The following is a 72089-nucleotide window of genomic DNA, read 5'->3' as shown; positions in this document are numbered from 1 at the left end:
TAGATAAGATTATTCATTTAAAAAGTGGACTTGTGGGGCACCTGGGTGGCTTGGTCAGTTAAGTGTCCAACTTCGGCTCAGGTCATGATCTCATGGTCCGTGAGTTCGAGCCCCACGTTGGGCTCTGTGCTGACCACTCAGAGCCTGGAGCCTGTTTCAGATTCTGTGTCTCCCTCTCTCTCTGCCACTCCCCTGTTCATGCTCTGTCTCTCTCTGTCTCAAAAATAAACGTAAAAAAAATTAAAAAAAAAAGAAAAAGAAAAAAAAAGTGGACTTGAAAATAAGGGTTCCCAAATTAAACAAATAGAATGGGATGCATACTTTAATTGGTATGTAGAAGCCTCCAAAAGTCAAGATTCTAAAATAGCCTCATTGAAAAACTCATTACAGAAGGCCGGTGAAAAATTAAAAACCCAAGAGGTACTGTCACCAAACCAATGTGAGTTTACTCCTTGGTGCTTCACAGATACACCAGGTGAAGTCATTACACAAAGTAAACTTTATTTGCAGAAATTAGGAGATCACAGGGAATAACTTCCAAACCTGTGACTCCATGAGCAAGGGTGAATGGCTTTCTTTTATTTAGGGTTAGAGTTAGGATGAATATTTAGATAAGGAAGGCTGATGACTGTGTGTAGAGGTAACCAGAAGGCCATACATGTGCTTTAAAACATGGATATACATACATTGTATATTATGTAAATGAGGCTTGTGCTCCTCCTTGGGTGGAGAGTTTAGTATTATAATGAGGTGAAGGTAGTTGTCGGTCATTCTAGAAGACACTTCATGGTCCATTTGTACAGATGTGATATGGGTGGTCTAAGCCACCAGTGCTTTTCTTCCAGACAATCACTATTACCTGATGGGTAGCTTTGGTTTCCGTCCTGGGATGTTATGCCTGTAGAGACCTTTGTCTGAATTAATAGATAAGCTGGATAGAGGAACTTAAGGGAAAAAATGTGGGACAAAGGTTGACGGGTACAAGAAGCTTGTCAGGAAAGGTCAGGTCTTGGGGTCTAGTTGCTGACAGTACTTAAGACAAAAGATTACAGGACTGATGTGCCTCCTTCTGTTCTTTTTTACCTGAGTACTCATGGTCTACAATTTTTCACTCTGAAGAGAAAATGAAGCAGTTACTTTTTAAACTAAAACCTCCTGAGGTTGTAGGGAGTCCTCCTCGGATATCTTGTACTCCTTGGTCAAAGACTGAACTAAGGGCCATAGTTAAAGAATTTCTTAAACCAGGGGAGGTTCCCCAATGGTTTTTTAAAGAGTTTAAATTCTTTATCAGGATCTATGACCCCAGACTAAATGATAACTTATCAGCTTGTGCACCTATTAGTAGGAGAGGAAGAATGGATGTTGGAAAAAGAATGATATAATCTCTAGGATGATATCTGAGATCCTCAGTCTCCAACATGGTCTTCTTTGGACCGGAGAAAGCTTGCAAAATAGCAGCTAATCTTTTAAAAACCATTCCTAGAGACTTCCCTGCCCATACTGATTGGTCTAGTACTCAAACATGCAAACAAAAGAAAGATGAGTGGTTGGCGGACCTTAATGCTCACTTGGAGGTGCTCTTCCTGCAGTGTTCCAGATGGAAAAATTCCCACAAAAGCATCCAGACACAACATAGGCCAGGGATTAGGGGAAAATGCCCTGTCTTCTTGGGCTTCTTGGGGCTTAACTCAGGAACTTAAACCAGGCCCTAAACTTTTGGCCCTCTAGGAAGAGATGAAGAGTAGTGTTTTTATCCTTCTGAGTCAGATCAACTAACTAGACCAACGACTAGAGATCTAATTCTTATTAATGTTCAGAATTCTCAGGATATTAGGGATTTTTATAGGAGAACTGAGAAATTCAGGGAAGTTTTATTTCCCCAACATCCACATCATAGGATGTTATTCAGCCACTGAAAAGAATGAGTTTGGGCTGTTTTTAATCAACAAGGTTAGCAGTATTCACATGGCAATTAAACATAGAGTAATGCATAAAATGGGATCTCATTAAAAAAAGTAAACAATAAGCATGCAGAGGTACACATTATATAAAAGTGTTTAAGCATGAAGAAAAGACACATATCAGGTTTTTAATTCATTAAGAGGTATGGTATATAATAGAATAAAGCACACACACACACACACACACACACACACACACACACAACTGCATTTTTAAGGGGCACCTGGGTGGCTCATTCGGTTAAGCATCCGATTTCAGCTCAGGTCATGATCTCAAGGTTCATGGGTTAAAGCCTTGCATCAGGCTCTGTGCTGACAGCCCAGAGCCTGGAGTCTGCTTCACAGTCTGTGTCTCCCTCTCTCTCTCTGCCTCTCCCCACTCACACTCTGTCTCTCCCTCTCAGAAAATAAACATTAAAAAAAAATTTTAACTGCATTTTTAAAAGGATGCCTATATAAAACTTTATATCATGTATATGTAAAGAAATATATATGCATATATAAATATAAATATGGATAGATACATTATATATATGTAATTATAGATACAGAATACTTACATTTGATTGTACATAAGGATATGGAAATGTATGAAGGTGGTGTTATTTTGAGTGATTACCATTTCTTCCTTATGTCATAATATACTACAAATTTTTGAGACAACTACAAACATATATTATTTACTTGCTCAGAAAAACAATCTATTTTTTTCCTAAAAAAAAAAAGTATTTTTTACTTTGAATGCCTTGAGATTGTATACAGACTCTGCACTTCACAACAGGCCCTACTATATCCATTCCCCTCCTCAAATAAATTTACCACCCTGTGCTTGAAGAACCCAAGTTTATTCTTGCTATATACTTTTGTTTATTTTTATCTATGTGATTTCCCAAATTCAGAGAAATATGTGATCAATTCTACCATGAAACAGAAAATTTCTTAATTTTCACTTTGTAGAATTTAATGCAATGATTTTTAATATTATAAATATTCATGACTGATGTAATTTGTATTAAATATCTCTAGACATTAAATAAGATTGAAATAATGTCTAAAGCACACCATGCTCTTGGATAGAAAGACTCAATTTTGAAATCTGTCTGTCAATTCTCCATAAATTAACCAAAAGTTTGATGCAGTTTTACAATTTTAAATATTATCGCAATTTCTTTTGGGGGGGATTCCTTTTCCTTTACATTTCCTTTTTTTCTGAGAATTTGACCAAAAAAATATTAATAAACCTGTAAGAATATCTTGCGAAATGCTAAAACATAAAAGTGATAAGAAAGAGCTAGGTCTAATGAAATAAAATATATCATGATAATATATACAAAAGTTTCTTCTACAATAAAGAAGAAATATACCTTTAGAATAAAAGAGAAAATTCCAAATTCATGTTGAAATTTAGATAATGATAAAGGTAGCATTTTAAACCAGTGGAGAAAGGATACATTTTTCAATAACTATATTCAAATCAGGGGCTCACCCTTGAACCAAATAAAGCTAACATCCTACCACAGTCTTCTTATTAAAGTGAACCAATTCCTAATGATTCCTAATGAGTAAATGACTTAAACATTTTTAAAAAATCAAGGAATTGAAGAGTTAATCTATTTAGAATCTCAGAATAAAGAAGATCTTGCAAAGCATGGCACACAAAACCCAGAAGCCATAAAGGAAAATATTGACAAATTTAAATATGTAAATATTTATATATTTTACTTTCAGGAGAGAAATGTCACAGCTAAAAGACAAATGACAAACTGGGGAAACAATATTGAAATTTATGTGCAGGATATTTGCTCTTTCTTGGATATAAAAGGCTTCTATTCAAATGAGGTATGTTTCTCCTCACGGATTGATAAATATCACAAAGTTAGAGAACACCAAGTGCCAGAAGGGATATGGGGAAGGAGACACATGCTCATCCTAGTCCTGTTTTGGGAGGAAATTTGTGTCTATCAAAAATTTAAATGTACATTCCCCTGCCCTACAATTTGCAGTGCAGATCTGATCATGAAAATTTTCAAAACATATATCCAAAAAAGTCCTCTATAGCCTAGGGGACTGCTTAAATAAACTATGCATCTGTGCAATGGAATAAAGAGTATTTGTGCAAAATAATGGATGGGAATAAATATTTGTAAGCACTCATATCAAAAGATATATGAGCTGTATTAAGTTTTTAAAAGGCAAGGTACTAAGCAGTGTTTTTAAGATGATCTTTTCTGGATAAACCAAATAAAACAGAGAAATGATAGATCATATAGAGATGATAGATGATAGAGAGATAGATGTAGACAGACTTACAGACATACATGCATAACTTTTTAATGGACAGATGCACTAGAAACCATTGACAATTGTTTACCTTCTGAGAAAAGAGCTGAGAGTAGAAACAGAAGAGAGAAAGTCTACTTTCCATCCTATATTGCCTTTGTGCTTTTAAATTTTTTCTTCCTTTTTTTTTTTTTTGAACTGCAGGGAAAAGTTTATTAGAGTATGAAATTAGAAAAGAAGTAGGACACCTGGGTGGCTCAGTGGGTCCAGTGTCCCACTTAGGCTCAGGTCATGATCTCACAATTCGTGAGTTTGATCCCCATATCTGACTCACTGCTGTCAGCCTGTCAGTGCAGAGCCTGCTTCAGATCCTCTGTCCCCATTCTCTGCCCTTCCCCCCTGCTTGCACTCTCCCAAAAATAAATATTAAAAAACAAAAAGTAAGAATGGTAGGAAATCTCTCTTTACAGAGAGGGAACATTCAAAAGTGAATGCCCATTTTTTTCTTGCTTTCAATTTTCAATTAATGTTAACAAATTTACCAATGTGCCAGCCACTGTTCCAGTGACTGACACAGAGTCAACAAGTCACAATCCAGCTCTTGAGAAGCTTATCGTCCTATTGGTGAGGGAGAGATAGATGTTCATTAGGAGACTTACTGACAGCATGCTTCATAGATGAAATCACAAAGTGTCATGGGGGCATGGAGGAGGGAGAGATGACCCCATATCTTCCATTTGCCCAGTAAATAACAAGTTTAAATCTACTTGTCCTGTGAGAGTTGCTAAAAGTAGCTCCTTTCACTCCATTAGGTGATAAATTATACAGTCACCTGAGGAGAGAGGCACAAAACAGACTAAATCAGGAAACACAGGTCAAGGAAGACTACCAAAGAAAGGGAAGCTTCAGCTGGGTCTTAAAGAATGTCTATAGCTTTCTAGGGCTGGCATACAAAATACCATAGACTGAGTGACTCAAACAACAGAAATTTATTGTCCCACAGTTCTAGAGCTTAGAAATTCAAGATCAAGTTGTCACCAGGTTTGGTTTCTCCTGAGGCCTCTCTCCTTGGCTTGCAGATGGCCTCCATCTTGCTGTGTCCTCACATGGTTTTTCCTCTGTGTGTGCCTCCACCCTAATCTCCTCTTCTTTAAGGACACAAGTCAGATTGGAGTAGAGTCTACCCTAATGACTTCATTTTAACTAAAGGCCCCATTTCCAAATACAGTCACATTCTGAAGTACTGAAAGTTAGGACTTCAACATGTGAATTTAGGGGGGCACAATTCAACCCATAACAAGATCCTGGCCAGAAACTAAGTTGGGGGTGGTCCGGACAGATGCAACAGTATCTTGCTAAAGATTGCAATAGAAGCATTGTTTTCTCTTCACCTTTAACAAATGTGTCTGAATTTATTTCTATACTCATTTTGAGCTGACTGGTTCTCAGATGCGCACACCAAGAGCTGAAGGCCAGGAACTTCTAAGCCACCCAGGAGAGACATTGAGCTCATTTGCCTGCCTGGTTAGGAGAGAGTCCTAACTATAGCATTCCTGGGAAATGTCTCCATGTTGCGACTATGAGTGTCTAACCAGCCAAGGCCGTTTTGGTTCCAGTTCAACTCTGGAGCCATATCCAGGTGCTTTTGCCCAACCCAGCCTCTGAACTTGGCAATCATGAGTCCCCCCTTGAAGGGAAATGAACCTTTTCTAAAATCCCAAGTTTCCTTTAGAACACTTCTAGGATCCACCTCTGCTAACTCCCTCTCTTATACACTGTCCTATAACCTCCTCTCCAAACTAGAACAAATAATAGGTACTGGGGAAGTGCAGATGGGACATAGCCCTGATCTCAGAAGTTCAGTAATTACAGAAGAATCTATTTAGGAAATCCAAGTTGGGGTAACAAGTTTCCTGAGAATGCAACTCCATCTCTCAGAAAAGTTTACTTTTCTCCTCTAGAAAGTTTTTTGGTTTGTTTTGTTTTGTTTTCAAATACAAACTTACTAAAATTATAGTCCTCTCCCTTTCTGAGAGATGAGTTTTACTCAACTATGTTTTTCCTCTTTACCACTAAGGAAAAATAAAGTCAGCAGGCAGCCCCTGCAGCCCACTCCCTATAGCCTGTGTATCTGTTCACAGGCTCACTTCCACATGCCCTCTACTTCTTCATGATCAGGTAAACAATTTTTTAATCCTTTTGTGGTCACACACAATTGAGTTTATTTTCACCAATGATGAAATCGTGTGAAGTCCCGCACGTGTAACCGAGTAGTGAGTCTGGCTTTCCTTGAAAATACTTCTATTGTGGAGAGAAAGAAATGATCCCTGCAGGTATCCAAATGGTAAGTCAATACTCCCAACAGGTGTATCCACTGAAAAGGGGCCAACAGGTAAGGCAGCTGGGATCTGTGACTGGTTCACTCCCCCATGGACAACACAGGTCTGTAACAGCATTAGCCAGAGTACATTGTTGAACCTTGGACTCTAGAACAAGTCTATAAAACTAATGCCTTTGTAGCATTACTCCAAGGCTGAACAAATTCCAGTAAGTAATTATTTGACTGCAGAACAGTTTCTGAGATGCTCTTGCTGTTGGCGTGCCTGTCCCCTACCAACTATTTTCCAACAGCAGCCAGGGTAAATCAAAGCCTGTCTGGTATAAATCAGAGCCCTGATTTTAAGCAAGGGAGTCAAGCCCTTCAAAAGGCCATCTTAATTTAGAATAAAACCCATACTCACTTTAGGTCTCAAAGCCTACTTAAGCTGATCCCACCTACCTTTCTGATCTTGCTCCTGGTCAGCACACTTGGAGGCTCAGGCCTTCTATTGGCTCCAAGGGCAGATAAAGCCCTGAGTCTTAGAACCCACAGTTCTGTCTGTCTGGCATTCCCCTGTCAAGGTTTTTCACTGACTTGACCCCTTCAGGCCTGAATTCCAACTCAGAGAGCATCTGTTATAACTCTTGGCTTCTTGGCCATGACCTCTTTGCTTTCCATCACTAACTCTCCTTATTTCTTCATAGCATACCACCTGCTACAATTTTATTCATCATGTTGCTATTATGTGTCTCCCTGCACCAGATGAGAAGCTTCATCCCACCACACCAACACTCAGGAAGTGCCTGGCACACAGAAGGTGCTCCGTAACTATCTGCTGGATGATGGATGGATGCATGCATGGACAAATAAAGATCATCTATCTACCTATAGAGTTCAGACAAAAAACTCCATAGTACCCCCCTCTCTCTCTGCCCCTCCCCTACTCACACTCTCTCTCTCAAAAATAAACATTAAAAAAAGTTATGTTTACTACTCTAATTTCATAATCTAAAGTCATTCTTTCAAAATGTGGAGAATTGGGGTTGCCTGGGTGCATCATTTGGTTAAGCATTTGACTCTTAATTTTGGCTCAGTCATGATCGTAGGGTCATGAGATCGAGCCCCAAGTTGGGCTCTGAGCTGGGTGTGGAGCCTGCTTGAGATTCTCTTTCCCTCTCCTTCTGCCCCACCCCCACTTGCTTGCTCACTCGTGTGCAGGTGTGTGCATGTGCACATTCTCTCTCTCTCTCTCTCTCTCTCTCTCTTTTTCTCTCTCTCTCTCCCTCAAAATAAAAATAAAAATAAAAACAAAAGTATGGGGAATCCAATAGATCTAATATATCTGTTTCTGTCTATTCAAAGTGAGTATTCTGGCACTGAACTACACTAATCTCCTTTAGAGCTGCAACCTCTCTTTCCTCTGTGGAAAGAACGGTATTGTGGTTAAGAGGCTTCCAACCTTGGCTGACAGGAAATCCCTGACCAACAATGTGACTTTGGGAGGTTATTTAAGCTGTCTAGGACTTAGATTCCTTGTGGGTTCAGCTTTTGTCTTTGACCAGCAAAGCTGAGGATGGCAGAAAGGATTACTCAAGACTCCATTCAAGACAAGAGAGGTGAGAGGGAGGCTAAGGGAAGTTTCCCCAAGCTTCTCTCAAGCTCCCATATTCATTAAGCATACATTTAGGGAAACAATAAGTCAGTGGTCTATGTGCAAATAAGAACATATTGAAAACGTGCAGAAAAAAAGTTAAAACAAGATAAAATATTCCATGCGATAACATGGTCTAAGGAATTTATGAGCATAGGCAGGACCTAAATCCTCAATATACATTAACTAGTGAAGTGAAGCATGGCCACTGTTTTCAGCAAGGCCAGAAAGCAGTGTTCTGCTTTGCAATGTGTTCCCTATAATCTCCTAACCCAGGACATAGCTCTTTGATTTCCCACATATCCCCCTTTTTTTGGTTGAAGAATATTCTTGTTCATGGGAGCTGAGGAGGGCAATAAGTTGTTGTTGATGACATCTTAAGGAGGCCACTACAGTGTATATCATTCAAAGGGCTATGAGAAATTTTAAAAAAGATTAACAAGCAGAGAGCTCCAAAAATCCAAATACATAAATTGAGGCCATGGAACCAGTTGGTTGGATTCAACCATTCCACATTTTCAGATAACTCCTGTTCAACTTGTATCTGTGCTTTCTGTTGAATATCTAATAGTTGTTGGTGCAGCTGGGAAGACAGAGCATTCATCTCAGACTGTAAATTGGTGGAAAAAGATCCTTGTAGGTGTTTTTTTTTTACTAAATCCCAGGAGTATAAGACGTATTATATTATAAGGAAGTGACGCAAATTTTGTCGTGTTGCTGGTCACATTGTATATTTTGATCAACAAGTGTCTGTTGGTGGTCCCCCATCCGCTCGAGTGCTGTTCCTGCAGCTTGCAGTTTCTGCATGATACTGTTATCAATCTGTGTTTGAGTAATCATTGCTTTGGTGATATTAGTCATTAGTGATTGACTACTTTAGCAGTATGGATAGACTGTCAGGGAGACCACTGCAACAGAGGCTGTGGCTAAGATGACAACCAATGAGATAAGGAAGGCAATGAGCCATCCAACAAATCTTTTAGGTCTCCACTTAGAAATGGCTTGGGCTAATTCAGTGAAGCCATTGGAAACTTCCTGGGGCCTTGTTAAATTTACTGGCAGCCAAATTTGGGGATGTCTTATTAAGATACACATATGTGAGACAGGAAGTTTGGTATTATAATGGCTGATACAGGCTGTGTACCAAGCCAGAGGAGGTATTTCAAAAACATAATATGGGTTGGCAAATGTTATATTAACAAGCTTAGTGGAAATTATGAAAACATAGGGATGAGATATACAGATCATGACGCTGTCTGAGACATTCTGTGTGAAATTCATATAATAGGTACTGTTATTATTAGCATAATGCCTATGGGAGAGATTGTATTAAAAAAGCGGGGGGGGGGAGGCTAAGACACCATAAGTTGTCTTATGCATTGGGCTATGTGAAACTTTGTTTTCAATTCTTAATATTGGCCTTAAAGTCTGCCATCAGTCCAAAGGATGGAAGATTTGCTAGGTTCTGAAAACCTAATAGGTTTGCCTGCTGAGGTTAAGTGTCCTTTAGGACACCAGTTAATGAGAGTAAGATTTTGAAAAAATTCCTTTTTATTGGCAAGGGAGGTCTGGCAGGGGCTGCCAGATAACTGAAGAACTACTAGGGGACCATATCTTGTTTATCTGGCAATGATCAATGGGGGGTGGGCAGGTGGATAAGAATCATTGGTGGAGGTGTATGTAGCAAAAGAAGCTACTGAAATGAATGTCAAATTTGTTTTATAGTTTTTGTTTAGGCATGTAGTGAAGATATATCTGTGCTGTGATTTTTAAACATTCAGAAGTGTTCATAGTGGTTACACAAATAGGAGGGAAAGGTGACACAAAAGGAACAGAAGTATTCAGCTTTAAGCAATCTCTCCATTCAGTAAGAGGGCCTTTTGGTGGAAGCCAGATGTCTCCAGTCCAAAAAGAATCATTAATGGTTAGTGGTGGGACGCAGAGCCACAACTAACCAGTAATGTAACCAACTTAAAGAAAGGGGGGGGTTTTTGATATTAGCCCAATGAAATGATGAAAAAGCAATAGAGGTCTGGATAAAGAGAAACATTAAGAAAAACATTACCTTAGCCAAGTTTTGAGAAACCACAGCTAAATATGCTAAAAACCTGTTTTCTGGGGTTGGTGGTGCTCCAACATGGTGCATAACTTCAGTGGCATTTTGATCAAGCGTCTTAAGTTGTCCCCAGGTGACATCATTTGCCTTGGTCATTCGAAGGCATGGTCTCCTCTATTGTCCTTGTAAGGATAAATTAGCCATTGGAGAAAGAGAGGTGAAGGGCTGATCCTTCCAACTCATGATATGGTTATAATCAGATGGGCAGGCACCCTGTGTGGTCCTGATGGGAGAAGAACATGTGCATATTGCCTTCCCCGTGTTATCAGTTCATAAGGTTCTTTCCAACAATTATTGCCTTGTATGTCTTTGAGTAAAACCTTGGTTCATGGAGTCGAGCCAGGAGATGGTCTAAAATGCTGTTTGGCAGCTGTGAGTCCTTGGAAAACACAGTTCTAAAAAATTAGAGTGTATAAGGCTTTACGTAGTGAATTCCAAGGGGAGGAATTATGTGGGTTTCCCCTTTTTTGTTTATGAAGCATTTCTTTTAAACTGGCATGTGTACATTCTATAATAGCTTGTCCAGTAAGGTCATTTAGTTGTTAGCAAAATTTAGCTCCTTCAACACTGAGAAGTTTTAAATAAGTCATCAAAGACCTGAAAAACACAAAACATAAGCTTTGGTTTTCCTGGCAGACAAAAAAAGGAAAAAAGAAAACACCTTGTTTACATTTTCTTATTAAGAGCAGATCACAGTCCAAGAAAACTTTGTAATTTGAATAGAGGGGAAAGCAGAATTCCAATTTTATACCAGTGTACTTTTAAAATTCATTCATTCCAACCTTGGTCCATCCTGACCACACATAAAATTTATTTTCAAAGATTTCCTTTCATGAACCTTCTATAACTTTCCTTGCATTCAGATTTTGCCCCACGTCATTTCTCTCCAAACAACCAGTCTCATTTAGGACAAAATTACATTCTTTTACCTTTAGTAAAAAATGTATTTCATTCCTTATATCTTTCTTACATACCTCCTACTTTCCTACATACAGAGTTGCTTTCCTTATTTCCATCAGTCTTAAGTACACTTAGCAGAATTTTAACTCTTAGAAACCTTAGCCTCCAATGAAAACTTAGTAACCAATTGAGAACCGTTACAACAGTTTTTAGATGGTAAATTTATCAAGTAAGCACAAAGAAGGTTTTCCATAGTAAAATCTTAAAAAAGCATGAAGCATGTTTACCAGACCCAAATAGACTTGGTTGTTCTGCAATAAGCACAAACCTGCATCTACTAATCAGTGCCTTAGCTTTTTATCTTATTAGATATCCAAAGAATTCAATCCCATTTATGGTGCAAATAAAACTTTAAAGTTTCAGGTTACCAAAGACTTTGAAAGCTATCTCAATTACCCATGAAAAATTTGAGACAGAATTAACTATTATTCTAAGTCATCCTTTTGCTAACAAATTACAACAGAGTTAACATGAGATTATTTGGCCTTTAGCAAACCAAGATAGAATAAAAAGTTTTTTATTTAATGCTGATAAACAGGTCTGTATCAAACCAACAAACTTAGATTAGCTTAAACATCCAATACATTCTGTATCCACTAAAAAGTTAATTTGTTAGGGGCACCTGGGTGGCTCAGTTGGTTAAGCATCTGGCTTCGGCCTAGGTCATGATCTCATCAGTCCCAAGTTTGAGCCCTGTGTTGGGCTATGTGCTGACAGCTCAGAGCCTGAAGCCTGCTTCAGATTATGTGCCTCTCTCTCTTTGCTCTTCCCCCACTCACACTCTGTCTCTTTCTCTCAAAAATAAAATAACACATTAAAAGATAATTTGTTGTTCCCATTGTAAGTTTTTACCTGGGACACCAGTGGGGGAATCTGAAGTAGGTGGTCCAAGGGGGTGCTCTTTGCTTCATGACATTGAGGATAGGAGGAGGAACATATGGTGCCTGAGGCACTGAGGAGCCAGTATGCAGGGAGCACCCCAGGTGGTACAGAAACAGGAGGAGGGGGAGGGGAAGGCAGAAGATGTGAGGTGCTAATAGAAGGCAGAGAAAGAGGACTCCTGGTTCTAAACCTTGTAAGCTCAGAGGAGCAGGCACCAGGTTTTTGTTTTGTTTGTTTTCCACCAACTAGTGGAATTAGACAGTCCATGTCAGGCTAGAGAAGACAGGGAATTTCCTGAAACAAAGGGAGTTTCAGCAGCTGCTTGGGAATATTCTTTAAAGTTGCCATCCTGAGGTAGACTAACCACAGTTGGCTCCAATTATCATAGCCATTAACCTGGGAAATGAATGAGGGACAGGCCCTCACCTTTATTAAAAACAGTAGGAGAAAGTCAGCATCCCCTTCATTATGGATGGCCTGTGTTTCCTCCAGCAACTGGGTTCTATTAGGAGGTGGCATATTTAGATAATTATTATCCAATATATCAGGAGGGAGTTTACTGGCCTTGTTCCTAACCAAACACACTCTGCAAGAGGCCCATGGGTCCAGGTCCTGATTTAGAGCCATGAAGGCCTAGACCTAGGGTACCTCCGTCCATTTGCCCTGTTTAATAAGGTCATGTAGTGTTACAGGAGATCATTTCCTTCCCAAATTTTTCAGTCTGAATTGTTTCCAGTGGGTTAAAAAGGCATCCCAAGAGAGAGTCCTTGGAGACTGAAGACAAGCTTCCATATTCCTCCTCGAGAGAGGCCTTGCTGAGAAGGCCAAGAAGAAACTGCCATTTCGACCCATGGAAAACACTGGAAAAGCTTTGCAAGGGGGAATTACCCAATTTTGTAATGTAGGTAGTTGGTAGGGGACATTGATAGAAAACAATAAAGACAGAAATCCATCATGATCTAAGTGACATTCCAACACATATAGAAAAGTGAGGTGAGAGCCCCTTGGATATACATTAACTAGGTAAGGAAAGCATGGTCTGCTGTTTTCAGCAAGGCCAGAAAGCAGTGTTCTGCTTTGCAATGTGTTCCCTATGGTTTCCTAACCCAGGACATAGCTATTTGATTCCCCAAAATTCCTTATCTGTAATATAGGAAAAAAATGATACTATCTCTCTGGCATGGTTATGGTAAGAACTTTAAAATTATAGTAACACAAGTAAAGCACTTAGAAATTGAGCCCAATATATTTGAGCCTTTAATAAGTGTTAGCTGCTTATTGTTTGACTTAATTCATTTGGTGGCCCATGGTTTCCTTGCATGGCAATTTCCATAAGAGGGCAAATATTAACATGTAAGCCTTGAAAATATCAGAGAAAGAAAAAATGCAGTTTAAACTGTGAGTAGCAGTGCTCGCTTCGGCAGCACATATACTAAACTGTGAGTAGCATAAACTCATAAGCAAATGTAGCTATCACTTTGTGAAATAAATTAAAACAAACAGATTTTGAAAATGTGCAAGATAACCATGTGTAAGGACATTTTATGATAATAGAATTGTGTAAGGCACCCAGGTAGTTCAATTAAACAAACAAAACAAAACAAAAAATGTTTATTTTGCAATTACCAATAAATGGAATCCTAAACAAATTTTAAAGATCCATTGCATTTTTAACCTTTGACTTATATTCTATCAGAGCATTATGAACATCATAAACCAGGAATGGCAAAAGGTTTCATCTTTTAGCCAACTATTATCAATTGGAACTCTTTGAAAAATGTTAAGAAGGATTCTGAGAACACATTTCGGTTCATTGGAAAGAGTTTCCTGATCAATTATTAGCACACACTACAGATATACAGGGAAAGTGATGCTGCACATGCCATAGAATTACTCTTCCTTGTAATTCCAAATTTGTAATTCCAAAATAGTTTACCAGTGCCAGAAAATAGACAGCCATATAGCAAACAGTTTGGAACCAAAGGTCTGTCTGTGTTGTCAGTGAGATCTGCTGGAGATAATGACCAGGGCTTTCATTGGCTACTTCTTTCACCTCCTCTTTCCATTGTTAAGCACTTAGATGTAGGCTGATGCTCGACTTACCTTAGCGGGTCCTATATCAAGGGAACCGAGGGACAGGATCAGTGTACATCCTGTCCTTGTATGTGGCACACATCTGAGGCTTCATAATCACAAAGAATCCTGCAAGAAAAGCCTAAAATAAGCAGAGTCATCGAGTGTCAACAAATAGAAAGCAACAATCAAGGTCTCATAAAACCACTTGCCTGGAATCTTGTGAGTATTACCCAAAAGTCCTTATATGGAATCACCAGATTAGTTTCCTTCAAGGAGAATATAAAGCAAGGTCAGGAAGATGGAATGAAAGCCGATTACTTTCTACAGCTCATAAAGGAGAAATCTGTTTTTCAAAGATCTGAAGGAGAAAAAAGATACTTTTCTGCCCCTAGTCCCAAATTTCCCAAGGCCTCTGTCCATTGGTCCTGTGGTGGCCTTACTGGATTAAAAGTATAACTCTTTCCTCAAAATTAACTTAAATTCTCTCTGAGCACACTATTGCCAGGTCTTTCCCCTCCCTGCAGGTGGGAGATACTGCTGGTCTGCCTCCACAGAGTAAGGCTCCCAATCTGTGTCTGTCAAATAATGGAGACCATCCTAAAACAGGGTTCAGACGAACCAAGACACTTAGGTCTCAGGTTCTCTGCCAAGGGTGTCATGACTGAGCCAGAATTCCCTGCCTGTTCAATGGACGTTGTTTTGAAAAAGTTGAAGGGCACAGTGGCAGCAGATTCAGGAGCCCAGGCAAGCAGCCTACAGGGATGACCATAGGCCTTCTTTGCCTTTCTGTGGCTACAGAAAGAATTCTCTCCTCCTAACTTACTATCTTCAGAAAAGGTTCAGGCTAGGCAACCATAGACATTTCGTTCTGGGAGTGGAAGGACAATGCGCAGGCTCTCTGGAGCCTCAGGCCAGGGAGCTGTGACATTGAGTTGTGACATTCCAAAGCCACAGGAGAAACAGGAGCCTGAGGTAGTGCAGGGCATCTTGCATAACCCACATCTTGCATAAGTGAGGCTCAGAGGTTCTCTGAAACCCCCACCCCTTCCCGAGTAACTCCCGTTACTGAAACCCCCACCCCTTCCCGAGATGCCAGAACTTGGGTGGTGGAGACAGTCCCTGTGTGGCCAGCATGATCAAGTGAGTGAACTGCATCAGGTCAATTCTGTGACATTCCAGAGCTGAAGTTCTCCCCTCAGGTGGGCACTAGTAGTGTTAACTACTACCCCCAGTAACCTCCTGAAAGCTGCTCTACAGGGCAGTGTGGGCTCCTAGGCCCTTCACCTTGCCTTGGAGCCCAACAAAGTTGTGTCAGAATGCAGTAAATAGGTGGATGGGGAAGCAAGATACATCCCTGGCCCAAAGGGACACATTCACATTCCACCAAGACAGGGGACTGGAACTAGGGGCCTGCAGGGGGGCACTCATGGGCTAGTGTCCGGGGCAAGTCCTATCTCATGCATGCCTCCACTGGCTTAGCTGTGATTGAGGTTGGACCCAGAGGGCTTGAAATCAGGAGGAAACTCCCACCTTCACAGTGCACAGGAGAGCTGACCACATGCCAATTCCATTTTCCCACAACGAAATACACAGGCTGGGGCTTTGTCTGTAAGTAGTAGCAATGACGATATGCTGTTGGGGTTAAGGTCGCACAGAAGGCAAGCTGTGATTCAGGAAGAAAAAGATGTGTCTTCCTATTTGATGGATAGATAAGCACATTTAAAGTCAGTTAATGACAATAACAAAAATCAGGATCCCACTCTGTGCCAGTTATCAGACCAGCACTGTGGAGGCCCTGAGATAAATGGAATGTGGTTCCTGAGATCAAGAAGCTGAAACTAGTTTGTTTATAGATTTCCAGGGCACCACTATTTTCCTGTGTCATGGAAATTGTTTTCACCAAACTTATTATGTTTAGATGATCTTTTAAGAAAGAATTTGGTTTTTAAATAAATGTTATTTAATTTTTCAATCAATGTAAGAAGTTTTAAAAGTTTAAAACCCAGGGGAGTCCTTTCTGCTGGTGTACAGAATAATAGTTTCTTCCCTTAAGCCAAAAATAATAGATTAATGAACTGGTTCCAATAACAAAACAAACAAAATTGCTTGAAAATCCTGACAATGCAAAGAAATTCTATTATATACAACAAGCATACTTTTGGGCCAGGGATGTATCTTGCTTCCCCATCCACCTAAATGTGAAGCTGAGCATGGAGGAAGAAAAAAGGACATTTAAAGGTACCCAGGGGAAAAAAGGCTTGGTGTAGCAGGGCACCGACCACTGCTGGGTGTGGTGGGGAAAATGCCCACCTCCTCGCCTGTGAAGGTCAGAAGCGGGGACCTGAGGGAACTGAAGATAAACAGCCCTGTCGTGAACTTGGATTCTTTAAAATATTCTGAAAAAAAAAGTGTTCTGAAGAAAACTTGTCTCTCTGTACCAGGAGACAGTGAGGAAGCTTGACTGTTTTCATGGGTTATGGATGGAAAAAAGTGTCCCCTAAAGATTTGTAAGCTTGAGTCTGTGCTACAGATCAAATTCTACAACCCACTGGGCCCAGCAACCCCAAAACAATAAATTAACATAAAAATAAGTCACAAATTAGAAATAGCTCTGGTCCACCTCACAGGGGCACATCCAAACCTCGGACAGACAAGCCCGCAACCAGACCACATAGGACTCTGACATGTGTCCCCACAGAAAACAAACTCACAACTCCAAAATTAAAACCTCATTTATAAAGAACCAGCAGAAAGGGCAAACAGCATATGAAGACTTCTTAGAACTTTAGGTAATATGACTATGAAGCCATCAATATTTTAAAGTTTATATTAGGCATAGCCAGAGACAGAATTGTATGTTTAGAGAAGCAAATACCCTGAACAAGCCGATAGTTATAGAACGTCCTTTTAAAAAACTAGACAAAATATTTTTCAAATATATCTTGTATTTGATGTGGTACTGGAACCCATGCGAGGCTGGAACCCACCAGCCTTGAGATCACAACCTGAGCCAAAATCAAGGGTCGGATGCTCAACCAACTGAACAACCCAGGTGCCCCTACATGAATTTTTGTTTAAATAGTGTGAAGAACACCTATAAACATTCTCCTAGATTCAACAAGGAATAAGATTTTGCTGCACCTATTCCCCACCCTTTCTCTCTATTTACAAATAAATGTATAATATTTTAAAGGAACATCAGAATGTAAATTGAGGTCACTGTGACACTTCACCTCCTACATACTGCAGTTGATATTTCCTAAAAGTAAGGACATTCTCTTCTCTTATTAGAACACCACTAGGCAGGCAATCTATGTTCAGACTTCCCCAACTTGCCCAATAATGTCCTGTAAAGCTGCTTTTTTTCCTGTTAAGAACTCAGTAAACATCCTTGCGTTGCCTTCTGTTATGTCTCTTGTCTCTTATAAATCTGGATCAGTACCCCTGGCCCAAACCATTTTGTTCTCTTTTGTTGTCTATTTCCCTGATATTGATTCTTTTGAAAAATTCAAGCCAGTTATTTCACAGAACAGTCCACATTCTGGTTGCATCCAATTAGTTCTTGATGATGAAATTCAGGTTAGACATTGTTACTAGAAAATGCCCCAGGTGATGCCTCTGATATCTGGCTGCATCGCAGCTGGCACACAATCCAGGTCATTCTGCTATCAGGAATGCTAATTTACACTTGGTGGAGGTCATTGCCCCCCCATCTCTTCATTAGAAAGTACATTTTCCCCTCTATAATCTGCTGTGAGTGGATACTTTGTGTGAATATCCTATTTCTCTCAACACTGTATCTAATGGTGGTTAGCATCCACTGGTGCTGTTTTTATATCTACCGTTCCTTTTACATTTATTAGCTGTATTCATCCACAAAGAAGACCAGCTGAAATACTTTAAAAGCAGTCACAGAGCCCAGCAGAGCAAACAAAAATGTTGTCTGGAGGATCCTACCTTCAAAATAGAACTAAAGAAGTTCCACATATCAAGTGCTCCTGACCATAAATTGTGCTGAGAAGCCAGAGCAAATGTGCTGAAGTATGAATATGCAGGACTGACCTGCTGAATGAAGAGGCACGAGCTCAGGGGCAACAGGTAGCTCTCTCAACATCTGACCTCCCAGTCTGGGGCCATGAAAACCCTGGAGTCATTTTGATTGAAGATGCAATTTCAGTATACCCACATAAACGAAGTACAGCCACAAGATTTATTATTTAGACATCCCAGAAGGGAGGTGATGCAATGAGCCCAGGGAAGGGCTGTCTTCAGTCCCAGGTCACCAGCAAGCAGGAGATCAAGAGCGGGGTAGCAAGCATCTCTTACAAGGTGATCAGGATGGTCGTCACTGACTTTTTGCGGGCCTAACCCTAAGTGGTTATTTTAGAAGGTGCCCTGGTAAAAGTCAAGCAGGAACTTATGGTGGGCATCCTAGAATGAATTTCAGACCCTGGGTGTGAGCAAGTTGTCATACTGTGAAATCCCTGGGCAGCAACTCAAAATAGCTGTTTTCACATCACAAGTGACCCCTCAATGCCTAGACTTTAGTCTTTAGGGAAACTCATGGGCACTGTCCAGACAGCAGAGATAATGAAAGCTGCTGACATGGATTGGTCACCCAGCACGTGAAACATATGAGCAAAGCATAAATGCCAAACAACAATATAATTCAATGAACAACAGTTCAAAATCCTGTCAAATCTTTCCCCTCATTTGTTGCAGTCCAGCCAAGAAAATAAATCAAAGCCCTTGGATAAGATAGTTGTACCTGTTGGGCTGTCTGAACTTGTCCAGAATTATTAATACATATGCATCAGAGGGTGGCCTTTATAGGACATACACCTCCTTGCTGGGCCAATAAGTAATCTAAAGCCACATGGTTATCTAAAACCATCTGTATTAAGAAATCACTAAGAAATGCACTAACAAACAAGACTATTAGAGGGCTTAACAGGGAGATTATGGAGCCCTGAGCAGTGACTATGGGGAAGGGTGGTGTGGGAAGGTGACCCTGCGGCTTTGTTCTTGAAGTGGGGAGTGCTATGCCAGGTGCACCTCCAGCCAGGGAAGGGTCCTCTCAACAGAAATTAAAATCACTAACTCCTAGTAGGATGCATGATATGGACCAATCTAACAGGTGTGATGACAGCAAGCAATTGAGTGATGTGTTAAAAGGGCCCCACAAAGTGGTAACACTGGACACATACCTTGGCTTCCCAAAGCTTAAAGGCACAGCAGAGAGCAGCCTGCCTCACAGTCAAGTAGCAAGCAAGGGGGCCTGGGATAAACATAGCTAACTATGTCAAATGGGGATCAACAGCAGGGGATTCTGATAAATAAATTCTGTTCAGTTCACAACCAAGTCCCGAGGAGTATTCACCATCATCAACTGCCATGTGTTCCTGGATGTCATCTCTGCTACAGGAGAAGGTCACAGAGATAGCATTCAGGATGAGGCTGTGTCCTGGGGTGTCATGGGCTAGGGTTCTATCATGTCCAGAATCCTCAAGTCCCATACTGTTGGTATGGTCATGTCTCAGATTTCATGCCATTGTGGACATGGGCATTGCCATCTCCAGCATAGCCACAGTCAAAGGGAGCCATGCTATAGTAGAGTGGCTCTCCCAGGGAGCCACTTAGGAGGGGGACTGAGGGGCCAAGAGGTCTAACAGGGTCTCATGGATTTAAAACGCCCTGATTAAGGTTTGCTTGCCCTGCCAGGAGAATTTATCACAAATTCTCAATAAATTTTGGGGGTCCTCAGAGATGCACCTCACAAATGATTGGGTGGTGCTCTCCTCCAAGGCATGAGTCTCCATTATTGAACAGAACAGCTGGAGGCACACGTATAGCCATGGTTTTAAGAAAATTTAGTGATATGCGCTTGGCAGTTTGATGTTTGGCCTTGTCTTGCCAGAGATTGGTGTGAACTGCATACACCTATCAGCCAATTAGCATTGAAATTAGGGCAGTGTAATGGCCTGTTCCCAGAGGTGAGGATGCTGGTGATCATTTGGGCAGGGCTGGTGGCCTTTAAGCATTTGTGCCATTGGTCCCATTTAAGAGAGAGGGCTTGAATTGCCGGCTAGTATCCACATGTGGCGTCCTTTCAGGTGTAGCCCCTCCAGAACCGACTTCCAACACTAGCCTTCCCCTGACTCTGGGTGCAATTGCAGGCGAGTGGCCAGGCAGTTTCAGCAACTCTCTAGTGTTGCCTCTCGGGGATCCAGGCGAAGCCCCATGACCCAGATGGCATGGCACACGAGGCACAGAGTAAGACCAGCAGCAGCAAACATCTGTATGCTATAATTTCATGCCTGTGCACTGACTGCTCCTCGTAGTGATTTACTATGGGACCATTGTGGGTCAGCTGCTTGCTGGTAACCTCCTCCAAAGTGGGATAGGACAAAGTGTTGTGACTGTCACAACACACCATCATCTAACATTTCTGGTGTCAGGCATCCTGAGCTCCTTATCGGCTTTTAGGGTCTCACTTCTTGTGGGGAGGTGTGGTTAGCTATCCACTGAAGCCACTAAACTTCGGAATTTCAGCTGGAATTTGCATATCAAGTGGGTAAGTGTGGCCCAGCAGCAGTAGAGGGGGTCTTTGTTTTTCTAATGGGCCAGGACTACCTACAACCAGGGGATCATCACTAACCACCTGTCCTCCATTGGGTCACCGGTGAATATTGGAAAGCAAGATGGTTGACATTTGAAATCGGGAAGGGGACTCAAAAATGTCAGAAAACATGTAAATAATATCTCATAAGGTGAAGGCATTAGATTCGTGTGATAAGAATCAGTCAGCAGGGCCAGACAAGCCCATTGGTGTGAGGAGAGTGGTGGCCATATGGCCAAGAGTTTAAAGTGTCCCTGCAGCAACGAAGTTCATTTAGGAGTCTGTGTGTTGCCCTGTCACTTAAGGAGCAAAGACTTTAAAAGACCACTGTGACATTCAATAATGCCAGAGGACTGTGGTGGTATGGGATGTGAAATTTCCATTGGATGTCCTGCAGGAGGGCCCAGGGCAGTAAAATGAGATCCTTGAACTGAGTCAGTGGTATAAAGAGGGCTGAATGGGGGCAGGACATACTTAGAAAAGAAATATTATCTGCTCTATGAAAATGTTCCTTGTGGGTGTAGCAAGCAGTAGGCTGGTAAAAGTATCCACACAGGTAATAGTGAAGTGGGTAGTGCCCACTAACAGAGGAAGTGGTCCTATGAAATCAAACTGCCAGTGGCTGAAAAGGCAGTCCCCTCCCTGAACTGAAGCATGACCTGAAAATGTCCAGTGTTTGGCTTGAGAGTATAGTTTGCAATTCAGAACAATGCATTTTGCAAGGGCTGTCAACTGCCCTACAGTGGGTCCAGACCAGTGTGGCAGCAGCTCCCCCGCAACCTGAAGAGACACGGGAAGAATAAGTAGTGAGGGAGAGTAACTAAGAAAGGCCAAAATGGTGGAGGTGAGACCTAGAGAATGACGGGGGCGTGGGGGTGGGTGCTTTGGTTTTATGATGGAAAGTGGAGCCTGTAGAGTTGTTGGTAGAGTCAAAAGTTGAAAGCCCCAAATGGTTTGTGACCTGTATTAGGGGAGAGGCATCCACCTTGTGGTTAAGTACAGCCTCTGGTATGGTCATTTGTATGTACTGAAATGGTAGTAATCTTAACTGTGACTGGTTCAGAAAATGGAAATAAGTCCAGTATCGGTACAGCACAGGCATGGTGGAGAGGAAGATGATAGTAGATGAAAAGGGATTTCCATCAGGGACCAGATTCTCTCTTCCTTGAAGCTGTCTTTGGAATCACTGGTAGAATCATATTTCTCTACATTTGGAAAAAATGCCATTTTTTAAATATCTCCTACTTCTACCCAAACCTAGAACAATTTCTAAAAGAACACAGGCAAAACATACATCCCATTTAGCAAGAAGAGGTAGCACCAACAGGTATGGTGGGCAACACCTGCCAAAGTTGGCTTCACTGGCCTGTCAGGATTTTCTACCATTAGAGTCACTTCTTAAAGTTATGACTGTGTCTCCATGGCCCTATTAAAGCCATCCTGCCAGACTGGTAACCTGTTAATTTTGTTTTTAAATAGCATCTACGAATCTACAAATGCTAAAGAAAATATGTGTAGTGGCTCTGGGTGTGCATGAAACAGACTACATATCTCTGAAGCATCAAGTTTACTTGAACATTCCGGGTGGAGACAAAATATTGTTATATGAAACATTAATAGATATATCACAAGGAAGAATGGAAAACTCATTTTAATTTTTTATAAGAATTTATTTTCTAAAGTGATTTTAGGTTCACAGAAAAATCGAGAGGATGGTATAGAGATTCTTTGTATATCCCCTCCCAATGTATTCCTAGCTTCCCCATCATGGATATTTCCCACCAAAGACTGAATTCCAGTTCAAGATTACGGTGTAGGAAGATCCTGAACTCAACCTCCTCTCACAAACTCACTAAGTCTATAGCCACATATGGAACAATTTCCTGAATAAAAAACCTAAAGGCTGACTGAGCAACAGCTATGGATTGGGCAAATGGGAAGACCACACTGAAGTAGGTAGAGAGACTGGGACAAAATCTCACCAAAAATCCTACCTTTGGTGCTGCAACTCACAGCTGGGAGGAAAATCAAAACCCACAGTTTCTCCCTGAAGAGCCCACATCGAGCACCCCAACTTTTAAGGCACACACCTGAGAAATGGGTCTCTAAAACATCTAACTTTGAAAACCAAGGAAGCTCATGTCCCAAGACCCATAAGACTATATATAGCAAACTGAGAAACAGCTCTTAAGGGGCTCATGTGCTCAGACTCCCCCACCCCAGGGCTCAACACAGAGGCAGCTGACCACTTCGAGACTTAAAGTGAAGGAGGCTCACCTGTTTAATGACACCAAATGGCAAGTGATGGTGAGGATTGTGCACTGTTGATGGGAAGGTAAATTGGTGCAGCCATTATGAAAACAGTATGGAAATTTCTCACAATATTAAAAATCCATCTACTATATGATCCAACAATTCTACTTTTGTGTATTTAATGAAGAACATGAAAACACTAATTAAAAAAAAATACATGCACCCCCATGTTCACTGCAGCATTATTTACAATAGCCAAGATATGGAAACAACCTAAGTGTTCCTCAATGAATAAATTGACAAGGGATTTGTGGTGTACATATACAATGGAATATTATTCAGCCATTAAAAAAGGGGGGGGGTGCCTGGGCAGCTCAGTAGGTTTAACGTCTGACTTTGGCTCAGGTCAAGATCTAATGGTTCATGAGTTCGATCCCACATCGGGCTCACTGCTGTCAGTGTGGAGCCTGCTTCAGATCCTATGTCCCCCCTCTCTGCCCCTCCCCCTCTCACACACATGTGCCCACACATATGTGTTGTCTCTCTCTCTCCCTCTGTGTCAAAAATAATAAACATTAAAAACAAAACATAAACAAAAAAAGAATAAGGGGCACCTGTCTGGCTCAGTTGGTAGAGCATGTGACTCTTGATCACGAGGTTAGGAGTTCAAGCCCCACATTGGGTGTAGAGATTACTTAAAAAAATGAAATATTGCCATTTGCAACCATATGGATGGACCTCAAAGGCATTATTCTAACTGAAATAAATCTGACAGAGAAAGACAAATACTGTATGATCTCTCTTCTATGTGAAATCCAGAAAAAAATATACATGTATTTTTTAAAGTAAGCTCATAGGTACAGAAAACAGATTGGTGGTTGTCAGAGGTGAGGAGAGGTGAGGAGAAAGTGTTATGAGAAATGAATGAACTGTTTTGGTTACATAAAATAAATTTTTAAAAAATATCCTCCCCCCAAAAAGAAATAAAATAAAACAGCTATTTTAAAAATACTCCATATCTTCAAAAAGGTAGAGGAAAGTGTGATCATGGTGGCAGAGATATGTAAGATATATAAAAGACCCAATTAAACTTTCAGAGATGAAAAAAAGAAACAACATCAAATATGGACAACACTATGAACAGGATAAGCAACAGACTGGACAGTGCTAAAGAAAAGATTAGTAAACTTGGAGGTGTAACAAAATAGAAATTATTCAAAATGAAACACAGAAGATTAGGGGAAAAACAGAATGAAGCATCATTAAACTATGGGACATTGTGGGGGTGCCTGAGTGGCTCAGTCGGTTAAGCATATGACTTCGGCTCAGGTCATGATCTCACAGCTTATGAGTTCAAGCCCTGCATCAGGCTCTGTGCTGACAGCACAGAGCCTGGAGCCTTTTTCAGATTCTGTGTCTCCCTACCTCTCTGCCCTTCCCCCACTCACACTCTGTCTCTCCTTCAAAAATAAATAAACATTTAAAAATAAAAATTAAAAAACTGTGGGACATTGTGCAGTCTAACAAATGTGTAGTGTGAGTCTCAAAATGGGAGGAGAAAGATGAGGAATGGAATAAACTTGAAGTAATGACCAAAATTTTCATAATTGGATGAAAAGTATAAACTCACAGATCCAAGAAGCCCAAATAAATCTCAAGCAAAAGAAACATGAGATAAAACACATGAATGCACAATAAAATGAAATCGTTGAGGGCCAGAAACAAAAAGAACATATTAAGAACCATCCAAGAAACAAGATGCAGTACAGAGAAACAGAGATGAGCCAGAGTACATGGAACAACATCCTGAAAGTACTGAAAGACAAAAACGTGCACCTACAATTCCAGACCCAGCAAAAAGCTTCCAAAAATGAAGTCAAAATAAAAACACTTGTTGACATAGAAAAGCTGAGAGAATTACCAGCAGACCAGTCGAAGAAATGGAGAAACAGAAAAGGAAGTTCTTCTGGTAAACGATAACCGGTCAGAAATGTAGGTCTATACAAAGAATGAGGAGCACTAGAAATGGTAAATATGTGGGTAAATATAAAAGGCATTTCTCATAATTTAAAAAATATTTAAAATAAAGATGTCTGTTGAAAGCAAAAGATAACAACAAGGTATTGTAGAGTCTATAATGTATGTGGAGGTAAATATGAATGGCAACCAAGCACAAAGGTTGAGTGGAAACAAAAGGAAGTATGTGCTATTACCATCTTTATACTATATATGAATTAGTATAATGTTACATAGAGTAGAATGTGATGAATTAAAACATGTATACTGTGAACTCCAGAGCAATCATTTAAAAACAAAAACAACTATATATCACTAATAAGCAGATAAAGAAGATAAAATAAAATTATAAAAAGTATTCTAATTAATCCAAAAGAGGGTAAGACAAGAAAAACAGCAAAGAACAGATGAGACAAATAGAAAACACATAGAAAAGTGGTACATTTAAACTCAACCATATCAATAATCACAGCAAATGAAAATGATCTAAACACACAATTTAAAGGCATAAATAGTCAAAGGCAAGCATTAACCTAACACCAAAACCAAATGAAGACATTTCAATTAAAGAATAACAACTACAGTCTACACACCAATATTCCTTGCAAACATGGATTCAAAAATTCTACCAAATCCAACCCAACAATTGACAAAAATGGTAATATGTCATGACCAAGTAGGGTTTATCCCAAGGATGCAAAGTTGGTTTAACATTTGAAAATCAAACAATGTAGTTCACAATTTTTATAGCCTTAAAAAGAAAAATTTGTGTAATGGTCTCAGTAAATGCAGAATAATAATTTGACAAAATTCTATATCCATTTATGCTAAAACTCTCATCAAACTAGTAATAGAAGGGAACTTCATTTTACTAATAAAGGGCATTACAGAAAACCTATAGCTAATGTCATACTTGAAGATGAAAGATGGAATGCTTTACTCCCAAAATTGGGAACAAGACCAGGAAGTTTGTTTTTAACCACTTCTGTTCAACATTTTACTGGAAGTCATAGCTAATGCAATAAGGCAATGGGAAGAAAGGAAGTAATATTGTTTTTCTGAAGGAACCAATAAGTAACCTTGTAGAACTAATTAAGTGAATTTAGCAGGATTGCAGAATACAGATCAATACACAAAAATCAATTGTATTTCTATATACCAGAAATTGAATTTTTTAAAATACCACTCATGAATAACACTAAAAAATTTTTTTGAAAAATCCTCCACCAGAGTGTCACATTTGTTACTATTGATGAACCTGCATCAGTACGTCATAATCATCCCAAATTCATAGTTTACATTAGGTTTCTCTCTTGGTGCCGTCTGATCTATGGGTTTGGACAAATGTTTAATGACGTGTCCATCATTATAGTATTATACAGAGTATCTAAAGACAGTCTCTGCTGCACTTATTCTTCCCTCCCTCCCCCCAACCCCTGGCAACCACTGATCTTTTTGCTGTCTCCATGGTTTTACCTTTTCCAGAATGGCAGGTGGTTGTAATCATACAGTAATAAAGTCTTTTCAGATTGACTTCTTTCACTTAGTAGTATGCACTTAAGTTTCTGCCATGTCTTTTCATGGCTTAATAGCTCACATCTTTTTAGTTCTGAACAATATTCCACTGCAACTCATTTAATCATTAAGAGAAAAGAAAGTTCTCCAAAACTGTTTCATTTGCTTCAGTATGCTTTAGGGTACACTTCCACCTGTCTCTTCTCCTCCACCCCCAATATTCATCTCCTCTGACTTTAGGGACATTAATTCCTGGAAAAGTACTGTAATTGCTGCTTTAGAAGTAGAGAGCAGTGTCCTAAAAAGGTGGTTGTCACACTTGTTCTAGGCATCCCAGAGCCCTTTCTTCAAAACAAAATGTATCTGGAAACCCAAAATAGAAGATAGGTAAATGCAAACCTGCCCCATCCAAATGGAAGAACAAGACCCAGAGCCCATCTGCTGGAGAACCACAAGCTCCCAAGCCTCCCCTGCAGTCACAGAGGCATCCCAAGTGATCCAGAAGCATCTATTGCTGCCTGAAAATAGCTAGGAGAGAGATGGAGGAGGAACAGACCAGTTGGAATGACAGACCTGGATGTGGTGTGCCATGCCTGCATGAAGACCCCCAAGGTGGAGGACAGGTGAAGGGAAATGCCACAGTCAAGCTCTGTCAAGAGCGCAATTGCATATTCTGCTTGATCACTTTAAATTTTAGGATTGAGGGAAGAGATTCAGGAAGCAAAAACCTCCTTGTGAATGGAGTGGTCATGATTTTATCTGACTTTCAGCTAAAGAAAATGTTAAATTAGATATGCAGTTAAGTCAGAGGAAACTTGGAGTTATAGCCTGATCCCCTCATACTACAGATGAGAAAGCAAAACTGAGAATTAAGATTAAAACAGTAGATCACAGAATATCAAGGGCATATGTGTAAATGTTTTCCACTTACAAAGGCTTCTTCAACCTAGTTAATAAGATTCCACTAAATATTTTAAATTACATTTATTCTTTTTAAGTTCTTTGGTTGTCTGACAATAACAAAATAGGAAGAAATCCTAATTACTTCATTAAATCTCACAAATCTAGCAAAATTAAGCTTTGAATTGACTCTTAAATTCTCTTAAACATTTCTCGTAAACAAAGTAAAATTGCCTAAACTTTCAGCCTAAAATCCCAAGTCTAAACATTAAAATAATAACATATTAACTTCTTTTTTTTATTTTTTTAACATTTTATTTATTTGTGAGAGAGAGAGAGAGTGCAAGCAGAGAGACAGGAAGACACAGAATCCAAAGCAGGCTCAAGGCTCTGAGCTGTCAGCACAGAGCCCAACACGGGACTCGAACTCACAAACTGTGAGATCATGACCCGAGCCGAAGCTGGACACTTAACCGACTGAGCCACCCAGGCACCCCAATAACATTTTAACTTCTAATTGCAAGGCTTATCTGTTGGATATTCCAGTATGTCAAAGTTTCTTCTACATAATAAGTACTTACTAAGTGTGCCAAGATTATTCTTAAACTTAAAACTAGTAATGCTGTGGTTTGATTTAGTGTGCTACATTTCTATAATAGATGTAGGATTTCAAGAAACTGAAATAAGTTATCTGCAAAGGGAACAGCTGTGGCATCCCAAGCCAGTGGGGGTTACTCCCCCAAGCAAACTGAGGTTACCTTCTCAGCTGGCAAATGTTGCTCTTCAGCCAGAGATTTGGGGCAGGGTGTGATACCTGGAGCTGTAGACCTGCAGGGAGACTTTCGTGTAATGCAGACCTGACACACTGAGATCCCTTTCTGCCCCACCCACTCTATGACTCTGGTCAGATCTAGAGCTGTCTAGGTCATACATGATTTCACCGACCCAATTAGCCCAAGTGCTGATTCTGTTCTTGCCCTCTCTTGTTGCTCAAACTTGACAAGGGCCTGTGAACCCAGTGGCCTTCTGCCCTGGTCCCCTCTTGTCACTCAGGCCTCAGACAAGCCATCTCTGATGAGCTCCTTGAAACCCATGCAATCTAGCTGATTTCCCAGTGTGCTTTCCTCTGAAATATGTTCCTGTCTTCACCATCCTGATGCTCTAAAACAAAGCTATTGAAAATGCTTTCTGGCTCCACCATGACTTCTCTTACTTAAGTTAACATTAAGTATAGTAATGAATGCCCACCATGTATCTCCTTTCTTTCTTTCTTTCTTTCTTTTTTTTTACGTTTATTTTACTTTTGAGATAGAGAGAGAGAGAGTACAAGTGGGTAGGGGCAGAGAGAGAGGGAGACACAGAATCTGAAGCAGGCTCCAGGCTCTGAGCTGTCAGCACAGAGCCCGATGGGGGCTCAAACTCACAGACCGAGAGGTTATGAACTGAGCCAAAGTCAGACCCTTAACTGACTGAGGCACCCAAGTGCCCTTCTCCTAACTTTCTCAGAGAATATTTTCTTGACAGGAATGACTGTTCTAAGCTGACACAAGCACACTTTTCTTTTATGCATCTGTCTCATAAGTCTATGTAGAAAGATGTCCCTGGAGGAAATGAAAGATCTTCAGCTGGTGGGAAAATACATACAATCAGAAACCAAGGAAGTGAATGGAATCCTTGTGACCAAGATGATGAGTGAAAATTGGGACAACATCTGGAATTTCCAAGCAAGACCTGATGATCTCCTCATTGCATCCTATGCCAAGGCAGGTAGGTTTGCCAGCTATAGAGGAGCAGGGGCCTCCTGATTTTAAAAAATGCAGATTTTCTCCAGGCCTGGCCCCAGGAAAAATGAAACCAGACTTGTTTCTGGGCTCCAATCCCCTAGGATCCAAGGTTCTCCTGTTTTCTTAGGTCTCTGATGGAGAAAGAGATTGCCAGAATCCCAAATCTTCAAAGGACTGAATGAATTATTTAAAAGCAGAGTCTGAGAAATTGTGCAGAAGTTATCACAGTCATCTTGCCAACCCAGCCACTCCTGGTTCCCATCCATGAGGAAGTCCTGGAGTGACAGCACCCCTTGCCCATAAAAAACATCTCTTAGTGGGGGACACTGATGTGGAAATGAGGGCTTTCACCCCAATATGAAATGTTCTGATAGTACTGGGTCCAAACCCCAAGCACAGTGGGAAGAATCTGGAGGAGGGGAGATGATACTTACCAGGACCTCATAAAATGAAGAGGAGGTTGTGACAAAAGTGAAAGTCTGAAAAGGCAAGGGTTCCCAGGCTTGTACAGTGTTGGGAGAATCCTAACTGGGGAAGCTCCAGGAATGATTGATGATCCCCCTGCATTACCTGTGCTTATAATGTCAAGTGACTGAGTGAGGCATGGAAGTTGAAGCTGTAGCCAGTTTGGGAAAGTCCCAGTGACCATTTGACTCACCAAGAGGGACTCTAGGTATTCATAACCAGAAAGAACTCATAAAATAGTCTGGTCACTACAGTTCTTCAAACCTTCATTAGACTGTTCCTGTCCTCTCTGGCTGGGAATTCCCTCCTTAACCTCACTCTGTTCTCATGATTCAGCATTACTTAAACTAGAGAAGGGTCTTCCTGTCATCAACTAGAGAAGGGTTCAGTTGTTTCAAGAATCTCCTTCTCTGTCTGATTTGCACAGGACATTTCTCCTGCCCAGAACTGAATTTGAATTTGCATTGCACCTCAGAGCAGAAATGTTTTTCAGCTCACCTTTGAAATTATGCAGTCAGTCCCAAAGCCCCTCATAAGACAGTCCCCAAGTCTCCAGCCTTATTCCCTCACCTTCCCTACCACCTCCTACCCACTGTGAGCCTGCTTTTACTTCCCAGTGAGGAAATGTGACTCTTTATCCTGCTCCTGAGGCTCCCTGCCTGGGATGCCCTGGCTTCTTAATGTGAATGCACATTCAGTCCTGCTTGACTCTACACTCCAAAGCCATCTCAGCTGAGCCTTACTGACCTCTTCCACAGCAAGTTGGATCTCCTCCTCTGTAGACCAGTCCTCTAGCCCTTTGCACATCCTTTCTGGCTTTTACTATATACTGTTCATCTTCTAGTTATCTGTGTATATGTCATATGTATCAGTAAGGAGCAGGTTTTGCTAAAAGCCAGAAAGACACAAATACTTCTGATGTAAAGAGGAAAATGGGTATCTGATGGACAATGAGCACAGTCTACCTCTTTGCCTATCTATATGTCTATGTCCATTCCTCTTCTGTATCTGTTTGGATTCAATTTGGCCAGAAGTGTCAAAAACCCAAAATAACACAAAAGAAAAAGCAGTCTGGAGAATTAGTAGTCAGTTATGAAATGGTGGCTGCCTTGATCATCAAAGACCTGGGCTTTTTCTAACTTTCTGCTGCACCATCTCCAGGTGTAGCTTTTGGTTTTATTGCCCAATCTGACTCCTGGAGCTCTAGCTATCACATGCACATTCCAAAAAGCAGCAAGAAGGAAGGAAGGGAGGAGTAAGTTCATGTCCCTTCCCTTTAAAGACAACTTCCCAAAATGACATGGCCACATCATGCAAGAAAAATATTACCTTTGAGGCAAGTAGCTATATGCCCAGCTAAAAATTAAGGATCTATTAACTTGAGAAAGAAAGGAAGAATGGATATAATCTAGGCAAAAAGCAGTCACTGTCCTATCTTATCTCCTCCAAAAAGATTGTAAATGTCATAGGACAGGGAGGGTGGCTAATTCATCTCTGTATGTCCCTACATTCACTTGATTCAGTATTCATTCACTCAGACTACATTTACCAGTTGCAAAGCCCTATGCAAGGCACTGGGAATTAAAGAGAATAAGGTAAGTAAGCTGATTCTGTTTAACACTCAGCAAATGTAAATTTTACTGAATGCATAAATAATCAAGGAAATGAATTGAACTGTGCAGTGAGTGGATGGAATTGACAATCAGTATTGCCTCTAGGCACCACCTGGACACAGGAGATTGTGGACATGATCCAAAATGACGGAGATGTGCAGAAGTGCCAACGGGCCAACACCTTTGACCGGCATCCTTTCATTGAGTGGACTCTACCCCCACCCTTCAACTCAGGTAAGTGCCCAAATAAGGCCTATGATGTTGTAGCTAAGACCCATGACTACTGTGTTAGGTGAGTTTGCATCTGAGAATAGAATTATTTCTACAATCAACCTTCTGGAAAATATTTCAAGGTTACTGGGGAAAAGGTTACGATCAAAGTACTCACTTCAATTGGGAAATAATACTCTTAAATTCTTCTTCTAAAATATATGATTGGGGAGGAGCCAAGATGGCAGAACAGCATGGAAGTTTTATTTTGCACCTCATGTCTATGAAATACAGCCAGATCAACACTAAACCATCCTGAACACCTAGAAAACTTATTTGAGAATTAACACAACAATCTGCACAACCTGAACCAGAGAACTCAGCAGGCATATGGTGTGGAGAGGTGAACTGGGGAGAGAGAAACCATGGAGAGCAGGGAGCTGTTTTTGCTTGAGGAGAGAGGACAGAAATGGGGGGAGAGTACAGGAAAGGCACCCCCCCAAGCAGCTGGAGAGAAAGTGGAAAAGTGGAAACAGCTGCAGGAACTGAACTAAAAAGGGAGAAAGGAGAAAGGAGAGGGTTTAAATTCCATTGAGACTCTATAAACAGGGGGAGTGCAGGGTCTGAAACTCTGCAGCTCAATACCTGGCAGTGCTTTGGTGGGAAGGGCAAATTCCCAGGAGCAGAGTGAGGTCTGGGGATCCTCAGGCCACATGAGGAAAAGTGGTTCCCCTGCTGGAAATCATTTGGTAGAGGCTGTGTGGCCACCTGGTCCCAGCAGACCCTAGAGAACAACCACATTTGCTGCTGCTGGAACAAGGTCATTAAGGGTGAAGCCTGATGCCAGATGTGTGTTGTGACTTTCCATAATCCCTGAAATGCTGCTGCTACATGATCATGTGAACTTTTTCTGGGGAAGGCTGACACCCAGCCCCAGTCTCTGGGCACTGGCAGCAGCTCGGTCCCACAAAGCTGCCATTGCAGCAGCTCGGTCCCTCGTTCCTGGGTGCAGCCAGCACCCGGCCATTGCTTGGTGAGACCCTCCTCCAGAGGGTCAAAGCTGCAGTCCCTCAGAAGCGAGGGGTCAGGAAACACAGCCACATCTGAGATAGAACTCAGGAGAGAGGTGCCACATGGCAACCTGATGGCGTGGTCACAGACAGTGTAAAAGCAGGCAGTAGATGGAAGCCAGAGACAAAGGATGGGTGCACAATTGCTGATTGGGGAGAACAGAGTACTGATACTAGAGACTAGGTAACTGGGTGGCATCATTTTCACCCCTCCCGTGCATGCGTGTACACATCTACAAGTGCCACAACAATCCACCCCAGTAAGCTAAGCAGCACCACCTACTGGAGAATGGAGCCATTACACTAAGCCTAGCCCAATTGGGCCAATCTTGCTCTTCAGGAACACCACAACTCTCTCTGCCTGCTTAGTTTACGGACTATAAAGTGCTTCATAGTTTGACATCTAGGAGAAAATGATGTAATTTCAGTTGTATTTCAGTCGTTCACTGGTCCATCTATTCAATTTTCTTTTTTTTTTCCTTTTTCCTTTCTTTTCTTTTTCTTGTAAACAGAAAGAGAAAAAAATTATTTTTATTTTCCATTTTTATTAAAAATATTTTTCTTTAACTTTTTTCTACTATATATTTTTTTTGTAAAATTTTTCAAATTCTATTCCATCATTTCATTTTATTTCATTCTACTCATTTTTTCAAATTTTCAAATGTTTTTCTTTTTTTTCCCCCTCTCTTTTCTCTAATCTATCAAGCTTCTTTCAACAACCAGACCAAAACACACCTAGGGCCTAACATCATTTATTTGATTTGTGTGTGTGTGTGTGTGTGTGTGTGTGTTGTTTTTAATTTTTTTAACTAAAAAAATTTTTACCTTATTAATTCCTTTTCTTCCTTCAAAACAATGAAACGAGGGAATTCACCCCAAAAGAAAGAGCAGGAAGAAATGACAGCCAGGAACTTAATCAACACAGATACAAGCAAGATGTCTGAACCAGAATTTAGAATCATGTTAATAAGAATACTAGCTGGGGTCAAAAATAGATTAGAATCCCTTTCTGTGGAGATAAAAGAAGTAAAAGCTAGTCAAGATGAAATAAAATGCTATAACTGAGCTGCAATGTCGAATGGATGCCACGGTGGCAAGAATGGGTAAGGCAGAACAGTGAATCAGTGATATAGAGGACAAACATGGAGAATAATGAAGCAGAAAAAAAGAGGGAGACTAAGGCAAAAGGTCACGATTTAAGAATTAGAGAAATCAGTGACTCATTAAAAAGGAAAAACATCAGAATCATAGTCCCAGAAGATGAAGAGACAGAAAAAGGGGTATAAGGGTTATGTGAGCAAATCATAGCAAAAAACACTTTTCAAAAAAAAAGAAAAACTTTCCTAACCCAGGAAAGACACAGACATCAAAATCCAGGAAGCACAGAGGACTCCCATAAGATTCAAAAAGAATGAAATCCATTTGCAACTAAATGGATGGAACTAGAGGGTATAATGCTAAGCAAAATTAGTCAGAGAAAGATAAAGATCATATGACTTCACTAATGTGAGGACTTTAAGATACAAAACAGATAAACATAAGGGAAGGAAAGCAAAAATAATATAAAAAGAGGGAGGGGGACAAAACATAAGAGACTTAAATGTGGAGAACAAACAGAGGGTTACCAGATGGGAGGGGGATTGGGCTAAATGGGTAAAGGGCATTAAAGAATCTACTCCTGAGATCATTGATGCACTATATGCTAACTAACTTGTATGTAAATTTTTTAAAAGAAATTAAAAAAAAAGAAATTTTGTTAACAGAAAATCTAAAAATAAAATAAAATAAAACAAAATAAAATAAAATAAAATAAAATAAAATAAAATATGCAATTGGGTAACATCAGACAGCTTACTTCCTACTGGTGATTGGGAATTCAAGAGTGATCATTAATGTATAACACAGAGAAGGCAGGGTGAGGACTCCTAGCATCCAGTGATTAAGAACAATATTCCTCTGTGATTGTGCTCCTTTGGCATAGAGGATTATCTTCAAATATATTTCATCTATAACCAGTCAACCACAGAATCCAACAAAATTATATATAGCATCATTATCATTAACAAACAATTACACTTCACACCAAAGATACTAAGAAACAGCACACATACACAGATATCAAATGTAGGATTTAAGAAACAAAACAGATGAACATAGGGGAAGGGAAAAAAAGAAAGGGAAGCAAACCATATGAGACTCAACCATAGAGAACAAACTGAGGGTTGATGGAGGTGAGGTGGGTGGGAGATGGGCTAAATGGGTGATGGATATTAAAGAGGGCACTTGCTGTGTTGAGCACTGGGTGTTATATGTAAGTGATAAATCACTAAATTCCACTCCCAAAACCATTATTACTCTATATGTTAACTAACTAGAATGTAAGTAAAAGTTTGAAAAAAAACCCACAAAATTAAACTTAAAAATTAAAAAAAAAAAAAAAGGAAACAGCACACAGTCACAGACAGCACCCTTGAAGAGCTTGAAATCAGTTAAGAATAAAGGACATGTTTTTATAAAGTAAATAGTGGCAAATACTAGCTTTTGTAATAGATGACAACCCAATGATGAAAAGCCATAGACTTTGGAATCAAATAATCCAGCTTCAAATGTTTATCTGGGTGACATTGAGCAAATTATTAACTCTCAAGCCCAAGTTATTTTTTTATTTTTAAAATAATACCTATTGAAAACCCATTATTGATTGGGTCAACTATTCTAGCACCATTAGTTGAAAAAAATATATCTTTTTTTCCCATTGAATAACTTTGGCCTCTTTTCCAAAATCAACTAACCATATATGTATAGGTATATTCTAGATTTTCTATTCTGTTCCTCTCCATTTTGTGTCTATCTCTATGCCAACACTACACCTTCTGCTTGCTGTAGCTTTATAAGCTTTGAAATTAGGTATTATAAATTCAGATTTCTTCTTTTTCAAAGTTGCTTTAGCTATTTTAGGATCTTTGTAAATTCTAGAATCAGGCTGTTAGTTTCTAGGAAAAAAATATATTCCAATATTTGGTTGGGATTGCATTGAATCTATTGATCTGTTTGGGAAGAAGTATTACCCTAACAAAATCAGGATTTCTGATCTGGGAATGTGGTTCATCTCAATTATTTAGGCTTTGTTTAATTTCCCTTGCTGGTGTCTGGTACCTTCTATCACTTAGGTCTGGCACATCTTCAATCAAATTTAACCCTAAAAATGTTTATTTAATGCTATTATAAATGGCATTTTTCTATTTTAATCTTTATTTGTTGCTGGTATACTGAAATATAATTGCTATTTGTATTGGACCTTGTATCCTGCATCCTAGCTTATTGACTCTAGTAACTTTTTTGTATATTCTGTTGGGTTTTCTACATGAACCATCATGTGTTCTGTGAATAATGAATATTTTTCTTCTTCCTTTCCAGTCTGGATATCTGTTATTTTCTTGTCCTTGCTTTATTGCATTCCCTGGAGCCTCCAGTGCAATGTCAAACAGAAATCATGAAAACAAACATCCTTGTCTTCTTCCTGATCTTAAGGGAAAAGCATCCAGGTCTTACCATCAAGTATGATGCTAGCTAAAGCTTTTTTGTAGATATTCTTTATCAGGGCAAAGAAGCTCCCTTCAATTCTTTATTTTCTCAGAGTCTTTAATCATAAATCACTGTTGAATTTTGTCAGTGTTCTTTGAGCTGGGGATTTAATCCATTCATTTTCAGCCATTCTCTGTTTATGACTATACATTTTTCTCGATTGCTATTTTAAATATATTTGGTTTTGATATGTAGTGTTTTCTTTACATTTCATTTTACCACATTTGTCAGAATTCCTGTAATTTTACACCAGAGACATTTAGTAGATGTTTTTAATTTCCAGATGGAAGGGTGTTTTTTTGGGGGGGGGGGTGGTTTGTATTTAATTACTAGTTTTATTGCACTTGTGATCAAAGAGTGTTGTTTGTAGTATTCCACCTTTTTGAAAATTATTCATTTGTACTATATTATCAATTTTTATGAATATTCTGTGTGCACTTGAGAAAATACATTCACTATTATCCAGATCTAATATATTCTGTATGTTGCTTAAATCTTATATATGCTTTTTCTTTTTGTCCACTTGACTTGTCATGTACTAAGAATTAAACATCCTATTATTAGTGTATTTCTATTTTTCCTTACATCTACTGTGGTTTCTGTTTTATATAAGTGGTTATTCTGTTATTTGGTACATAAATATTCATGATTTTTCTATTGTATTATTATAATGGAGACTTTAGCATTATAAAGTTCTTTTTTTAAAGTTTACTTATTTATGCTGAGACAGAGAGAGAGCACACACAAGTACATGCACAAGGAAGGGCAGAGAGAGAGGGACAGAGAGAATCCCAAGGAGGCTCTGCACTGTTAACACAGAGCTTGATGCAGGGCTCAATCCCATGAACCATGAGATCATGACCTAAGCCAAAATTAAGAGTCAGACCCTTAACTGACCAAGCCACCCAGGCACCTCTAGAGTTCCTTTCTTCTCTTATATAATGCTTTTGGGGTTGAATACTACTTTATCTGATAATATCATAATCCTTGCTTTTTTGTAGTTTCCATTTGCATTTTGTATATCTATCTACCCTTTTATTTTTACTCTTTCTTGTGTTTTAGGTGTGTCTTCTATGCTGCATATGATTGGGTTTTCTCTTATGAGCCAATTTGAACCTATTTTTATTCACTTAAGTAATCTCTATATCCAACATGGGGCTCTAACTCACAACCCCAAGATCAAGAGTCATGTGCTGTTCCAACTGAGCCAGCCAAGCACCCCTTGAATCATCTATTTATAATAGATGATTTAATCCCACTCACATTTATTGATATGACTGATATGTTTGTTCACAATTATGTCATATATCATATGTCATATGTCAAACTAACATGAGTTTACTCCTTAGTGAGTCACAGATAAAAACTACACCAGGTAGAGCTGTCACACAAAGGAAACTTTATTTGCAGCAAATAAGGAGATCATGGGGAATAATTTCCAAAGCCATGACTCTCACAACAAGGGTAAATGGGTTCATTTTATTTAGGGTTAGGATAAATATTCAGAAAGGGGAGTTTTGTCATGTATGTTAAGGGGGAGGCATAACGTCATGCATGCGCCTTAAAGAAACATGCCTATACATACATTGCATGTTATGTTAATGAGGCCTGTGCTCCTCCTTGGGTGAAGATTTTAATATTATAATGAAGTAAAGGTAACTGTTGGTCACTCCACAGGTCACTCCATGGTCCATCTGCACAGATGTGAGTTGAATGTTGAGCTCAAACTGGTCTGGGTGGTCTGGGCCAGTTGGAGCTCATCATCAGGGCAGTCGTTATTGCTTGAGGGATAGTTTTGGTTTCCATCACAGGATGCCATGACCATTGGGTCTTTTGCCCGAGTTAAGAGATAAGCTGAAAAGAAGAGCTTGACGGAAAATGTGAGACAAATGGTGGTGGTTACAAGCAGGTGGATAAGATCAGGTGTTGGTGTCTAGCTAGTGACAATATTGTCATGTGCAATAAAAAATATTTAGTTTCTTTCCCTATTTGTTATATCCTTTTTGTTTTTCTTTTTTTTTAAATGTGTGGGAGTTTTTATTTTTTTAAGTTTTTTATTTTAATTCCAATTATAGTAAACATACAGTGCTATATTAGTTCAGGTATACAATACAGTGATTCAACAATTCTATATGTTACTCTGTGCTCATCACAATAAGTGTATTTATAATCTCTTTCACCTATTTGACCCATCTCCTCATCTAGTTCCCCTCTGGTAACCATCCGTTTGTTCTCCATAGCTAAGAGTCTTTTCTTGATTTGTCTCTCTCTTTTTTTTTTAATTTTTCTTCTGTTCATCTGTTTTGTTTCCTAAATTCCATATATGAGTGAAATTATATGGTATTTGTCTTTCTCTGACTGACTTATTTCACTTAGCATAATACACTCTAGCTCCATTCATGTCATTACCTCATTGTAAATGGCAAGAGTTCATTATTTTCTATGGCTCAGTAATACTGCATCTTCTTTATCCATTCATCTATTGATGGACACTTGGCTTCTTCCATATTTTGGCTATTGTAAATAATGATGTAATAAATATAGGGGTCAATATATCCTTTCTAATTAATGTTTTTATATTCTTTGGGTAAATGCCCAGTACTGTGATTACTATATTGTAGAGTAGTTCTGTTTTTAATTTTTTGAGGAATCTCTATAGTGTTTTCCACAGTGATTGTACCAGTTTGTATTCCCACCAACAGTGCAAAAGGGTTCCTTTTTCTCCACATCCTCACCAACACTTGTTATTTCTTGTGTTTTTTATTTTAGCTATTCTGACAGGTGTGAGGTGATATCTCATATTTTTTTAAATATATACATATATTTTTTAAGTTTATTTTTGAGAGAGAGAGAGAAAGAGACAGGGAGAGCATGAAAAGGGGGCAGAGAGAGATTGGGAGAGACAGAATACAAAGCAGGCTCCAGGCTCTGAGCTTTGAAGGTTTCAAGCCCATGAACTGCAAGATCATGACCTGAGCCAAAGTCCAACACTCAATCGACTGAGCCGCTCAGGCACCCATTATTGTAGTTTTGATTTGCATTTCCCTGATGATGAGTGATGTTGAAAATCTTTTCATGTGTCTGTTGGCCATCTGTAAGTCTTCCTGGAGAAATGTCTATTCATGTCTTCTGCCCACTTTAGTGGCAAAACTGCCCACTTTAGTGGCAAGTGCCCTTGGTTTTTGTGGCATTGAATTATATATGTTCTTTATATATTTTAGATACTAACCCTTTATCAGATATATAATTTGCAAATATCTTCTCCCATTAAGTAAGGTGTCTTTTTAGTTTTGCTAATTGTTTCCTTTTCTGAGCAGAAGATTTTTATTTTGATGTGGTTCCAATAGTTTATTTTTGCTTTTATTTCCTTTGTTTCAGGAGTAATGTCTAGAAAAATGTTGCTATGGCCAATGTCAGAGAAATTACTGCCTGTTCTCTCTTCTAGGATGTTTATGGTTTCAGGTCTCACATTTAGGTCTTTCACCCATTTTTTAAGTTTTATTTATTTTTGAGAAAGAGAACACAAACAGGGGAGGAACAGAGAGAGAGGAGGACAGAGGATCTGAAGGAGCTGACAGCAGCGAGCCTGATGTGGAGCTCAAACTCACAAACTGCAAGATCATAAACTAAGCTGAAGTCAAATGCTCAACTGACTGAGTCACCCAGGTGCCTTTTTCATCCAGTTTGAAGTGATATTTGTGTATGGTGTAAGAAAGTGATCCAGCTTCATTCTTCTGCATGTAGCTGTCCAAATTTCCCAACACTACTTGTTGAAGAATGAGTCTTTTTCCCATTGGATATTCTTTCCTGCTTGTTGAAGATTAACTGATCACATAATTTTGGGTTTGTTTCTGGGCTTTCTATCCTGGTCTATCGCTCTATGTGTCTATGTTTGTGTCAGTACCATAGTGTTTTGATTGCTACAACTTTGTAGTATAACTTGAAGTCCAGAATTGTGATACCTCCAGCTTTGTTTTTCTTCTTCAAGATTGTTCTATTTGGGGTCTTTTGTGGTTTTATACAAATTTTAGGATTATTTGTTGAGAATAAGTGCTGTTGATATTTTGATAGGGATTGCATTAAATGTGTAGATTACTTTGGGTAGTATGAACATTTTAACAATATTTGTTCTTCCAATCCATGAGCATGAAATGTCTTTCCATTTTTTGTGTGTCATCTTCAATTTATGTCATCAATGTTTTATAGTTTTCAGAGTACAGATCTTTCACTTCCTTGGATAACTGTATTCCTAGGTATATTATTATTTTTGATGCAATTATAAATGGGGTCACTTTCTCAATTCCTCTTTCTGGTGCTTAGTTATTATTGTATACAAATGCAATAGATTTCTGTACATTAATTTTGTATCCTGTGACTCTGATGAATTTATTTATCAGTTCTAATAGTTTCTTGGTGGAGTTTTTAGGGTTTTTTTATATATAGTATCATGTCATCTGCAAATAGTTAAAGGTTTACTTCTTCCTTACCAATTTGGATGGCTTTGTGTGGGAGTTTTTCATTTTTTTTTCTTTAGGAAATTCCTAAGTTTTTTCTAGCAATTGGTTGCTTATGTATTATTATCACCTTTTATAAGTACTTAATCCTCTTTTTTCTTACTTAAGCTTTTACTACCTGATCTGCCAGTTTCAAAGGAATTTTTTATTCCCCCTGTTACTTATACAACCACCAGTAATCCTACTCTAAATTTTAAGTTGCATTCTTTCTACTTTATTACAGCCTATAAGGTTTACATATTGTTCTTCCACCTATCCCTTCATCCCTTTTAAGTTTTAGTTCTAGTATTAAATAATGTGAAATTCTCACTATCAATCCTTGTACTAATGTTTTCCTTTTGGTTAAATCAAACTTACCCTAGTGAATTGTTCAGGAAAATACATATATATTGTATTCTGTGTGTGTTCTTGAATGTTTTAAACTGTTTTCTATAGTGTTGATACTTGAAGCACAGCTTGCCTGGATATATCTTTCATTCACACTGTCTTTCCTTAAGTTTCTTGAAAATGTTCTACTGTTTACTTGCTTTGTATGCTGTTTTTGATAAGTCTGATGCTAGTTTAATTCTCTTGACTTTATGAATCATTTCATCTTTTACCTGGAGTAAGAATTTTTTTCTTTATCTTAAAATATAATAATTTTAGTTTGGTATGTTTCAGAGTTGATCAATAATAATCAACTTTTTATGATATGCATGGTTAAGAAAGTTTTGCAAAGAAGTGTTATATTTTGGCTAGCGTGGTTAAGAATACATTCTTTGGCTTGCCACAAAGGTAAAATGATGTCTACCACCACCAGGCAGTCAACAGAGGTTTTGCAATTGTTTTGATGGAGGCAAGTTTCTCCAGAGAAGCAGATAGCTCTTTCAGAAAAGTAGAATCTATGAGGTCTTCAGGTTCCATCAAGTGGAGGCATTTTTACAAATGGAGGCCTCTGTGCTGACAGTTACCACAGTCATTTCCTTCCTGGGGCAGAGGTGATCTCAAGGTGGGAATCCCAAGGTCAAGTAAGGTTGAAGTACATTGTCTCTCATCTTTCCCTTGGGTTGTGGCATTGCTGTCTGTAAGGCAGTCACAACTCTAATGGCAGCAAGAGCTCTTGGGCTGGGGCAGTGTCATCTGAGGCATTGCTGTGCTTGGGGATGGTGAGGCCAGGAGAGGGTGGTTTCCCAGGTGAAGATCCATGAAGGGTAGAAGTGGCTGCTGGTGTTAAATACCAAGTACATGTCCTAGAGGCCTGTCTCGGGGTGGGACTACAAGTGTAGACTCTACTACTAGATGGGCAGACCTCATTGGGCTCCATTAGATCATTAGGGTGCACTTCGCAAAGGAGCATGCAATATCCATGACTGAACTTTATGGGGACCACATCCATAATGCATATAGATTCTGGATACATTGATAGGCTCACAGTAGGGATATTTTGTGGATGGCAGATGTACAATCCAGAGATAACCCCATGAAAACTATGATAGGGTGGTTAGAGCACAAACCTGCCAGCCAAGATGGGTCTGATTTGGTTATGACAGTAGGGCCATTTGGCCTGGGGTAAATATAATTTGAGGCATGGTGTAAGGATGGAATGACTCTTTTAAGCATCACTTCCATTGGCACCATTTAATGTAGAAGAGATGAACTCTGGGTCAGAATTTGTGCCTGCTGAATTGACCCCTGCTACATAAAGCCTGCAACACTTGGTGCTCAGCCATCGTTCAGTACAGTTGTATACCTGGCTAATTTTGTTCCAGCCCATCTCCTGAGATAGAGTTAGGCTGGAGGGATCTACCAACAACCCTATTATCCAAGGTAGCCACAGTAAAAGAGTACCACCACCAGTTTGGATAGAGCAAGGATGAAAAGGATTCCACGCCTGTTTCCCCAATCAGTGAGTGTTGTGGTCTGAAATAGGGGTCTGCTCTTCTGGTGGGCATGGCATCTCTGGAGGAATAGTTATATGGAGGTTATGTCTGGAATGTTATTGGAATGTTGGAACAAGGAGTCTGCAATGTTATTAGAATGTGCTTCTGGTGTTTGTTGGCATTTGTACGCAGACATGAGTGACTATAATTGGCATAAGTGAATTGGCTGTCCCTCTCCAAATGGAGACACCCAGAGACATTGAATTATCCTTTTGCCATTATCCAGACCAGACTGAGAACCCACTGGCTAAGAGCTCAGGAGTCAGTAAAAATATATGCCCTTGGGAGTCTCACTTTGTGGTCTGTTGTGGAACCAAGCACACTGCCACCAACCCTGCCATCTGGGCCAAGCCAGGAGCGGCCTTCTTGACTAGGGATGACCACTGCAGCCTGCTGATGGGCAGCATTGTGTATGATGGCAGCACTGCTATATGTGAAGAACACTCACTCCCTTTCCATGCCAGACAACTGGTCCCAGGGAGCTTCTCAAAATGCTATAGGGGCCAACATTGGGGGTGCCACCAGTTGCCTTCATTAACAGTAAGCAAGAGGCTGAGCTTTGAGGAGCCACACCCTCCTGTAATCTGGAAAGGCCCTTGACATCAGATTGAGCTTTTTTAAAGGTACCATTTTCACTTTAACAATGAGGTCTCAGGACCATGCTGAACCTTTGCTGGGTTGAATTGCTAACCCAATGAAGGATGGGGACTTTTTGCAAATCAGGGTGGGCTATGAATGCCTTTTTTCCCAAAAGGGCCCAGTGGACTGCCAAAATTTCATGCTCAAGTGGCATGTGCTAAGCTGCTGTATGGGGCAGATCTTTGATCCAGGTCCCATGGACAGTCAGATAAAGCCATGCTTAGTCCCAAGACTCCACAAGGCCTAATCAAATATCTCCACTGATTCAATTCAAAAGCCTGAGCCCAGAGAGACTAAGGACAGGACCTGCTGTATGGCTTGCTGGGCCAGATGCAAGACAGTTTGGTGAGGTTCTCCCAAATGGAAAGAAGCTGGATTGCATCTAACAGCACAAATAGGTTTTAGTAAAATGGTAAATGTAGAATGTGTTGCCCCCCAAAAGTGAAGACACCTGATATGTGTTTTGCCTGCTATAATGTAACAGGAGGCTTAATTATAAGGAGTTGATGTTTTATAGTGAGAGAAACTTCACAGTCCTCAGCTGCCACATTATGTCTAGAAACTTGAAAGAAGTGGCTGGTCCTTGGATCTTATGCAAGGTAATGGCCCATCCTCTCTGCTATAAATACATTACTAAGTGTAAGTCTCCTGGATGGCATCCTCAAAAGGTTCCAAAGGAAGAATGTCACTTATATAATATCAAAGGCTACAGTGGGTTAATTGGAGTGAATTTAAATCTTGTCTGCATTGGTTATATGCAAAAGCAGGGTGCTTAAATGTTTAAATAACCCATGGGCGCCCAAGTAAACGTTCAAAGTGCCCTTGAAACGGAAAGCAAATTGAAGTTGTGAGTCTTCCATTATCAGGATCAAGTGAAACACCGTTGGCTAGATCTAGGACATCAAAGTAAGGACCGCATGCTTTTTGGATGTCATCTACCATGTCTATAATACTGGGAATGGGAAACTTAATGATAGAAACCTGTGCATTTAAGTTTTGATAGTCAATTGTGTTTTTTTAAGTATTTCTTTTTTTTTAAGTTTATTAATTTTGAGAGAGAAGGGGAGAGGTGAACGGGGGTCGGGGGGACAGAGATAGAGGGAGAAAGAGATTCCCAAGCGGGCTCCACACAGTCAGCACAGAGCCCAACGTGGGGCTCAGTCTTACAAACTATGAGATAATGACATGAGCTGAAACGAAGAGTCAGATACTTAACTGATTGAGCCACCCAGGCACCCCCCCCCCTCCAATAATAGTCAATAGTTAATCTCCATTAACTGGTAGCCAGTTTTCACACTGACCAGACCGGGCTATAAAGTGTGAGATGGGGGACCTACTGACCCCAATTCAAGTATATCTCTAATGACAGACCTTAGGTCCTGTATACTCAGTCAATAATGTGGTGTATTTAGGTTTTTTCCTGGAGGAGGCAATTGGGCAGGTTACTGTCTGGCACCTTTTATGAGAAATCCAGGAATTTGGGTTTATTCTACTAGGCATGTCATGAAGTAAGTGCATGCAAACCTATAATAGGGAAAAAGAGAGCCAGGGAGGCCACCACCACTGGCAACTGGTTTGGAAAGCCATAGCCAGCTTTCCTTGTACTCCCTTTGTGGTTTTATTGGCTTTGACTTGTAGGCTGTAGGAGATTATTTGAGAAATTTAGAAGGATTACCTGGGATTACTATGACTTGGGCTATGGTGTTTGACAAAGAAAAGAATGTCAGGTTACTGCCTTAGTCCCTGTGGACTACTGAGTCATGAATAGGCAATTATCCCCAGGAGGTGACAAGTTCCATGAGCCATTCAGTTCTAGGGTAATGCTCTGGGGGTTTGTCAGGCCCACAGGTCAGTGATGTTGTTTGGGGCAGAGGGAGCTTTGAAACCCCCTAAAGTCATCTGGGCCATTGAGATTGGGATCTTTTTCAAAATGAACATGAGTTTTTGAGAGGAGCTTGCACCATAACTGTCCAGATATGAGATCTGGACCCCCAGCTGGCAGAGTGTCTCCCTCATGAAGGAAGAACTGTCAAGTCTATTCCCAGCATGGCCTCCAGAATATTAGGGGAGGTCCTCTTAAAATGAAGTTTGGTCCTGTCATTTGGTGGAGGCTCCCTGCAAGAAGAATTCTCTGGATTCATAATCAATTGGGACTTCCTCAGATTGGAGATGAAATCCAGGTCATCTGGATAGGTTGCTATATTCAAAGGAGTGATATACCCACAGGACCATATCAATCATACAGGAAAGGAGTTGGGCCTCATTGAATATCTTCCACTGGCTTTGAATCTTTGCAGTAATAACTATGATAAAAGGGTAACTTCACAACAAACCTTGAAAATCCAAGTAAGCAGAGAGTGGGATTTGCCCTCTATATCTTTGGGGCTTGTGCCTTTGGGTTTGGATTCTCCCTTGTTATTAGAAATCCCAGTTAGAACATGGAGACAATCTGTGGCTGCAGTTTTTGCTTTAATTCTGGTTGAATTAGTCCTGGGGTAGTCTCTTGTGGGTTGGGGGTTGGGTCATCTGTGTCTGTCCAGAATTTGGACTTTTAAAAAGTTATCCATTTGGGGCTTCTTGTAAATACTGACTAGTTGACTCATGTCTGTGAGTTGAGTAATAATAGCTCAGAGTCAGTATTAAACACTCTCAACAGCCAGTCAGCCCCTTTTCCTTCCTCCTGCTCTACAGTCCTTTCAGATATTTTTAATCTTGAGGTGTGTAAAGCTTCAAATTTCAGTTTCTAATTCTCTATTACCCACCACTGATTTGACTTTCTGAATCCTCACTGGAAAAATCTGTGGTAGACATCCCCAGTGGCCAATACCTGCTGCTTCCCTCTCCAGGGTGTCCCAATTGACTTCACTGGGTTTAGTGTTAGTCTCCATCAGACCAACAGTGGCAGAATCATTAGGGCTGGCCCCAGGTCCCTAGAGTATAGAACCAGTCCCTTGGTCTGTTGGTACACCACAACACTGAGCAGTGCCCACAGCACCTCTATGAGTGTTTTCTATTTAGTACAGAGCTTGCTAATTTCCTCGGGCAGTTTTAGTTGATGCAGGCACCAGGTGCTCAAGTCATTTGTACTTGGCTATTAGATTTTGTGCCCCTATACACCAGGAGTGGTACCCCTGATACCTCATAGGGTCAGGGGACAAACTGCCACAGCAGCAAGGTATGCAGTGACAGAGGGACTGTGGGACCCAGCCACTCTTGCCTTTTTGAGGGGTCATTACCTCCCCAGTGAGGACATCCCTATCATCCAAGTTATAACTTAGAGTCCTAGTACATCCCATAAGCACCGCCAATCAGAGACAGGGAGTGTCCCTCTCCTCTTAGGGGCACTGCACATTTATGTGGCCCTATATGTGAGCCGGGTGTGCAACTCACATATTCCCTTCTGTTAACTAAGGGCAACAGGATATTGCTAAAATCTTAGCCAGTTGCCCCTAACAGTCAGCATCTGGGTCTGTACTACAAGCTGAGAAACATGCTCAAAGTCTAACAGCCACTGAGGGTAACCTTGGGCATTAATAAGTGGGAAATACATCCATGGCCCCTCAAACCAGCTCTGATTAGCAATACTCTCAAGGTTTCGGAGAATTATCATTGCTTTTTTTGTAACTTGCACTTTTGGGATGGAAACTTGAGGCAGCTCTCTGAAAAGGCAGTATGCAGTAGGGCAAAGCAGTGCAACCAAACTCCAGTAGGCAGTGGATTCCTCCCCCACGGAATTATGCACATGATAAAGCCCGTCAGTAAGCCATTGAAACTAAAATGCATTTCTTATTATCAAAAGCAAGCTGATTTAGTCCATCCTACTTGTGAACCTAATTGTGACTTTGTTAAATTAACATTTGGTGGTCTGGTGAGCCTCAGTTCAAGGAAAGACCATAAGGAATTGAAATAGCACTGTCCACTACTCCTTGGTCCTGGAGGAAATACAGGGCATGCCTTGAGTGACCAAATGAGGGGTCAAGGCAGGATGCTGGTAGAGAGATGGGACCTGGGGCACATGCCCTTATTAAGGTCCATAAGTGGAAAGCTTTGGGGCTTCTGGGCTAAGTCCAGAACAGTCAATCCAAACCAAAAGGATCAGGGTTTTGGTAGGCTCTACAAGGGTCTTATCTAAAGGGGTGCTCCCAGGGAAGGCCTTGGGAGGTAACAGACACTGTTGATCTCAGGGCCATTGGGTAGTCTCTGCCGACTGTTATGCAGCTGGGGCATGAACTGGCATGCTCAAGGCCCCTGTAGGCTGCTTGGCCACCCAGAATGGATTACGAGACAATATTATGGAATAGTTTAGCTAAAATCTCAACAAATTCAAGTCTTCTTTTCAAGAAAGTTTGTTCATATTATAAGTTTAAATATTAGTTCTATTCCACCATTTTCATTTTCTTTTCAGGAACTGCAGTTTATACCAACGTTAGAGCTGCCAGGCTTGTCTTCCAGATCAGACACTTTCTCTCTGACCCTTTTTACTTGTTTATTTACCTCATTGTCCATCTCTTGGTTACCTTCTTGCTTTTCTTCAACATCCTTTTTTAAATTTCCTTTCAAACCTATCCTTCATTGTCAACCTTATGATTTAATCTTCCCTTCTTATGTTATTGTGCTTTTTCTTTTCACAGTTCCATAAAATCTTTTCTCATTTATCCCCTTTTCTTTTTTTATATATTTTATTTTATTTTATTTATTTTTATAAATAAATTTTGTCTATTTCATTTCCTAATTTTTATATTTCTGAGTTGTTTGTTCCTTTTCCCAAATGTTTGTTTTGGATATTTAATCAAGATTGGAGTATTGTATCACAATTTTGTTTAGGATTGTAGTTGGTTTTGGGGAGAGAATTTTCATCAGGTTAAAGGCTTCGGTTTGCCTTTTCTGTTTTTTATAGCAGTTTTGTATTCATGAGATCTGCTTTTTTATGTTTGTATTCATTTTATTGTCATAATTTCTAGTTTGAAAGCACCCTCTTCTGTCCATTCGGCCCTCTACTGTGCAGTTTTGTTCATGGACAGCATTGGTGGTTGGTGGGGAGGAAGAATTGGCATGCTGTTTCTTTCATTTCTGCAGGATCTTTATTTTTCTTTCTCTTACTTCCTTATTTCCCATCACTGCCAGGTCTCCAGGGGGTGCCTCCTCCTTCTGATTCGCCACTAGAAGCTGTGCTTCTCCAACCAAGGCTGCCTCTCTGCCTCAATGACAAGCCCCCTCCCTGAGACTGGTACTGTGTGTGGCCAAATCCCAGCCTATATTCGGTATTTTAACACTCAGGATTGGACATTCTGTTTCCAAGGAGGATTTGGTTGTGATTTATCTAATTGTTCCTTGCCTCTCTGGTGCTTTTCACAAAGTCTCTTGAGCCCCACCTCCCCCCACTCCATTGGCTTTCCACACCAAAGCCTAACTGATTTCCAGCCCTGGCTGTCATAGTTACAAACTTGGAGAAATTACTGAAATTACTTGCCTACTGTAAGGCTCAATTTTTCATCTGAAAATACATCCTAGCACAGAGACCAGTGTGGTGTTTGGATAGTGGCTGTTGCAGTTCTTGGCCTGGAAAGTAAAGGTTGGAAGAAAGATCAATGGAATTGCTTGTGTTGTAGAGCTGGCCAGTAATTCACCTACATCAAGAGGGACACCAGCTCTTCTCCAGCTGCTTTATTCTACTCTCCATTGCAGTAATAGAAAACCCCAAAGGACAAAATATCCAAGTGCTTGTTGGGGTCATAGTTATCACCATCCTCAGACCTCCCAAAGCATCTTCATCTTCCCACACAAGTACAACCAATCCATCAAATAAAAAGAGTAATGTTGCCTCCCTTGGTGGTTTCCGGTATCTCATCAGTGATTTCCTCTACCTGAATGGATGGTAGAGGTGTCACCAGGAGGGAAGCATTTAGACATGTAAAACCATAATTTTAGGCAAAGACAACCATTTGGTAAATCTCATTCTAGATATTTAACAAACAATAATATTGAATTCAGGGGGCTGATGATGAAAAATATTCAAGCAAATGGTGTGGCCTTCTTTCCCAGGTCTAGATCTGGCCGAAAAAATGCCTTCTCTTAGAACTATGAAGACTCACCTTCCTGTTCAGTTGCTGCCACCTTCCTTCTGGAAAGAAAATTCAAAGGTAGGAAAATCCAACTCTTCAAGCCCAATTTTGTTCATATGGACAAACACTATCTCTGTCTAAGTGGAAAAAATCAAAGATGTTGAAAGATAAATGACCAATGAAGGTATACAGCAGATGGTGTCCTTACCTCTACATTCCCACATACTCCATCCTGGATCCAACTTTCTTTCAAAATATTATTTCTGGGTATATACTAGGAAGTTTTCATACAAAATCATTCTGATTAGCTGCCAGTGAACCCACATCCAAAGACAACAAGTTGTGAAACAAAGCACATATTTCCTGAAGAAGGCTTTTATCTTAGTTTGAATCATCTAAGAAGCAAAAGCCAAGGTATAAAAGTGATTTATTTAGGGAAAACTTGTGAAGGGAAAGGTAGAGCAATACAAATAAAGATGAACAACCATAAGACCATGATACTACATTGACCACCCTTACAGAATATCTTGTGGGGCCAGCTCCCAGGAACTGTTATAACACTATGTCCTCCGTTTTCAAAAATTTTCATTTATTTTGACCTTCCAAATTCAGGATCAATGTGTAATGTAAAGCAAAATGCTAGTGTTGCTTTTTGATATATGCTTCATCAGTGAGTCTTAAAGTCAATGAAATATGGAATATAAGCAAAATACGGACTTATCAATTTGCAGTGAAAAGTGTAGCCATCCAGCAGAATCAAAATGTTTGTATCAACTAGACCAGAACATCTTCTCCTTGCAGGCAAGCTACTTTAGAAACCCAGACTGAACCCTTACCAAGAAAACCATAAGGGTCAAGTCTATTTAGTCAAGACAATTTCCCCTATGTGTGGTGCTCAGATACACAGGGCAAGTGATTGCTTTTGACTCTTTTTTTTTTTTTTCTGGGCTTCCATGAGTCACCAGCTCTTCATCTTGCCCATCTCCCATCTCCAAACAAGGTACAATACAATTGAATAAGATTCCACATTCCAATATGCTATCCCATTCATTACCTGCTTCTCTGAGATTACACCCAGGTCATTTTGATTTGTGAAAACTTCCTGCTTTATTCCCACAGGTAGATAACTCATGTGACTCTTGATGCTCAACAAGCAATATTATTTCCAAATGGTATTATAGATTCAATGTGAGAAGAAATAATAGCATTTTGTTAGTCATCATACTAGCACCTTCTTTTTATAAAAATCAGCCTTCTAAAAATGTAAAAATCTCAATGATGGCACCTCCTTTTATCTGTTTAGAATTGTGGATTATTTGAGCAGGAAGTGACATTAGAGAGTTTAGGCCAAGATTTTCATTTTATGATGCAGTGGTAAGCTAAATAGCCATCCCATAAAGATATCCATGTCCTAATCAACAGAACCTGTGAATGCTACCTTATATGGTAAAATGAGATTTGCAGATTTGATTAAGTTGGGGATCTTGAGATGAGAAGATTATCCTAGATTAATAGGTGGGCCCTAAATATCATCAAAAGGATTCTTAGAAGAGGGAGACAAGAAGACAAAGTAAAAAGTAGGAGCTGTGAAAAGTGAAGCCAGGGATTGGGTCAAGAGCCAAGGAATGCAAGTGGCCTTTGGGGGCTAGCAACAGCAAGTGAAGGGATTCTCCCTTACTGCCACCAAAGGGACCAGCCCTGCCAACAGCTTGACCTGAGCCCAGTGAAATCTAGCCTCTAGAACCATAAGAGAATAAATCTCTTATTGTTTAAGCCAGTACATTTGTTACAGCAGCCATGAGGGATTCACACAGATAAGTCAGCAGGCTCTCAGAAAATGTCCTGGACATTAGGTCATATCCAGTCATCAGACTCCTGCCACAAGCACACTGGATATGTTCCCCGTCTAGCACAGACTGCCCCTTCACAATTACTCAAGTTTACAAAAAGGCAGTAACCAACACCAGCATTAAGAAATGTATTTACATTATAAGATGGTGCAGCTGTGTCACACTTTTTGGTTCCCTACATGCTTTCACAAATATCAGAGAAAAATCAAGCAGTAGGAAAAGAGGCAGAGAAACATGTTGGGTCTGTGCTCCTCTAAGACAGCAGTGGGGGAAAGGCAGCTGGGAAAGCAAGAGCCTGGGGAGATTGGCTGAGAGAGAAATACCACTGGGTGAATGGTTGTGTTGGACACAGAAATTCTGTTCAGTAAGTGAGACATGGGAAAATGCTTGTGACACCATTAATGTGCTCCTCCTCTCCGGCTCTGCTGAGAATGCACACAGCAGCACAGGTGGGCATTAGAGCCTGGACAGTGAGTGGGAAAAAGGGAACCACAGGACACAAAGCAAAGAGGTGACATCTCCCCGGCCAGACTACACCCCTGCTTTTCCAATGAAAAGAATCATCACAAGCAGTTCCAAAGGGAGACTTAGCACTGCCATCAAAAGTCCTGCAATCTTACCACAAATGAAAAGTAGGAGTGATATCATTAATCTATAAAGCTGCAGTTCATCATGTGCAGATGAGACCAAATGGCTGACTGCATTAGCTACCCCCATAAAATAACCTAGAGTCCTCACTTAGTGCAAGCCAAGGAGGACCTACCTTACACACTGGAAAAAAACACAGGAGCCTCTTTAGCCTCCAGGAATATCATAGTTAGGGTGATCATAGTATTTATCAGGCAAACCAGGGTACTTTTAAGAAAAGGAGGGATGCTCCTAATCATTATCTGAAACCACAGATATATGTTGGAACTCTGGACAAACCGGAAAATGTGGTCATCCCGATCACAGAAAAGGCACACACGTTCAGATACTCAAATGGGATAGTCTAAGATTCTTCTAATACTAAGGTCCTCTGCATTGAGCAATAATATTTCTGTGTTTTGTTTTCTCTCTGTCTCAATCACTTGCTGGCTGATTTCAGATTATCTATGTGGCTAGAAATGCAAAAGACACTGTGGTGTCCTACTACCATTTCTCAAGAATGGCTGCACTACTACCTAACCCTGGTACATGGGAGGAGTTTGTTGAGGCATTCAAAGCTGGTAAAGGTAAGTGAAAGGAAATTGTGGGTGCATGTGTCCTTATTCATTCATGTTTTCCTTGTTCACTACTGACTTCAGAAAGGATGGGTTTTCAGTGAATGATTGTAGTCATCAAGGTCATGGGAGGGTGTGATGGCACATTCAAACTGGATCATTTGGGGAGAATTTAACCAAGAGACTATTTAGAAAGCTACGGGCAGAGTTTAAAGAAACAAACAGGTGATAATACAGTGTTCTTGGGTGAGTACAAGCAGGGAGCCATTGCCCCCTGGAAAAAGGACAGGGCCCCTTAACAGGAGCTGAAGCCTTCATTAAGGGAAACAGACCACAACAGTGACCCAACAGGAAGAGCATCAGGGAAATAAACATACCTTCCCTACTCTCCTTTACCCCCAAAAGCCTCTGAGTACCTTTTCCTGGCAAAGCCCAGGTGGAAGTCTGAGCACAAAGGAGGCACAGACACAATCCCTAGAAGTCAACCTCACAGGGTGGAGGAGGGTGCAGAGTGGATTTGGCAGGGCCAACAGAAGACACCCAGTGCACCTCTCTTCCTCTCATTCACCACTACAGAGAGTAAAGGTGCCCAAATATCTGGTAATTATAGATTTTCCAGAATGAAAATCAGCCTACTAGGATACAATGTTTATTGTGTAACACTAATCTAGGCATCATGTAGTGATGCAAAAGAAAGAAAGATTATGACTCCTGGCAACTACACAGTATCTAATGTGCTATTAAGTTCCAGAGAAGAAATATAAAACCAAGGAATACAGAATACTTCTTATCATCTCCCTAAATATTAAAAAAACTATCTTCTGCAAATAAGAATTCTGTCCAGAGTCTTTGTCTTCTTTGCCTTTTTCCCTTTTATTTGAGACATCCATGCTCATTGTATAAGTTTCAAGTTGATATTGATGCCCCCCCACCACACTTCTCTCTTGTTCCCTCCAGTGCTATGGGGCTCCTGGTATGACCATGTGAAGGGATGGTGGGATGCAAAAGACCAGCACCGTATTCTCTACATCTTCTATGAGGACATGAAGGAGGTGAGGGGCAGTGCAGTCTACCATATTCTCCAGGGCAGCAAACCACAGTCGTGGTCCTGTTTGTGGGCTTGCCCACAGGAGAGCCTTCAGTGCAAGTCCTTTCTCTCCATGACACTCTTCTTGACTCAGTTTTACCCTTGAAAGTTCTAACTACTTTTCTGCTCTTCTCAATTTTCTTTGCTTCAGTCCAAAGTTTCTGGAAGATCCTTCCTCCTCAGGAAATATCACATGTCTTTATAGTTGAATTAATTCTGACACTCATGAACCATGTCTTCACCTACAAAGTGGGTATCATCTCATTTTGTATCTCATGAAATTATTATAAGGATTTATAAGATCACATATGCAAAGTGCCTAGTTGTGTTCAGTGAACGTGCAGGGACAGTTTCCTTCTCCCTCTTCCACACCCCAGGCCCACATCACAAACTGAAGTTTAATCATTGGCAGGATTGGTCTCACATATTGGGACAGAGGACGGATTTTTCCATTTCAAATCATTGTGTATGAGAGGCATGACAAAATCACTCTCAGGACCCCAAGGTTAGTGTCCTAGAATTAAACTTCTTCTTGTGCCAATGGTGAGAAATCTAATCAAAAGCTATAGCTCCTTTTCTGCAACTCTTTGATCAAAGAACCAGTGCACAAGAACTCACATTTCTGTATCAACTTGAGATTCCTTTGTATTCATCCCTTTACTGACCTTCTATTAAATTCACAGACTTTTTGTCATCTTTTATAGCTCAAATACTAAATTTGGTCATACCATGACTCACCTGCAACATTTTTTCTCCTTTATACAACTTTTCCTTATCTCTACCAGGAAACATAATTGCTGCTTTCAACAAATCTCATGGATCTCTCTCTCTCTCTCAATCTCTCTCTCTCAATCTCTCTCTCTCTCTCTCTCTGTGTGTGTGTGTGTGTGTGTGTGTACAGCATGTTTTCTGGGCCAGTTCTTAAAGTTAGTTATGTCTATATTCATCTCCCTATTGCAGCATGAGCCTCCTGAGGGCAGGAACAGCTCTCATTTTTGTGTCTTGGCAGCACCTTTGCACATAGTCGTCACTTGAGGGATGTTTATTGAATATATTTGAACTGATCCCTTAACTCATTTCTCCCCAAACACTGTTTGTCCACACAGAATGTCATCCTTAATGGAAAACTCAAATTATTTGCTTTGTATAACTATTCTACATACAGGACCCAAAGCGGGAAATTCAGAAGATTTTGAAGTTCTTGGAGAAAGAAATACCAGAGGAAATTCTGAATAAAATCATCTATTACACCTCCTTTGATGTAATGAAGCACAACCCAATGGCCAACTACACCACTTTGCCTATCAGCTTCCTGGACCACTCTATCTCCCCTTTTATGAGGAAAGGTACATTAAGATTCATATTCTCAGATGCCAGATTGGACTCTGTGGTCCCCATGCTCTGCTTAGATTTTCCAGTAATGTTTCTTGCCCCATTATACATTCTTGTCAGTGACACTACATAATTTTTCAGAGGCAAACTTCCTTTTTTTTCCCCACTCTTATCCTGGTTCCAAGGGTGTGTGCTCACTCCATCCTGTACTCTTGTGTGGTAATCACTGAGACTTTGCTCCATTTCAGGGATGCCTGGGGACTGGAAGAGCCATTTCACTGTGACCCAGAATGAATAATTTGACAAGGACTACCAGAAGAAGATGGCAGGGAGCACCCTGACCTTCCGCACAGAGATCTGAGGGCAACAGGGGAGCCCATCAGTCAAGGACCTCCTTCCTAGATTTTAGACACTTGAGCCTCATAATCAAGAATACTTAAACTTTAATCCTGAGCTTTCCTACACTCTCAGAAATTCTATGCCACTGTGATATGCTTCATCCAAATGCAACCAAATCTTGGGTAGAAATTTAAAATTAAATTATATGATCATTCACATAGACACCCACCACATGATGGTGTGCTTATCTGCAAACCCGTGATATAACCCAATCACTATCTCACAATAGCCTGGCTTCCTGGATGCAAAATTCATTAAAAGAGAGAAATAGAGAAGAGTAGAACTTCAACATAAGATAAAGTGAGTGAGAAGCAGAGAAGGAGAAGGTGAACACTATGGAGAATGTGAAAAGGGAACCAGGTTTTATCCTTAACCATCAACAATGAGACACAGAGGATGGCCCAGCTCTTGGAAGTATTAGGTTATGAGGTACAGAAGGTAAAAAGAAGGGAAGCCAGTGAACTGTGCCTGACTCAGGAGGTCTCAAGCTGGACATGAAGAAAGGCCAGAAAGGAATGGGTGATAAGCAGCACAAGAAACAGAAACAGATGCAGTTCACTTTTGAGACCAACACAAGGCAGACAGGCAGAAAACAATATATATTTCAGATGCGCTTTTTAGAGAGAAATGGAGGAAAAATCTTCAAGTTAGCCCCCCTCCCTCAAAGAAAATAAGATACCAGCACCACATGCACTTTAAGAAAATCTTGAGTATCACATCTCTGGAAGGATCATCTTTCATGCTTCTTAAAAAGAGGCTCTAAGCAAAATGGTCAATATTGATAAATTATTCAGCTACACATGTAATTATGTTCTGCCTCTTTTTTTCATTAAAACCTGTCTCAAGAAAGTGTCTAGCATCATTTACACAAGTAGTGTGAATATCAATGTATTATTTTAAAAGGATGTCAGGAAGGTACAGTTTGTGGGAGTACTGCATTCCTATGCCACTAAATCATAATATACAGAATATTATCAACTCTGTGCAGGAACAAAAGAAGCCCCATTTGCATTCTTTCATCGTCATACTTTCTAAGCATGAAAATCATTAACCACATGGCAAATAATCCAGTACAGTATTTGTGCAGTGCCAAGCTGCTCTGAGGAAATACATGGTGAAGTGAACCAGCATGATTGAATAGTAAATACATTTTTTATCAGTGAACACCCACACCACATTCCCAGCTCACATTCTAAGAGCTATCTAAAAATATAGACAGCAGACTGCTAAAACTCCCTTTCTGTACACAGTATGACCTGGGAAAATAAAGGGAATATCTGTAATGCGTCTGGAGTTCACAAATTGGGAAAATGTGCAGCTATTCTTTTATGAATTGTAAGATTCTTTTTACTTTTATTATAAAAATAAATTCCATTCTTGTATTCTCCATCAGTTTCAGTTGCAGAGTATTCATGGATTTCTCTCTCACAACGTTCTGATATATGCTTTAAAACAATACTTGGAGTATTAACAAGAAGTAATGGCTTCATTCAATTTTAGTTAGTTAGTTTGGTTAGTTATTTTGAGAGGGGGGCAGGGAGGGCAGAGAGAGAGGGAGAGATAGAATCCGAAGCAGGCTCCATGCTGTCAGCAGAGCCCAAAGTGGGGCTCTATCTCATGAATCACATCTGAAATCAAGAGTCTGAGGCTTAACTGACTGAGCCACTCAGGTGTCCCAGGCTTCATTCAATTTTAAGTCTTTAGTCCCAGCTCTATAAAATCATGATGATGGAGAAGGTGACTATCCACGTATCCAGGGCAATATAATATCCTTCTAATCACATATTACATATTTACACACACACACACACACACACACACACACACATTCCTCTATATACTGTGGTCGTGTAAGATGATATTGTAAATATTCATGGTTAAGGGATTTGGAGCCATGCAATTAGAAGGAGAGAAAAAACAGAGTAATGGGAAATGGAACTGAGCTTGGAATCCTGAAACCAGAATAAGAAGTTGAGGAATCAGGTCACACTGCCCAAAGATTTCACTGGTGATGAGAGGACTAAGAATCAACAGGTGGGACCCAGCAGAGCTAAGTGAACTCATGCCCCTGCTCCCGGCCAGGCCCATTTTTTAGCAAACTCCTGGAGCTGGAGCATATTACCTGTACCTCCTCCAGGCTGTAATTCGGTTCATCTGGGCACTCAGAACACTGTCATCACAACCTGGGGTTCCGGGGATCCTTTCTGATTATCTAACAAATACCAAAACCTTCCTAACTGGCATGTTTAGAAAAAGAAAACCAAGGCTTAGTGGAAATATGGTTAGAAAGGCAGTTTTTCCCTAGTAGAACGCTGGGATCAGAATGTCTTTGTCATGGAAAAGTCTGTGAGTGTGAGGTAGCCTTGAGCAGAAGCTCCCCTTTCCCAAAATAGTGTAGCCTTCTTGGTCCCTCCGTCCTTCCAAGCCATCTGTTGTCCCAGGCTCCTGGGCCCTTCTTTTGCTCTTTGGTATTCTATGGGCTTCCCATCCTAACATACCCAAGCCCATTGCCTACCCTTGGGGAAGAGGATCTCATTCCCCACCCTGCATCCACCAGTCTTCTGTCCCTTACCCATCTCACTCATAATAAACCTGTGTGGGGTTTGCTGGTAATGAAACTTCAAAACATCCGTCTGCGTCAAACTTAGTCCACATAATCTGGACTATTCTGAATTCAAGTATGTGAAATGGTAATAACAAATGATGGAGAGGGGTACCTGGGTGGCTCAATCTGTTAAGTGTCTGACTCTTCATACCAGCTCAGGTCAGGACCTCATGGTTTATGCGTTCAAGCCCTGCACTGACAGTGTGGAGCCTCCTTGGGATTCTTTCTCTCACCCTCTCTCTCTGCCCTTCCTCTGTACTCTCTCTCTCCCTTTCTCAAAATAAATAAATAAACTTTAAAAAATGATGGAGAAAGGAAGGCAAGGCATGGGAATAAAAACTCTTAAATCTTTCTAGGTATCCACTCTTTTTCTTTCTTTCTTTCTTTCTTTTTTTTTTTTTTTTTTTTGGCTTGAAGAAATTAGAGTTTATACTGGTGAAATCTGATGACCAGCTTTCTTCTGAGTTTACTTTTCAGTGGCAAACCATCCACCCTCCTTAATCATCACTGCCCTGCCCTTCTCTCTCCCTACTCTGTTGTTGGTCTAGGGGTCACAAGGGCTGGAAAACTATGGCTTCTGGGCCAAATTCACTTCATTTGGTATGCATGGGAGCTAAGAGGATTTTTCTATTTTAAAAAGGTTGTTGCAAAAACACCAGAAACAAAGAAGAAGGGATCCTTAAAGCCTGAAATATCATCTACTATCCTGTCTCAGACCTGAGGTTCTGGATCTGCTTTATCTGGGCCAGGACTTGGTGTGAATGAGTCTAGAGGCATCCTGAAGGACCATATTTGTGAAGACTCAGATCCCACATTTGGAATGCAAGAGCAGAAGTCCTGGATGGGATCAAATTGAAGCCCCAGAAATCTAGATCTTGCCAGAGCTTCTCCCTCTGCTTCCCAAAGAACAGTGCGGGCACCTCCAGCAACAAAAGTATGTGTACCTAGGAGAGGCCTGCCTCCTTCTGAGGCTTGTGGGGGCAGTACTTCCAGCCAAGTAGGCCCAGACAGGGCCCAGGGCAGCAGAGATGCCCAGCTCCTAAGGTGGGGTCTGCCCCACCACCCTCATCTGGATGCAACTCCGAGAAGCAGCACACATATTTTGGGTTCTAGGAGCAAGCAGGTGAGCATATCCAGGACCCATGGTGGGTGTGGACCAGGCTAGCAGGGATTATAAAGTAAGTACAGGGTGTGGCTATCATGCAGTAGTGGGAACAAGGTCCCCAGCCAGGAGAAGATGAGGACCAGGAAGGGCTGCAAGTGGCTAATGGACATCTCTCCGTGTATTAGGTCACCCCGGTGAACCCCTGTATTGCCAAGGTCTGTGGGTAATCAGTCTCCCAGGAGCAGTCATTGGTGGAGTCAGGCTCAAGTCCAAAGTTTGGCAGGAAAAGCAGGACTGAATGGCTAGGGCTTGGTCCACACTATGCTTAAAGTTCCACAGTCCATCATAGCCTTAACCAGAAGACCACTGACTGCCTCCCTGAGTTCCCGGGAGCTGGAGAACATCCCCGACCACCACCAGGATCAGCAATATGGAGTAGGGAACTGTCGGGGTATGCAGAGAGGCAGGCCAGGCAAGCTTCCTACATGAGGCTCTTTTTACAGAGTTGGCTGTGACACCCAAATATAAGCTCAGCTATCCTTGCCAGCACCATGTGCTCTGAACACAGAACACTAGCACAGAGCATGTCCCAGCTCTGCCCCCTCAGGTCCTAGGGAGATGGGATTTGGTGGAATGGCAGGTCACTACCCTGCTTCTAGAAGCAGCAGGAAGCTGCAATTGGCCACAGGTTGCCCCCAAGGCAGAGAGTTCTCAGGGCTCTCCAGAAGCCCGTGGCATCCCTTGTTTGCGATTGGTTTCCAGAAACAGACCTTGGAATGAAGATTCCAAGTAACTTATTTTATTTTATTGTTTTTTAATGTTTATTTATTTTCGAGAAAGAGAGGGAGAGAGACACAGTGTGAGTAGGGGAGGGGCAGAAAGAAAGGGAGGCACAGAATCCAAAGCAGGCTCCAGACTCTGAGCTGTGAGCACAGAGCCCAATGCAGGGGCTCGAACTCACGAGCCATGAAGTCATGACCTGAGCTGAAGTCGGACGTTCAACCTACTGAGCCACTCAGACACCTCTGCAAGTAACCTGTTTTAAAAGTGTTCCCATGAGAACCTTCTTGCACTGTTGGTGGGAATGCAAACCGGTGCAGCCACTCTGGAAAGCAGTGTGGAGGTTCCTCAGAAAATTAAAAATAGACCTACCCTATGACCCAGCAATAGCACTGCTAGGAATTTACCCAAGGGATACAGGAGTACTGATGCATAGGGGCACTTGTACCCCAATGTTTATAGCAGCACTCTCAACAATAGCCAAATTATGGAAAGAGCCTAAATGTCCATCAACTGATGAATGGATAAAGAAATAGTGGTTTATATACACAATGGAGTACTACATGGCAATGAGAAAGAGCGAAATATGGCCCTTTGTAGCAATGTGGATGGAACTGGAGAGTGTGATGCTAAGTGAAATAAGCCATACAGAGAAAGACAGATACCATATGTTTTCACTCTTATGTGGATCCTGAGAAACTTAACAGAAACCCATGGAGGAGGGGAAGGAAAAAAAAAAAGAGGTTAGAGTGGGAGAGAGCCAAAGCATAAGAGACTCTTAAAAACTGAGAACAAACTGAGGATTGATGGGGGGTGGGAGGGAGGGGAGGGTGGGTGATGGGTATTGAGGAGGGCACCTTTTGGGATGAGCACTGGGTGTTGTATGGAAACCAATTTGACAATAAATTTCATATATTGAAAAAATAAAAATAAATAAAATAAAATAAAAAATAAAAGTGTTCCCATGAGAGAATAATCAGAGAATGGGAAACAGGAAGGGGAGGGATTCTGCACAGTCCCAGCCTCAGTCTCATTCTCTAGGGAGTCCCTCATTCCTGGGAGAGTCCTTCCTACAGGCAGGGCAGGGAGCTGCGCTTTCCTTTCCTGCCCTCAGTCCCTCCATGTGGCTGTCCCAGGGGGATGTCAGCTCCCAGATTCCTGTGCTGTCAGAGCTTCTGGGCAAAGCCATTCAGTGCCAAAGGGCAGACTTCCTTCTCTGAAGGAAGCAGGCCAGGGCCTGTAAGAAGGAAGCACATTCCTGGGGCATGAGATGGAGGCTGGGGGTGCCAATCCACGGGAATCTGGGCAGGGCACCAGTAGTGCTGCCCCATTCCAGAGCTTTTAAAGAGGAACCCAACCCTGAGTCCCATGTGAAAAGCACACCGCTGTGGTAGTGTCACCAAGAACCATGAGTTCTGCATAATTAGAATGCTTTATTCTGAGGCCAGGCCCTGTGTAGTCAGACCACAGGGTGAGGATGGGGACTGGCAAGGGAGAGGAATGGCAGTGTGGGCGCACGTGGGATAGGCCTGCCAGCTCAAGTCCCCCTTCTTATCCCACCACACACCCTGTTCCCTGACACATGGTGTGTAGCCACTCAGGTGGGAACCACCTGAAACCTTAGGTGCATACCCTAATCCCCTCCCATGGAGCAGAAAGTAGGAGGTCCCAGCCAGCAGGGGTGCCAGAGAGCATGTCCCCCGTCACACAAGTCCTACTGTGATCAAGAGAGCAGAGTCAAGAATTAAGTCTGAAATGGGGGACTGAGAGACAAGGTGGCCAGAGAAGATGGCCTGGAGAGGGCCTGAGCGTGTGTCAGGACTGAGACACAAAGCTGAAGGAGAAAGGGATGGGAAAGAGGACAAGATGGGTGGGGAAAGTGAGCATCAGAAAGGATTTGGGGGTAAATACTGGACCCTTGAAGTCAGATGATGGCAAAATTCCTAACCAGGTGAGCACCACTTCACTAAAAGGGACAAAATACTGCCTTATTTTCTGGATATAAATATTTATTAAATACTTAATTTCTGAGAGAAAGTTGAAAATTTGAAAACTTTTATACTTTCCAGCTTGACATTGAATTTTACAACAAAATCTCTTATTAAGATACATACATAGATAGATGATAGACCTAGAGAAAAAAAATTGAAGCTGTTTTAAAGTGCATTTGATTTTGTGCACATGTCTTAATACCTGGCACAATAATGTTTGCCTGGCACATCAACCCCAGCAAGATGAAAGATTTGTCTTTTCAGACAGTCTTTAGGAATTCAAGCTGGTATTGTATTACGTCAAAGAAGATCTAGGGGCACCTGGGTGACTCGGTTAAGCATCCAGCTTCAGCTCAGGTCATGGTATCTCATGGCTCATGAGTTTGAGCCCCACATCGGACTTGTTGCTGTCAGCACAGAGCCCACTTAGGACCTTCTGTCCCCTTCTCTCTGCCCCTTCCCTGCTTGCACTCTCTCTCAAAAATAAATAAATCTAAAAAAATAAAAGATCTAAAGCTGAAAAAAATACTTTGAAATCATAAAGCAATCTGCATACAAAGCTTCATACAGCAAGCCTGTCAAGGTGAGTGATAAAAGACCTTGGAGTTCAGCTTCTTTCTGCAATGTTGTGAAAAATGTAAGTCGTTCATCAACAGAAGTGGAAGTCCTCCATTCCTCAGGAACCTGACTCATCTTCTCACTCAAATAGGAAAGCATGCTTGCACCTCTGTCAACTAATCCAAGGGCATTTCATAGTACATATATTTCTTATTAGGAGATTGGGGGTTCATTGTAAGAAAGAGACTGAAGACTACATGCTTCCCTCTGGGTTGGAGGTGGAAACAAGAGAATCATCTAAGTTTCCTTTAAGTCTAGCGTCTATGAATTTGAAATTCAGATCTGAATATATTCTGCCCCCTTCAAAAACTCCAAATGGTGCTTCTGTGTGATTCACTTGCACATTGAAATATCCAGTCTCAAACCCTCCCCACAATTGTTATATTTTCAACTGCCTCATAGATATTCCCACCTACAGTACCTGTGGCACTTCAGTCTCAGAAATGTTTAAAACCTCATTCTCCTTCTCTTCCCCTGTTCCCTCTCCCTCATAAACAATTGCTCCTGATTTCCAGTTGCTATTTATAGGAGCACTATTTTCTTGGGAATTTTTCTCCTTGACGTCCTACAGCTTAAATACTATGATGTTATGAAGTAAATACTTAAATAACATGATGTAAAGTCAGTACATAAACACAAACGTATTCATAACAAAATAAGGAGGAAATTCTCATAGTAGTTACTGTTCTCATTAATGTAACTGGTAGTGTGGTCATAGCTGGTATTCATAATTAGCTTCTTCTATTCCATATTCCCTTTGCCTTCAGTAAGCACCTCAGCAGGTTGTGGCTCTTTACCTGGTGGGGGTACCCAAATATTCATTCCTGAAGCATCTGGACCATTAGTATCCTGCCTGGATTGGGTTGTTGTAGTTTTTCAATGATCTTAATCACAGGGCATGGTAATACTAAATGATGCCCTACAGGATTTCCTGTATTCCAGACATACTCTTCCTCACCTCCATTGTGGAGTATAGTCCCCTTGGTAGCAAACAACTACTTTCTTTACCTGTTGATTCAGAGGCATGAGGAGCCCAAAATGGCCTGGCAGCAATCTTAATTTCCAGTTCAATGAGTCTCCTGCTGGAATCATCCTGCCCTTTGGAACTAAGGCCTCTAGATCAGTAGAGCAGAAGCTTACAGGAACAGGAAACAAAACTTTTGCTGGTGGGTCTCTGGGTGTTGATAGCAATTGGTGCCATTATTCCTATTTCCACACCCTCATTCCTGGACTCATGAATCCTGGCTATGGGAGGAACAACACCATACATTGAATGTTGATTCAGAGACTATAGAGCCTCCTAACATATCTTACCACCCCACCTGCACTGTAACTGAGTCTTCAAAAGGACATTCCACAGTTCTATCAAGCCAGCTGCTTTAGGACAGTGGGAATGGTAAGACCAGTGAACTGATTCTGTGAGCACAAGCCCCTTGGCTCACTTCACTTACCATGAAATGATTCCTTGATCAGAAACAAGGCTGTTTACGATAACTTGGTGCTGGATAAAGCATTCTGTAAGACCATGGATAATAGTTTTGGTAGAAGCATTGCATCCAAGGAAGGCAAATTGTATTGTAACAGCACTCCAACAGGTCTTAAATGTTAACTTGCTTCAAGGTAGGCACTCTTTGCTTGCTGACCTAAACCCCATAGTTTATAGCAGAATTAACCTACTTCCCTTCAGAGCCTGCAGACCCCTGGCCTTGAGGAAGGAAGGACTAGACTTTCTGGAAGATAAGGCCTTACCGCACTCGAAAACAGCCACCACTGACCATGGTATCCTCAGTAAGAGACAACCTGGGTGTCTTGATTCCTAGTACAGGCAGTGGGAATCTGGACTTCCTTGCCAGGACATGGCTTGCTGGCTGCAGGGGCATCCTTTACTGAGAGACACCTGGGAGCCTTGATTACTGGCAGAACAGAGGATTCTGGAGGCCTTGCAAGGACAAATGATTAACCCCTGAGCATCAGTTTTTCCTGCATGTAACCCCCTCCCCCATTTTCTCTCTTTTCCACTGGTTCCTCTGGATAGGGAAGACAGTCTTGGGACATGAGTCCACCATCTTCCCAGGTTGCCAGCTTCCTGAATAAAGCAACTTTTCCTTTCTCATCATCACCTGTCTCTTGTATTGACTTTGGAACAGCAAGCAGGCCAAACTTGATTTCAGAACTGGTCCTTTGTCCTGCAACAATATCCTGAGTGTCTGTTCCAGTGGGAACAAAATGCTGCCCCTTTCATGGTGGAAGTGGCCTAATGCAATTAACCTATACCTGATTCATCACCCTGGGGAATGGTGCAGATCTAGGACTCTGGGCTGGTCTCTGCTGCTGGCAGATAGGACACTCAGCAGTGGCCATAGCCAGACTTGGGGAATGAAAGCCCATATTGGTGATCCCACACATAACCTCCACCCTGCTACCATGGCCACTTTGTTCACAAACCTACTGGGCAATGACAAGGGTGGCTGGGGAGAGAGGCTGACTGACATCCACAGAACAAGTCATCCTACTCACTTGATTATCACTGAGGTCACTGAACATTCTCACAAGATACAAATATCTTCACATTATTTGCCCACTGAGAAAGGCCTATCCACATATACCATGCCCAAATTTCTTTGTCACCAATTTTCCAACATATTCCTTCCAAGTCCTTGACCATCAGCCAAACCATTGGCCATAGCCTACAAATCAGTATATAATTACACATCTGGTCATTTCTGCATCAAAGTGAACAATGAGGTTCATTGCTTGAAGTCATACTTCAAAGATGCCCCATAAAGGGGCTATAGCATGCAACTGTCTATGTTCACGTGGACCCTGCATATCCTGCAGAAGCATCTATAAAGCAGTCCTGAGTCTTCTCTTCCTCTGTTGACTGATCGTAGAAACTCCCTATGAGGCCACAGGTGTAGGCTGGAAGAGAGAAGGCCATGTAGCAGGAGCCAGACCATGGGTATTGGTGCCACTTCATGTAACTTACTTGTGCCTAAGGGCCTGCTTGGGCCTGATCATGTATATACCACCTCCATCTGATTATGGAGTGCTGCTGTGCATACCCAGCTTTATAATTTGGTGAGTCAGGTAAAACCCAATTCCTGATGGGCAGCTCAGGCCACAGGACAACTTGGCGGCTCAGGGTTAAGTGTTCAGTCTCTACTAAGACCCAGTAATAGGCCAAGAGTTGTTTCTTAAGATGAGTAGTTATTTGAAGAGCTTGGCAAGGCTTTACTCCAAAATCCTAAGGGCTGTGTTTCACCTGTAGGAGCCCATCAGATGCTCTGAACAGCATCCTTCTCTGCCACTGCCATTCCAAGCACTGTTGGATCTACTGGGTCACATGGCCCAAGTGGCAGAGCACCTTGCACAGTAGTCTGGACCTGCTGCAGAGCCTTCTCTTGTTCTGGGCCCCACTCAAAACTAGCATATTTGTCGGGTCGCTCAGTAAACGGGTCGGAGTAGCACACCCAAATGGGGAATATGCTGCCAACAAATCCAAAGAGGCATCCTAAGCACTGGGAATTTTGGTTGTGGGAAGGGCTAGGTGCAACAACTTATTCTTCACCTTAGAATGGTTTCTCAACATGCCCTGTACCACTGGGCCCCTAGGAATTTCACTGAGGTAGGAGACCACTGAATTTTTGTTGGATTTATGTCACACCCTGTGACATGCCAATATGTCTAGTGTCCAATAAGCCTAGTGCTCAATAGTTCCAATCAGCATAATATCAACAATGTAATTGATCAGCGTGATATCTTGTGGAACAGAAAGGTGATCAATTATGACATAGAGCTGGAGAGCTGATGTACCCCAGAGGTTGGACAGTGAAGGTGTATTGCCAGCCTTGCCCACTGAAAGCAAAAGTGCTGGTGGTCTCTATGAACAGATATGGAGAAAAAAGCATTGGCATGGTCAATAGCTGCATACCAGGTACCAGCAATGCATTAATTTGCTCAAGCAAGGAGACCATATCTGGTACAGAGGCTGCAATTAGAGTTAATACCTGGTTGAACTTACAATAATCCACATCATTCTCCAAGCTCTATCTGTCTTCAGCACAACCCAAATAGGAGAGTTGAATGGGGATGTAGTGGGACTGCATCCCTCCAGTCCTTGATGGTGACATTAATCTCTACAGTGTCTCCAGGAATGTGGTATTGTTTTAGGTTTACTATTTTCCTGGGTGGAGGCAGTTCCAGTGGCTTCCACTCAGCCTTTCCCATCACAATAGCCCTCACTCTACAGGTCAGGAACAACCATGAGGATGGATTCTGCCAGCTGCTGAATATGTGTATTTCTATTATGCACTCCAGAGCTGGGTAAATAACCACAGGATAGGTTTGAGGACCCACTGGACTCACTACAAGACAGACTTGAGCTAAAACTCCATTGATCACCTGACCTACTGATCACCTAAGCCCCTACTCTGACTAAGGGACCATGGTGATATTTGGGGTCTCCTGGAGCCAGTGTCCATTCAGAGCCAGTGTCCAGTAAGTAGTCCTTAACAGGTCTGATTATCTCCCTTTCCCAAGTGTACAGTTATCCTGGTAAATAGCTGTAGGTTCCTTTGGGGAGGGAGAGAGAAATATTAACAGTATGTTTTTGATAGTTTACCAGGGTCTCTCCTCAAGGGGACCTGGCCTTCCTTCATCCTATGAGATTCTAGGTCTGTAAACTGACTCCTGTCTCAGAATTGAGTGAGGAGCCTTAACGATCTGTTTTGATGAGTGAGGTTAGACTTTGTTCACTTGACCTAGAACTTTTCTGCTTATACAGATCAAGTAAGAATTTAGCAGGCTTCCTATATCACACCACAATCAATGAGGCAATGCCGTAGGTCTGTACACATCAGAGTACTTGAGCACTGGTTTGACTCAGCTGTCCTTTACAGCAACCTCTTGCTCAACTATAGACCCCAACAGTTAAAACCAGAAATAGACAATACCGCTTAACTAATGCTCTAACAGAAACACGTTGTGCTTATTCCTTATCTCACTTTCTTGAGACAGTGACAAGGATATTTTACAATGACTGGATCAGAAAAGCCCTGACAGCAACAGAATGCCTAGAAGACCACATCTGGCACGTTATCACATGCTTAACACACACTGACCCCCACTGGTCACCACGTACTCTCTGCCTACCCTCTTGCACACACCCATCCCCTACCCCCAGCCTCTCCTTATAAAACTCTAGATGCCCATCTTGCAGGTGGAGAGGTCAGTTGTTAAGGCTTGAGCCTGCCACCTCCCTCAACTGCTGGCACTTGAAATAAATTTTTCCCTTCCTCTTTTCCAAACCCTCGCTTTCTGAGTTATTGGCTTCTCTTGCTACAAGTTTATCCATGTTTGTTCAGCAACAGTGTTGGCAAACTCAGTCAGGTGCTATGCTTCCCATTTGTCCAGCCCCATTGGGATTCAAGCAGTTGGCCATGGCAGCATGCCAAGACTCACCTGTTTGTTTCCTGAATTGGTGGCTGTGATAGATGGATTGGTAACAACCATACCCACTTTGTCTCTGGTGGTTGAGTGCCATCCCTTGGCCCTGCCACCCCAGAATCTAACTACTCTCCTTGCATTAGGCTACCCAGTTCACAGACTGCAGGCCCCACAGTGAGGTGGGGACTTACAGTCACCAAACTCCACAAGGATGCCAGGCTTCCCTCATAAATTTATTCCTCACAGCCGTGGTGGAAAGGATGCCTTCTGGACCCTCCCAGTGTGGCTGAATAGGTCCTAAATGACAAATCCACTCTAATATTCTGGTCTCCCTAAGCCTTTGAATGTCTTCCTCTACATTAAACCAATTCAGGCACAGTATTTCTCATTGGCTCAAAGTGGGCCACCTCTTGGGCCATGCTTCAGGCAACCACCCACACAGTGCAATGCTCCCTAACCCCCAGAGTTGCAACAGTAAATGCAGAATCTCTGCTTAGTGGGCCCTCATGCATGACTTTGGCTTAATTAAATTTTATATTCCTTCCACCATTACTCCTCACCCTTATATACATTCCTACACATAGTCCCAGGATTTGGTTTTATAAATTAAAAAACTCAAGTAGTTCTTTGGAGTGCAATGCACCTTCTTATGAGTCACACTGTACCTCACCTTTAGGGATCTTCTGGGACTTGAGTCTAGGTATTGGTCTAGAATCAAAGAAGGTGCTAGAGTGGGTCCTGAGAAGAATCAGCAGTTTCTTACAAGGCAGTTGTCTCAGGAGAAGCCAGTACAGTCTCCTCAGGCAATGCAGGGTCAATCCCCACCAATGGAAGTGGAGAGGCCATTCTACTGGCACTGAATTCAGGGGGCACTGAATACCCAGCTCCACAATGGTTTCTATACACACACCCATTCTAACTTTCAGTATCTCACTCCTCCCCGTCAATAACCTCACTTTAACAGTAGATACCCAATGAGCTGGGTATTCTATTTGTGTTCTAATAATTGCATTGTATTGTAATCCAGCCACTTGCAGGATAGCTTCTGGGTTTGGTCTTTGACATCTCAGCCCTGCAGATGTAAGAGATGAGGATCTCTTTCAGGCAAGACATAGAGGCTTTCAGATCACTTATGTGGCATTTTAGCAGGGAATTCAAGCTCCTGAGCTTGTCATTTTCATTCCTCATTTTGTCCAGCAATATCTGTGTCCAGTGATGTTGCAAGCAACCAGCCAATCTAATTACACTCACTAGTTTATAATGACAAATGTTTGAACATATCACATGCATGATAACCCAGATCTTTGCTTCTCCCAAGTGCTTGATTAGGAGTATCCAATGGTGATATTTCACATATCTCTACTGCTAAATCACGCCAAAGGATATCAATGTTCTTTTTGCTAACGGAAATAGTATCATTTAAATAAGTCTTTAAATCTTATCAGATTAGAGAACCAATTCCAGGAACTCCCAGAACCAATTTGGAAAATTCATCCTTAAGATTCTATTCCTCCAGAACCACTCTTTGTACCAAAATCTTGTTAGAATTCTCCAGAGAAACAGAACCAGTATATGTATTAAAGAATTGGCTCATACAATTATGGAGACTTGCAGAGCCAATGTCCCAGTTCCAAGCCCCTCAGGCAGGAGAATTCTTTCTTAATCAAGGGAAGTCAGTCTTTTGTTCTATTCAGGCCTTCAACTGAGTGGATGAGGCCCACTCACATGGTGGATGGCAATCCGCTGTACTCAGTCTACCAACGTAAATGTTAATCTCATCACAAAAACACAGAAAATAATATTTGACTGAACATCTGAGCACTTTATGGTTCAGTCAAGTTGACACATAAAATTAATCATAATAAGCATCTAGGTTTAAACATTGAAGTCATGTATTCTTAACATCTCACTCTCTAGTAATCCCCATGTTAGTCATATGCTGGGTGCAGTAATGTCCACTTCTGCTGACCTTCTCTTTCCCACTCTCCCTTCTGCTTCAGTAACACATACCCCTTGCCTAGGCTCCTAGAGCAGCCTAGTAATAACCTTGTAATTTTGCTCCCAGCTTCTACTCTTGTTTCTTCAACCCATTTTATAGTCTAATTCATATGGTTCTTAAAAGGCAGCTCTGAGTATGTCATTCTACCTCTTCAGCAGTAATCCACTGACTGTCAAACTAATCACACACTCTTTGTCATGAGAAACTAAAAAAGCCACCATAGTATATCTCCATTTCTCTACCCATCTGGTCTATACCAGTGGTTCTCAGGATCCTTACACACTCTTAAAAATTTTTTGAGAATCCCAAATAGATTTTACTTATGTGGTTTATATATAGCAATATTTTCCATATTACAAATTAAAACAGAAATTTTTAAAACACAAGAATAATTCATATTAATTCCATCATCCCATCTGTCATCAAAACAATGGCATTGTCACAGATAATATAGCTCTGGAAAACCCCACTGTACAATCCTGAGAGAATGAGTGTGTAAAAGGCAAACATCGTTTATTATTATGAAAACTTTTGACCTGAAGATCCCCTGAAAGAGTCTCAGGGGTCAACATGGATTCCCAAAGCACATGTTGGGAAATTGCTGCTCACTGTTAAAGTCAAACAGGACTAGTCTCTGTTCCCCAGACAGTTCTCACACACACACCCAAGATTCTCATCTTTAATGAGGCTGTTTCCTCAGTCTGAGTCCTATCTGCCCCACTAACTCTAATCTATATAACAAGGCTTTTTCTTCTCCTTTGAAAGAGGAACTTACATGTCATCTCCTTTGTGAGATTTTTCATGATGGGCCACCACCATTTGTGTGTGTGTGTATCTGTGTGTGTGTGTGTGTGTAAGTTTCCTTCTGCAGACTCTTCAGAGTATTTTATTTATGTCTCTTCTATGGTACTTATAGAATTTTCCCTTTCATTATTGCTGTTTATGTATTGATTTTATTTCTTCTTGTACACATACATTGTTCTCACCTTTTCAACACTAATTCCCCCTTCCACTATTACCATCTCAGTTTTGCTTTGACAAACTTCTCCTCCCCAAATGTATACAATTTCATGGAATTAGCCATAAAGGAACCCCACCTTTTTCTGGCCAAAGTGTGAAAATATGAGCCAAACTAGGTCAGTCAGATACTTAGCCCTGGAATTTTAATTACGAGCAGACACTGAATTTATTTGGGGCTCACTCAACTTGAGAGAAGTGCCTTGAAGAGAGATTGCCCTTTGAGTACTCTTCCTAGATTCCTAGGGCTGCTTCACTTACTGCCCTGGTTCTTCCTCTTTTCTTTCAGTTTTGTAGGCTACCCTGTATCTTTCAAATAAAATATTTTTGTGTCTAACTTAAGCATGGTCAGTTGCTATTATTTGTGAAAAAATAACTCTAGTAAGTTGGCCTCTGCCTCAATACACACACACACACACACACACACACACACACACACACATCACAGACTTTGAGTCTGCAGTTCTCTCTTGTCCAGCAAGAGAGAGGATGCAGAATTGAATACAAGAAAGGCTAATGTCTAGGAGGAGATAAGAGCCCTGAACAGGGGTTTTGTCTTTCCCTTTTGATGACCCCTTTCCTCTATAAACTTTTGTTTCTTCTTCTTCTTCTTCTTCTTTTCTTCTTTCTTTCTTTCTTTCTTTCTTCTTTTTATTCCTTAGAGAGAGAGAGTGAAAAAGAACACGCATGCCCATGCAAGCATGTGTGCAGGGGAGGAGCAGAGGAAGAGGGAGAAAATCTTTTTTTTTAATGTTTATTTATTTTGAGAGAGGAGAGTGTCATCTGGGGATGGGAAGAAAGAGAGGGATAGAGAGAATCCCAAGCAGGCTCTGCAGTATCAGCACAGAGGCCGACTCGGGGCTGGATCACATGAAACATGAGATCATGACCTGAACTGAAATCAAGTCAGACACTTGGCACTGGGCACCTGGGCACCAATAAATTTTTATTTCTAAGAAGATATTAAAATACATTTCAAACTAAATGTTTTACAGTGGCTTATATTTTTTCCCTGAAAAGACCTAATTTTGTCAAACAAGCCACTAAATATTAAGCATGGAAACCTGTCATTAGAGTAAAAGATTTAGTTTTTTGATATGCCTTAATTATGCACTTTGTGAGTTTTAATTTAAAGAAAGCCACTGATACTGAAATCTTGAGGGCAGCTACATCTATTTATAAGCCTTAGTACATTTTCTGATGTTTTAAAAGAAGAAACATTGCCTTGATTATATGAACAATTCAGAAA

General features: G+C 41.0%; 1 protein-coding gene across 1 annotated transcript; it reads left to right on the top strand.

Annotated features, from left to right (window-relative positions):
• Positions 1–14306: 14306 nt before the first annotated feature.
• On the top strand, positions 14307–56672 carry LOC106977307 (sulfotransferase 1C1-like). The gene is made up of 8 exons (XM_015074791.3): positions 14307–14465; positions 29132–29316; positions 31517–31645; positions 49391–49488; positions 52348–52474; positions 53420–53514; positions 54715–54895; positions 55130–56672. The coding sequence occupies exons 2-8, from the start codon at positions 29145–29147 to the stop codon at positions 55177–55179; spliced, it is 852 nt and encodes a 283-aa protein (XP_014930277.1). The 5' UTR covers positions 14307–14465; positions 29132–29144; the 3' UTR covers positions 55180–56672.
• The last annotated feature ends 15417 nt before the right edge of the window (positions 56673–72089 follow it).

Source organism: Acinonyx jubatus, chromosome A3 (genome assembly GCF_027475565.1).
Source record: "Acinonyx jubatus isolate Ajub_Pintada_27869175 chromosome A3, VMU_Ajub_asm_v1.0, whole genome shotgun sequence".
Taxonomy (NCBI): Eukaryota; Metazoa; Chordata; class Mammalia; order Carnivora; family Felidae; genus Acinonyx; species Acinonyx jubatus.
The sequence above is the reverse complement of the archived record's forward strand: the minus strand, read 5'-3'. Positions and strand labels throughout refer to the sequence as shown.

Excerpts from the sequence above, each read along its gene's own strand:
- LOC106977307 (XM_015074791.3), top strand. The coding sequence starts at position 29,145 with ATGTCCCTGGAGGAAATGAAAGATCTTCAGCTGGTGGGAAAATACATA. Across the intron at positions 29,317-31,516 it reads TGCATCCTATGCCAAGGCAG|GCACCACCTGGACACAGGAG; the intron begins GTAGGTTTGCCA and ends TATTGCCTCTAG. Across the intron at positions 52,475-53,419 it reads GGCATTCAAAGCTGGTAAAG|TGCTATGGGGCTCCTGGTAT; the intron begins GTAAGTGAAAGG and ends TGTTCCCTCCAG.